The 72,089-nt window shown below is 40.5% G+C and overlaps 1 protein-coding gene and 1 non-coding gene across 2 annotated transcripts; one reads left to right on the top strand and one right to left on the bottom strand.

Moving 5' to 3' along the window:
- Window positions 1–26,311: 26,311 nt before the first annotated feature.
- On the bottom strand, window positions 26,312–66,270 carry LOC141588123 (uncharacterized). Its single transcript, XM_074409578.1, has 3 exons — window positions 65,890–66,270; window positions 27,061–27,985; window positions 26,312–26,931 (listed from the first exon to the last, which is right to left on the bottom strand). Exons 1-3 carry the CDS (start codon window positions 66,268–66,270, stop codon window positions 26,312–26,314), a joined length of 1,926 nt encoding a protein of 641 aa, XP_074265679.1.
- A 757-nt stretch (window positions 66,271–67,027) lies between these two features.
- On the top strand, window positions 67,028–67,135 carry LOC141589142 (small nucleolar RNA R71). Its single transcript, XR_012520092.1, has one exon. It is a non-coding gene; the product is annotated as a small nucleolar RNA R71 (small nucleolar RNA).
- Window positions 67,136–72,089: the final 4,954 nt, after the last annotated feature.

The raw sequence follows: 72,089 nt of genomic DNA, 5'->3' as shown, positions 1-72,089 counted from the left end.
GCAGGAATCGTTGGGAACAACTTTGAAGATGAGTACAAACATTTCATCCTGCGATAGACGGGCGATCGAGAGAACAATCAAGACTCTTGAGGATATGTTGCGAGCTTGTGTGATGGATTTTGGTGGTAGGCCGGGAGCGGAGGTTGGACTTGATAGAATTTTCTTACAATAACACTATCACACCAAAGATAGGTATGGCACCGTTTGAGGCTTTGTATGGGAGGAGATGTAGGAGTCCAATCTGTTGGGACGATAGTCTTTGAGGCAATGGTTTTAGGACCGAGATGGTGCATGAGATGGTGGAACAGTTAAGATGATCGGGGAACGGATGAGAGCGGCTCGGGATCGACAAAAGAGTTATGCAGATCTACATCGCCGGGACATAGAGTTTCAAGTTGGGGACAAGGTTCTTTTGAAAGTGTCTCCTATGCGTGGGGTTATGAGATTTGGGAAGAAAGGCAAGCTAAGTCAGAAGTTTATAGGGCCTTATGAGATCTTAGAGCGAGTTAGGGAAGTTGCTTATCGTCTGGCTTTACCAAATGCATTAGAGAGAGTGCATAGTGTGTTTCATGTATCGCAGTTACGGAAGTATGTGAGTGACCCGTCACATGTGTTAGAGGCAGAGAGCTTAGAGCTAGATGATTCCTTATCATATCTTGAGGTGCCTAAGCAGATTCTAGACCGAAAGGTTAGAAAGACTAGGAGTGGTGAGACAGTTTTGCTTAAGATCCTTTGGTCTAACCACGAGACCGAGGAAGCTACATGGGAGCCAGAGGAAGCTATGAAAGAGCGTTACCCTTTCCTTTTTGATCAGGTATGTATGGTTACGGGGACGTAACCTTGTTTCTTTTAGGGGGGTAGGAGATGATCGCGAACAGTTTTTAAGAGTTTTATACTCCTTTTATATGTTGTGTCGGTATGTTTGTCGGGATGAGTTGGGTTAGTATCATGTTTTATGTTGAATTTTGTTTGGCTTTTGAGTCGGGAATGTTGTGGGAGTACCTTTGTTTAGTAGTGGTTTGAACTTCGGGGACGAAGTTCCTTTTAAGGAGGGAAGACTGTAATACTCCGTATTTATAAGTCTTGGGGTACTCTATCGAGTAGGCCTTACTCTGTCGAGTAAGGGTAAGTTGCGAAATAAAATAGTTTCTGACCTGTTGGGTACTCGATCGAGTAGCTGGGGCACTCGATCGAGTAAGGGGGTACTCGATCGAGTACCTTGGGTACTCGATCGAGTAGCCGGTTTTACGGGGAGTTTTCTCGGGTTTTGTTAATTATGCGATTAAGGTATTTAAGCTTCGTCGTCATTATTCTAAATCACTTTTACAAAACCTAAATTCCTGTTTAAGAGAGAAAGCAAACAAGTTCATCTTCTTAATCGCATTCTTAGCAATTCCGGAGTTCGAGACGGTCGGTTCTTGTCGTTGTTCGTACCGTTGAGTTCCTTGCGTCGAGGGTAAGATCTATGTACCCTTTTTATTGTATTTCCTTTGATTTGGTTAAACCCTAATTTAGAGATTGGGGGTTTTATGTGTAGTATGTGATGTGGTAGCCTCTATGTGTTGTATGATAGGAGGAGGGTTCATAGAAGAGGCTTTTTGACTCGGCGATAGAGAGACCGTCGATTGTGTGCATACCGGGTAGGATTTCCTTCTCGATATTAGTCCCATAATGGGATATTGGTTAATGTGTTGTATTTGGTTGTTTGATATAATAATTGTCTTGTGTTTGTGGTTGTGATCGTTGTTGATGGTTCGCAAGGCGTGGCCTCGGGCGAGTGGGGTCACTTGCGGGAGTGGCTTCACGCCCTAGTTTCGCCTTCGTGGAACCCGCCACAGAAGGGATGTGCACATTAATGGACAGGTTTATCGCTCACTATGTGGAGCGGGGATTTGGTGGGTGCGGCTGCGGTCCCCCACTGGCGGGGCTGGTCCAAAGTGGACGATCGATGCGAGATGATTGGAATTGGTTGTGCGTGTGTGTGACGATTAAGGCATCTGTTTATCTTATTATTGCTATACATATTGATTGTGTGATTAGTACTGACCCCGGTGTTGTTTTGTAAACCTGCGGTGATCCATTCGGGGATGGTGAGCAGATATTGAGCAGGTATTGAGATGAGTACGGGGATAGCTAGGATGCCACGACATGATGATAGGAGTCTTCCGCTGTAGCTTTTAGTTTATTTACATTTCAGTTAGAACAGTCAGTTTGAGAACATGTATCGTACTTTTGGTTTGGTTTTGAGGATTGTAACTATTCGTTAATCATTTATAATAAACGTTGTTTCTTCATTGTTGTTTGATTATCATTGCCTCGGGTAACCGAGATGGTAATGTCTTCATACCTGAGTGGTCCTGGTAAGGCACTTGGAGCATGGGGGTGTTACACTGCGCCTCTTCCAAGAGACGCAGTGGCTGCTGCGCCTCTTCCCAGGCCCTTTTCTGCGTATTTCTCGTATATTTTTCATATCTTTCCGAGATTCACTTCCAAAGAGTCTCCGAAACCCTAATTCCTCCACGTGATTAGTATAAATAGGAGCCTTCGCTCCTCATATTTCTCACGCGAGTGTCCGCCCTTCTCTTCTCCCTTTGCATTCTAGACCTTTGTTCTTACTTTTTGGCGTCTACGTGCTTGAACTTTCGACCACGTAAGCTCGGATCCTTCTGAGTACCAGTCTCGTTTGCATGACCGACCAATTTGACCAACTCCACATCAATCAACTTAATTAATCTAATCGTTTTCCTCTTACGAGGGCACTTTCTTTGCATTCGCGTCGAGCATCACTAATCGATATCTTAGTCCTTCTCGTTTCGTCAACATGTAAGTCTGAGGGTGTAAATCTCTCTTTTATTTATTGTATTTTAATTATTGTATCACAATTGTAAGGTTTATGTCGAAAATATCATTAAAACCGATTTCTAAAACCATGCTTTAAAACCTCTTTTTACGGATTTCCAGTAGATAACCGTCGAGAAAGGACGCAGCAACTGCTGCGCCTCTTCGAAGGAGCGCAGTTCCTGCTGCGCCTCTTCGTGAGGCTGCCGCAGTTCCTGCTTCCTTTCTTCTTCGTTCGTCCGCTGTAATTCGTCAAGTATTTGTTTTACTTCGTTTGTTCTTTAATTCTTTGATATCATAGCACAATAATTTCACATGTATATTGTTTATCATTCATTAGCACATAATTCATCGTAAATTCGACTTAAATCCCAAGTAATCAATATTTGCGGGTTTTCGTCATTAAACTCAATTCGGGTTTTAGAGATTCAATTCATCAATATTGAGTTTCTGGAATTCATCATTGACATATTTACACCTGTTATTTGTCATATCTATCATATATTCGTCATTAATCCGTTGTATTTAACCTAATTATTTGGTTTAGTTTGTTAATTTGTTATTAATTAATCATTCGTTCATGTAAATTAATTCGTTTAATTTCGTCTCATCCATGTTTTATTGCTTTATGACCATTAATCACATGTAAATAACCTGCTAATTACTTTCATCCGAGTAAATAATTTAATCAATCATTAAATTTACCAATTGATATTAACAACACGCAATTCCGGCTTCACAGCCATAATTCAGGTCAGGAACAGACGCAGCGTCTGCTGCGCCTATTCCAAAGGACGCAGCTCTGCTGCGCCTGTTCCGGGTTGAATTCTGTCCCTGAACTCCGTTGTTGCCTTAACTTAGTTTATTTAGTTTACTTATTAATTGACTATTATCCGTACTATCACCTTCTGACTTGTTCGTTAATTCTTTTGATTCTTTCTTTTATTCCTTTTTCTCAAATTATCCGTTTTAAAGGTATTTTCGACATAAATCAATAAATCCATTGTAATTATTGTAATTTTCATTCTTGTAATTTTCATTATTGTATTTATCATAATTATTGTATCATTTGTATGTTTTCACATGAAATTGAACATTAAATTCCTACTTCGACATTAATTATTTGCTAAATTAATTGTTCACCGACTTAGTTAATTTTCACATGCTATGATTAAAACTTGGATGTTGCATTGCATGCATATAGCCGACAATATATCAAGTACGAATAACTTCCCTAATCATTAGTAGAGGCCGCTATCGAGGCGGGCGGGATTAGGTGTTCGATCAAAAGAGCTTCCTAATACGTACCCTCACCCCTTACTCCAGATCTCCGTGAACACCCGTGTTCATTGTCATCCACGAGAGTCATTCTAGACATAGAATGCTAAGGGTAACGATTGCTTAGTGTTCATGTCTATACTTTGTGTCTTGACATGACGCGAGGTATTCAAACGGTTCCAATTTCCCATAAAAATTGGTGGCGACTCCATACAAAAATGCAAACGCTTGTTTCTCTTTTCCTCCCAAGCGCCCCCGTGGGCCCTCGCTGTCCACAGTTTGGCGACTCTGCTGGGGATAATACACTTACGTGTAGCGAGGGTGAAACTTGAACAAGGTTAGGGAATAGTTTGTATAAGACAATTGTCGGTTTTTATAACTCGGTCTTCCTAGACCGTTTTATTCGGCCTTCCTAGGCCCAACCCAACCCATTCGACAAATCGTCCCGTCTAAACGGTCCTAATTCTTATTTGGGCCTAAGGATGGATAGCGATTGACATCATCCATACCATGATGCTTACTCTTGTTTGTATCAAAGGCCTTCACTACTTGAGGAAATGGACTAGGAATCGGCCTTACTCTTGTTTGGTACGAGCCTCTCCACAGACTTCGGGTTTGATGGTTCGGTATGGCAACCCACCCTTTAAACCAAAACCCTTTTAAATGCACTCAGCATCCCGTTATAATGCTTGTATAAATGTTTGTACCTTACGTGATCACCACTTCTAAACAAAACCATGACGATTTTTTCAAAACCCATTTTCAAACAAAATTTCGAAATAGGCTTTCAATTAGCGCAAAATCCGGTCAAAACTCTGTCCGTTTGTCGTGTCAAAATTCGGGCCACAGGCCCATTTCAAAACCTCACTTCGAGTCCGCTCCTACAACTACACTATAGTTGACTAGGACACACATTTTCAAAAACCTTGTCTTTCTTCAAAGCTCACTCAACACAAGTGGCACACACCCACTTCACGAGTCAAAACATTTTCTTTCTTTTAGCGAGTGTGTTAGAATGGTCGATCGTGTTGTGATTCGTCGCCGATCTCTTATCCAGTTTTCAAGATGCCTGGATCCAGCGAAACAAACCTCCACCAACTTCAAGATGGTAATGATCGAATCCTAGCCGCGCTAGCCTAAATGAAAGTCACCCAAGACCAAGTCTATGACCGCCTTGAACTCATTGAGGGCCGTATCTATGCCGTAGAGGGAAGGTTGCCTCCTCATGAAAGTGAAGTACTAGGTAACTCTGATAATGAATCCAAGGATGAAAATCCTCTCATGGGGATGACTGTAGCTGAGAAAAGACTCCAATACTTAGAGGAGCAATTAATGTACCTTAAGGGGGATGACATTTATAGGGAGAACAATCGCAAGTATGAGGCCGTCAATTCCAAATTGCCAACTAACTTTAATATGACGGATATCCCCAAGTTCAAGGGACACGAGAACCCTTTGAACCACATCCGTGCCTTCAAGGATTACATGTCTATCAAAGGCATCAAACCCGAGATGTTCTTAAGGATCTTTCCTTCATCTCTTGACACCATCCCGAAGCAATGGTTCTACTCCTTATATCACAAAAAGGTCGCTACTTGGGAAGATGCCGCAATCGAGTTCTCTAAACAATATGCGGATAATGCCGAGATCCAAGTAAACATGCGTACTCTAGAGGTTCTTACCCAAAATGACAAAGAAGGATTCACCGACTTCCTAAGTAGGTGGAGAAAGACTAGTACCCAACTAGTTGAACGCCCGGATGAGGCTACCCTTGTGGAGAAGTTCGTAGACAATCTCAAACCCATCTATGCCAATCATTTGAGATACCAAAACATCAAAACTTTCAAGGACTTAACCGTACTAGGGACAAGAATTGAAGATGACATCCGTAAAGGACTCTTGTCCAAAACGGTAGGTCGAGGATATCAAGGTTCCACAAGTCGTTCATACGGCTCTACTAGCAAGACCGATGAAGTTAACCTTCTCGAGCCATCCAAGAAAAGCACCCCACCAAGGAAATTCACAAATCTTGGGGACACTTACTCCAATGCTCTAAAAAGGTTAATGAAGCAAGGTAAACTCCAACCCATTGGACCTACTCCCGAACCCGAAAGGAAGTCCAAATTCTGGGACGAGAATTCGTACTGCGAATACCATAGGGGCAAGGGGCACGACACGTAAAAAATGCTACAAGTTGAAAAACGTGCTTCAAGACATGATTGAAGATGGTCGACTACCAATACCACCGGGAGGTAAACCCAACAACACTCAGAATCCTCTTGGAGTTCTAGTGATCACAAGTGATGAATCTACCTTAGATTGCTCACACCTCATTTCTCCAATCGAAAATGAAATTTATGCAATCGAGAATGAAGGACTCTACTCTACTATCTCCCCTACCATTTCCGACTTCATCACATGGGCAAGGAGTGTGGATAGACAAGTTTGGGAATTAGAAAATATGGTGACAACTCTACATGATCCCAACGCAACACCCGAAGAGCATGTGCCACTAATCTTCTCTCAAAACGCTACTATGCAAGAAGTAGTCATCGTAGTTGATAAACTAGTCGACCAAATCATACGACTAGAAGGTGACATCATGAGAATGAGGGAACTAACTGCAATCAATGGAGTTTGGGCCGACGATGATGAGGACGAGTATCTCATTGAAAACTCCCTAGTCAAAGAAATAGTCCAAAATGGTGAAGACCAAGATGTGGACCACCTAACTCGTTCGGGTCGTCCATATCAAAGCACGTCTCAAAATGGTCCAACCAACGTCATCACACCAAGTGACAACGAATATGACTCCACTGATCATTTGCTCAAGCAATTACAGAAGACAAAGGCTGATCTTTCAGTCTGGCAATTAGTAGCAAGCTCATTCCCACATCGCCAAGCTTTACTGCAAGCTTTGGCCAAACTAAATGTAGCACATAACTCCACTCCTGAAGATGTAGTCAACTTGGTCTTCCAAGAATCACCGAAGCTAAGTAATCCTATTACTTTCTCGGACGAAGATTTGCCACCTTTTGGCGCTAGTCACAACCTTGCTCTATACATCACTGTCATTTGTCTAAAGAAGAATGTGCCAATGACCTTGGTGGATGATGGCTCTGCAGTCAACGTCATACCCCTCAAAACGGCATACAAGCTAGGCATGAAAGAGTCGGATTGGACCCCTACCAATCAAGGTGTGCGTGCGTATGACGGTACACGACGAAAGGTGGTAGGACTTGTTAACCTAACCATAGCCACAGGGCCAATCGAACGAAAGGTTAACTTCCAAATAGTGGACATTGAAGCTTCATTCAACATACTTCTGGGAAGGCCCTGGATTCACGCTTCCAAAGCGGTAACATCCACCCTTCATCAAAAGATCAAGATCCCACTAAATGGCAAAGTAGTGACGGTCACTTCGTCACCCATCAAGGCAATAATCGAAAAACAGTCGAACAATCAAGTCCTTACGGATCCCGTATACGAACTTGGGGGCTTCCAAAGCGTGAGCGTCATAGAAAGCGAATTGGCACCCTTATACTATGATCCCTACTCCAACTTAGTGGTCAACCACATACTCAAAACCCAGGGATACTTCCCTGGAATGCCTTTAAACCCTACTCGAAGAAACACCTTCACACCATACAAGGAAGGCAACTCAAAGAGGATACCACTTGGGCTAGGGTACAAACCCACAAAAGAGGAGGTTCTCGAAATGCTTGCCCAAGTCCAAAACCGTAAGCACGTAGGAGTCCAAATGCGACCCTATCTCCGTACTTTAAATGGGTACTTTGTTCAAGAAGGAAGTCTAGAACTCTTTCACGGATTTCCCGAGCCTTGGCATTATCTCGAGAGGAAGCTAGCCGGAATCGAGATCTTTCACGATTGCTACTTTATCCCTCCAGAAACGGTTCCTACCGTCAAAACCCGTCAAGCACCTTGCTTAGACGAACAAGCTGTTAACCTATTGTTTGGAGAAGATCGATTCGTTAGGGCCGCGCAGGATGAGATCATTACCATGATACTTCAAGACGATCGCTTCAACCCCACCGCGTTAATCACAGAAACCAACGCAAGACAGCAGAAAGGATGGAGAAAATCAATCAAATGGACCAACAATCAAGGAAGACTCTTCAAGCTCACCACTGGAGAAGGAGAGATGTTCAAAGGAGAACCAGAAGACGATGAGTTCGAGTCGGAGTCGGAGTCAGAGTCGGAGTCTAGAGAAGTCATTAGAGAGTCTACTCCTGTCGTCATCCCCACTCCCATTGTTTCTCCTAGCTTAGCCTCGAGTAGTCACAGTAGTTCGGGAAATGCCCCAACCATTTGTCCCTTTGCCGCCACCGACCATGGATCAGTTGGCTTCTTTGTTTCAACTTTACTCAAATTTTAATATGAATAAATCGGGTTACGCTTACTCTTTGTGTTATCTTGAGTGCAATTCTGTTTATGATGATACTGAGGATGACCAAGACCCGGACTCGATCGAAATACCTCCCTACGTAGCCAAAGAAATACTACAGGAAGGGGAAGGGGGACCATTAATAGAGGACACCGAACCCATCAATGTAGGAACCGAACTAGAACCCCAAGAACTTAGGATAGGGACTACCTTGAGCTCTACCGAAAGGGCCGATTTCATAGACCTCCTAAATGAATTCAAAGATGTTTTCGCTTGGTCCTACAAAGACATGCTAGGGATCGACAGGGATATCGCCGAACATAGGATTCCAATTAAGCCAGGTTTCAAACCTGTAAAACAGAAGCTTCGACGAATGAGAACAGAATGGGCTCTAAAGATTAAGGAAGAAGTTGACAAACAATTCAAAGCCGGGTTCATCAAAGTTTCCGAGTATTCTGACTGGGTAGCTAACATAGTACCCGTACCCAAAAAGGATGGGAGAATCCGTGTTTGTGTTGACTTTAGGGACTTAAACAAAGCAAGTCCAAAAGATAACTTCCCTCTACCTCACATCGATATATTGATGGACAATACTGCAGACCACGCGTTACTATCCTTCATGGATGGGTATGCGGGTTATAACCAAATCAAGATGGCCATGGAAGATATGCATAAGACCGCCTTTGTCACCCAATGGGGAACCTATTGCTATACGGTAATGCCGTTTGGATTGATCAACGCCGGAGCTACATATCAACGCACCGCAACTACACTCCTACATGACATGATGCACAAAGAAGTTGAGGTATACGTAGATGACATGATTGTCAAATCCAAGAAAAGAGAGGGACATATTGCAAACCTTCGCAAGTTCTTCGCAAGGCTACGAAAATACAACATGAGACTCAATCCTCAGAAATGCACATTCGGGGTAACATCTGGCAAACTCCTGGGATACGTTGTTAGCTAACGAGGTATAGAAATAGATCCTTCCAAAATCAAAGCCCTGATCGAAATGCCACAACCTCAAACAGAAAAAGAAGTCAGAGGATTCCTGGGAAAAGCGCAGTATATAAGTCGATTCATATCAAAACTTACGATGATTTGTGAGCCTATCTTCAAGAAGCTCAAGAAAACGGACCACACCCTGTGGGATGATGATTGTCAAAAGGCATTCGACCGAATCAAAGAGATATTGGCTAAACCACCAGTGCTCATGCCACCACAACGAGATCAACCTCTTGGTTTATATCTCACAGTAACCGAAACAGCCATGGGTGCCATGCTGGCTCAAACTGTAGGAAGTGAAGAAAGATCTATCTACTATCTTAGTAAGAAGTTCTTGGAGTACGAGTGCAAATACTCACAACTCGAAAAGACATGCCTCGCTCTTGTGTGGGCAACGAAGAAGCTGCGTCATTACATGCTTAGCTACTCCGTCAAAATATACTCCAAAATGGATCCAGTCAAATACCTCTTCGAGAAACCCGTCCTCAACGGACGCCTAGCAAGATGGACACTGATGCTCTCAGAATTCGACCTCAAATACGTGCCACTAAAAGTTATAAAAGGTCGCGCCGTCGCCGAATTTTTCGCAGAAAATCCTATCAATGACGCACAAACAATAGATACTTGGTCATTTCCAGACGAGGATATACTCCAAACTGATGTAGACTCCTGGGACCTGTACTTTGATGGAGCATCGAACTTAAGAGGATTCGGAATAGGAGTGTTGCTCATTTCTCCTGAAGGCGAGCATACACCAATTCTTTCAAACTCGACTTTGAGGTGACAAACAATGCTTTGCGAGAATCTGAAGCTTGTCTCATTGGACTACAAGCGGCAGTGAGCTTAGGCATTAAAAACCTCCGAGTACATGGGGATTCATCACTGATCATCAACCAAGTTACAGGATCTTGGAAAATCCGAAGTGAAAGCCTCGCACCTTATCAGGCTAGAATAGACCAAGTCGCTCAATTCTTTGATCACGTAACCTACCTACACCTACCTCGGGAAGAAAATCAATTTGCAGACGCTCTTACGAAACTTGCATCTCTGATTAATATGCCAGATCACATGATGGAAATGCCTTTGTGCATCGAACGACGGTCAGAGCCGGCTTATGTCCACCAAATCACCGATGAAGAAGAGATCGCGCAGGAACCCTGGTTTCAAGCAATCCTGAATTTTAAGATTAATGGTACCTATCCACCGGATATGTACAAGAGGGGACAACGTGCTATACGCCTACTAGCTTCCCAATACGTTCTCATGCAAGGGGAATTATACAAAAGAACACCTCTTGGCGTAGTCCTACGTTGCCTTGATCATTCACAGGCACGAAAGGTAATGGAAGAAGTCCATGACGGAGAATGCGGTCCTCACATGAGTGGGCCTATGATGGCAAAGAAAATCACACGTTTGGGGTATTATTGGACCACAATGGAATCCGATTGCATCAAATATGTAAGACATTGCCACAATTGCCAAATCTTCGGGAATGTGCAACATGTCCCTCCTTCATTACTCTATACAATGACATCCCCTTGGCCATTTTCTGCATGGGGAATTGACATAATCGGGAAGATAACACCGGCCGGAACAGGAGGTCACTGCTTCATCCTAGTAGCAATTGACTATTTCACCAAACGGGTAGAAGCGGCTTCCTACACTAGTCTTACAGCTAAAAATGTGGCAAAGTTCATACAAAACAACATCATCTGTCGATATGGTTGTCCACATGAGATCATTAGTGATAATGGATCACACTTCCAAGCTGAGACCGAGCAATTGCTAGCCAAATACAAGATTAAGCATCACCACTCTTCGCCATATAGGCCACAGACTAACGGCGCGGTAGAGGCGGCAAACAAGAATGTTGTCACGATTCTCAAGAAAATGATTGACAACTATAGAGATTGGCCAAGCAAGATACCCTTTGCTTTGTGGGGGTATCGTACATCTGTTAGGACGCCCACTGGGGCTACTCCTTTCTATTTGACCTACGGCATGGAAGTTGTACAACCAGTCGAGCTAGAAATACTATACTTGCGTATTTTACTCGAAAGTCAAATCCCGGAAGCCGATTGGAAGAGGGATAGATATGAAGAACTCATCCTCCTGGATGAACGTAGGCTACGCGCCTTGCATAATGTCCAAACATACCAAGCACGTATCAAACGAGCTTTCAACAAAAGGGTTAGGCCAAGAAACATCAAAGAAGGAGACTTAGTACTTAAATCGGTTAGAGCACTTGTACCTGTTGACTCGCGAGGAAAATTCAAACCTAATTGGGCCGGACCATTTCTAGTCAAATCCATACTCCCAGGGGGTGCGGTTAAAATCACAGACCTAGATGGGAATGAGTTTTCAAACCCAACAAACCTCGACCAACTAAAACGATACTATGCCTAGAATAGGAACAAAAACACGCCTCGCGTAACCCCACGTGTCGCTCTTGTGGCACTAAATAAACGGCCCCTGGCCAAGCTGAAATAAGCTAATGTCACTGTGCTCTTGCATTTTGACAAATTTGTCATCCTCGTATCATCAAATAAACTAAATTCGCACCTTCAGAGTAAGCAAAAGCTCATGCTTATTTTCTCAGTTCATTACAAGCTCTTGCTTAGAACAATTATTCTTTTACATTTACTCGAACTACGCGCAAGGGTTTGATTTCATTTTTTTAAGTGAATACGTAGGCAATCCTTCACAGGATTCAACCCATTATATCTAAAATATAAATAGAAGGACATTTGCATTGCATTTGAAATTCGACAAGAATAATAAATAGAAAATCACAACGGTTTCATAACCATTTAACCTTTTTTTATTTCATTCATTTTCTAATAATAATAGTAAGCTACATAATAAAAATAGAATAGGCTAGGATTCTAAAAACCCCACCTTTTTATTACAACGATAAATAATAATAATAATAATCAAATAATAAATAAAGATTCGGGCTATTCCTCCATCTTCCTCTTGCCCTTGTCATTCTTGTCATATTTCTTGTCACGACCTCGAGCCGGACGCTCTTGCGCCACTTCAGACCTAATCACCAACGGTCTTTCTCGAGGCCGAGACTTTCCATTCTTGCCAATCACCATTTCCGCGACAGGAGTAGTCTTTGGTTTCTTCGAAGGATGAACAACTTGAAACTCGGCTTCTTCTTCTCCCTCTGTCAGGTGCTTCTCTTTCTCTTTCTCTACCTCGCGCACCTTGTAGTCAACAGGCTCGCGCTTCCTCAGTCTCTCGCGCTCTTCCGGAGTAGTAGCCTTTCTCCATCTCAGATAAGAATCCGACACCCACAAGGCATTGGCAGAGAAATTCAAGAACCACATGTTTCTTTGGGCCCATTTAATGGCCCACTCTCTTTGGCTCTCTCGTAGTAAGCGCCATAGCGATCATGCGGGACGGTGTCAAGCCTCGGGATCGTCTGTTTTAGCCCAACTTGTCTCATCAGCCTTTCCGGGAAGATGCACACCATAAACTCCAATCCGGGAATGCGCACGGACCTAGCGGGATCCAAAGAAGACACTCCGGTGGCGGTTTGAGGTGCCACCACGGTTTACCCACCTAATCAACGGGCCATCGTCGCTCTTCACTTGTTCTTCCAGTAATCACAGACCCGAGTAAAGTCCACCATGTACAACCTCGTCCTCATCGCAATCGAGCGGGCATGATAGGAAAGCACATGAACTGGGGGCTCGATCAATCGGAGCCGTTCCATAAGCCAAACCTACCAAAAGCGGGTATTAGACATCAAAAAAAAAAAAAAAAAAAAAAAAAAAAAAAAACGAAAAAAAAACGAAAAAAAAAAAAAAAAAAAAAAAGAAAAATGTCTTTTACCTGCAGAATGACAGGACTTCCCAAATACGGTAGATCGCAGTTGGATTTCCTACTATCCAAGCCCAAAATAATCTCTCCTAAGCATAAGCAAGCTGGACTCCTGCGCAGCTCCATCTGCTCAACAAGGCCCAGAAGACGGGGATCACCTCTCAAGTCTTCGTCAACATGCCCTTGGAAGACATACACATGCAACAAGCAAAAGCTAAACGCCCTCCGCCTAGCAACATAAGAAACGGTGGGGTCGGCCCTGTTGATGAATCGATCTATGAAGTCCAACATTCTCACGCCTTTCGAGGTAACTAGACGGTCCACCTCAAGCCTAGTCAATCCAAGCAAGTCTCTAAATTTGCTCTTGTACCCTTGCGAAGTAGAAGGAATGGCGGGCAAGTGTTCAGGATCCCATCCACCAATAGCAGCAATTTCTTCAGGAAATGGGCAGATATCACCTCCAGGGAACGCAAAAACATGGTAATTCGGGTCCCAATAGTCAAGGCAAGCATCCAAGAACGGTTTAACAACCTTGATGAGTTTTAAACTCAACAGTGACCCAAAATTATAAGCACCCATATCATGTTTCTCCATATTCGAAAATTCGTTGGTCCATTCCTTCAAGCGGATCTCCAAAGTATTCATGATGAAAATTTATTTTGAGAATTTTATGCAAGTAGACGAAGAAGAGACGGAAGATTTGTATAAATAAAAGCTCCATCGACGTCTCTATTTATACTAATTTCTGTTTCCAAAAATCCGTCGAAAAAGACACACCTTGGAACAGGCGCGCACTGCTGCGCCTCTTCAAAGGGACGCAGCTCATGCTGCGCCTCTTCCTCAGCTTCACTTCTGTGATTTTCCGCGTTGGATCTTTCCTTATTCCATGACGAATAATTTCCTATTCCTACGGGTTATTATTTTGGTAAATACGGGAAGATTACCATGTTTCAGGTTTCCTAATTTCGCGGGCACGCATTTCGAGGCGACATCGACATTTTTGCCATTTTATCACACTCGTATATTTTCATTTTAGGAAGAAATTTTCATTTTAATTCATCATTTTAGAAAATAATTTTAGTTTTAATTTATTTTAGTTTTATATTTTTCATTTAATTCATTTATTTTACCGAATCTCAACATTTATATATTAATTTCAATTTCTTAATTTCATTTCTACATTTCTAACTTATAGATTTCTATTTTTTTCTTTTTTAGGGGGTAACCCTCCCTACCGTCCGGTCATTTCCGGCAAAATTTTTGCATTTTTTTTTTTTTGCATTCTTTTGAGTCACTCGCTTTGCGCTAATTAAGGCCATATGTATATATAAATGTATGCTTTGCGTGATTTCTATGTAAATTTCGGCAGCATGACGGCGTAAACCGTCATCTACCAAACCTGTTCAAAACTAACCTGCAGATACAAGCAACACAACCCAGCAGCAAAGGCACTCAGGCCGTCGTATATACACCAAACAAAGGAAATGTACAACAAACTGGGGGCTCTCGCCCCAAACAAAGTCCAAAAATGTTCAAAATGATGGTCCAAATGTACAACTGTGCAAAATACAGCCAACAAAACAAAAAAGCTACACAAAACTACTACTGGGCGCCCTCCAACTCTGCAACTCTCGCCGCAAGAACGGCGATCGGCATCCCGAACCTCTAGCTCCCTCAACAAGCGAGATGTCTCCTCCCGAGACTGGGTCAACTCTCGCTCCAGCTCGCGGTCACCCTGTAAACAATAAATTGGCTCATGTAAAATCGTTTCAAGCAAAATCGGAAAATCAAAAAATCAAAAATGAAATAGGCATAAGGTTCATACTTGACGACCTCGACCGCCGACAAGTGCCTCGACGGCAGTAGCTCGCAGCCGGTTGGCCACCCTCCACAACGCCACAAACCGAGACGGCGCAACCTGCATTTTCAAAAAGAAATTCTCAACAATTGAACAAACTCAATCAAATGTGTTCTTACACAAAAGTTATACAAGTTAGAGGGTTTACCCTCCGAATCAGATGCTGCCAATCGTCCAGGCCAGCATCCGTCACAGCTACGTCAAAGTCACGCAGCTCGGAAATCGTCGTCCTCCCGGTCGCGTCAGTGTACTCGAGCGTCTCGGGGTACTCTGAGGGCTCGATGCCCGCCGCCTCGACCTCCTACAAAGACAAATGGTTCTCACTAATCGATGATCTTTCATCATAATTCTCAAAATCAAATCAAGAGGAAAAATAAAAGATGCTCACCACTACCGGCCAGTACGCCAACCTCCCGTAAAGGAACGCCGAGTAGTCCTCGCTAAGAAGAAGAAGGGCGTCACCACCGGCACCAGGCCAAGTCCGCCTCCCTCTCGGCCTCGAAGGCTCCTAAACATCGTCCCGGGAGGATCGACGGAACCGTCAACACGTCCCAAACACAACGACGAGCCAAGCGCTCGCCCAAGTACCACACGGGACCCATCGACGTCCTCAACGGCGGTCGGCTCGGGCTCCTAGGTCGAAGGACCTCGGCCACGAAAGGAGGCGCTCTAGCGTACTCCGCCCAAGTCCGGGGCACCCACCGTGACAAGATAAAAAAAGGATCATTCCTATGATCAATTAAAAGCAAATATAAGAAGCACGAGTGAATATAAGTGAGATACTCACGCTGTCCACCAAGAGCGTTCACGTCCCGCCGGTAGACGTTGTGAGAAGAACGCTTGCTCTTCGTCCCGCACATCACCCAATCCCTCACCACGGGATAGGCCTTCTCCGCGCTCCGTCCTCTTGGGCGCGAGGCTCGGGAAGTAGGAGTACACCCACGCCTGTAAAGCAAAATAATCAATGACGATCTTTTCGTGATTTGATAAAGAAAGGAATTTACTTTGGTCTAAAGTAAGGTTCATACCTCCAAGATGGGCCGTCCGACAAAGACACCGGAGAAGTCCCCTTCTCCATCAACTCCGGACGAACCATGGCCCTCATGAAGCGGATGAGGACCGCAAAACCGCTGATGACCCGGTCCCAAGCCCTAGGGAACTCGGGTCGAAAGGAAAGGAAGAAGCTTCGTCGCCCTCTCGCCCTTGTCTCCGAGGTAAATCGAAGACGAAACCACGAGCCACAAACGAGCCCTCTGCTCGGTGTACGGGGAGGAGGAGCCGTCTCCCTCCGTCAATCGTCACCGGCGCCGGGGTCTTTCCCGCAAAGTAGTCTCGAACGTAGGAATCGGGTATCAAACCCGAAGATCGTAACAGCCTTCGGCGACAAGTTCCAACCGATCAATCTCCTCGCCTCGGCCGAGTCCACCCTCATGGCGGTCTCGCCACTCCACCTCCTCGGTCCCCGCACGGCGGACCGAGAAATCATGTCGTAGTCTTCCAGAGTGACTCCCACCTCACCGAAAGGCATGTGAAACGTGGAAGTCGTATCCCAGAATCGGTCCAAGAAAGCGCGGACCAGGCTAAGGTTAGCCCGCAGCTTCCTCTTCGCGATGTCCCTCCAGACCTGCACCAAAGGACCGAATGCTCCACGCTCGATCATGGCCCGCTCCTCCGCCGACAGCCGCTCGTAGTGCTTCATCGCTGTCGTGTAACCCGAGAACGACCTGATGTTCCCGGCCTCCTATTGTTGATTTGAAACAAAAGCTATCTTTAGTTTTGAATAAAATTTGGAAGGAATTTGAACAAATGAATGAAAGAGGATGAGTAATGAGTAGTCAATTCCTATTTACCAAACTCTTCACCGTCCTATAGGACAGGTGACCCTCTGCAGACCACAGCAGGTGCCTGCTCTCCCAAGTCTCAGCCCACGCAGGAGCTCCTCTTAACTGACGACCTCCTCGCCCGACGTTGGCCCGTCTCGGGGCCTCCTCCTCCTCAACAGCCTCCTCCTCATGGACCTCGTCCCCAGCAGCCATCACCGCAGCAGTGAAGGCCTGCTCTAAAGCCTCCTCGACAGTAGCAACGTCTATCTCCATGGGAGCTCTCCCATAAGTAGAAGCCTCATCACCTGCAACATTAAAGCAAATTTAGGCCGCGTCACGTGACGACAAGCCTTGGTTAAGGGATTTTCGAGCCTTCGGAAGCCCTGAAATCGCTCTTTTCTCGCCATCCTTGGCCATATTCCCACCTACCCGATCACTCATGTGGTAATTTGGGTCAAGTCAAGCCTAACTTGAAGCCTAGTTCCGGGTTCGAGTCGAAATTCCGGCAGCATTTCGTTATAATGGCGATTATGCCCTAGAAAAGTGTCCTGAAAAAGCCGTCACAAACCAAAGTTCCGAGATGGTATAAAGTTTACCCATCATTCAAGGATCCCAAATATCAAGTTTCGTCGCAAATGGGCAATCCTAAGGCTATTTTCGAAGCAATTTACGGTTTAGTTGTGAAACCGTCTCAAATTTCACTCAAAGGCTCAAAACTCAACGAAAATCCGAGACAAATACATGGTCATGTTCCTAATATTACCTATTATCCATTTCTAATGTCAATTTGACAAGGTAAATGATTTGGGGGAAAAGCCCCAAAATTTCGATCAAATGGGTCATAAACCCTAATTTTTTCGGCTCAAAATTGGACAAATATAGACGATTAACGCAAGAATGAGACACATACCTCGATTAGTCATGATTAATGCAAGCTTTTGGATCAAACCTTTGCGGAAATGGTGAAGATTTGAGAGAGAAATTGTGTGATTTGTGTTTCGAAATAATGAACATAAACCTCTGATTATCGCGTTTTTACGCAGAAATAACACTTTGGGGAATAGACGCAGCAGGCGCTGCGCCTCTTCCTTGTGTTCCCTCCATACGGATTTTCAAAAATTCGTTATGAATTCGTTATTTGTGGGGCCATCTTTGGTGCGCCTCTTCCCCGATGCTATTTTATTCTTTTGGTCCGTTTGACGATTTTCTTTCGTTCCGGCCCGCATTTCCAAGCCAGCAGCAGACTGTCGCACATTATTTATTCCTTCCAAGACCTTTTGCTTGTCGCAACGAGCATTTATTCCTTCACAGAATTCGACACACCTTCATTATGTCTCCAGCGAGAGTAAGCGGATATACTTTCCCTCTCATGACAAGAAGAATAATTCCCAATCACGTCTCCAGCGAGAGTAAGCGGACGTACTATCCCTCTAAAGACGTGAGGATTGACATCTACCTAAGCAGATTTTCCCTCAGCAGTTCCCGCCTGTGTCCTGCTACTCGCAATTGTTTCTCGAAGACTACCCAAGCAGTTTTCTCTCAGCAGCTCCCGCCTGTGTCCTGCTATGCACAATATTTCGTGTTTCCCCGCGGAGTTCGACAAAGGAGTCGTTCTCCAGAAGTTCCCAAACCAATAGAGTTCCTATACCCAAGCATTAGTTATCCCTTAAGTTGAACTTACTTTTGGCCTCCTTCCCGTCAATGCTTTCCTTTAGGGCCCCATACCCTAGCACAATCCTTATATATCTTTTAGGTCTTAACCTTAGCTCCTATGCACCCCGGAAGCATCTCGAGAAGAAGTCTCAGGTATGGTCTCTTCTTATGGCTGGCGAGCCTCCTTACGTAGTCTAATGGACTTTAAACGACCCTCCCCGATAGTCGACAGACTCTAAAATGTACCCGACGATAGGTCCTTGGTTCAGACCCCTTGAGCCGCCTCGTGTCGCCATAGTCGTCAGGTTGTAATCCTCGATTGACCTGATGGCTATACTTTGACTTTCGCCTTGTCCAAGCCTCAGTCAAAGTGGGGGCTCTGTAGATACCTTATTTCTGCACCTCCCGCAAACCACCCGGTGATGATTGGGCCGCATGTTTGGTACGTGGAACGATTTGTGACAATTCGTAAGATTATCGTCAAGTGATCGCTCAAATATTAATGTCTACCTCTTAGTTGTCATCTACGTCCCGATACGGTCATTTTGACAGTAATTAGAGTACATTCGGAGTCCGGGCCTAAAACCGTCTCCATTTTCTGATAACCATTAAAATCCCGAGTCAGAATGTTCTGGAATGTTCCGGATATTTCTATTCCATATTTCATATTTTTTATCTTTTGGTAAACAATTTCCCGTAATATTCACATAAGATATTAAGGAAAACCGAATTATTTCCGTCCTACCATAACTCAAACATGGAAATGTTTCTTCCGTAGGAGAAAACCCCTTGGGAACAGACGCAGCAGGTGCTGCGCCTCTTCCAAGAGACGCAGTGGCTGCTGCGCCTCTTCCCAGGCCCTTTTCTGCGTATTTCTCGTATATTTTTCATATCTTTCCGAGATTCACTTCCAAAGAGTCTCCGAAACCCTAATTCCTCCACGTGATTAGTATAAATAGGAGCCTTCGCTCCTCATATTTCTCACGCGAGTGTCCGCCCTTCTCTTCTCCCTTTGCATTCTAGACCTTTGTTCTTACTTTTTGGCGTCTACGTGCTTGAACTTTCGACCACGTAAGCTCGGATCCTTCTGAGTACCAGCCTCGTTTGCATGACCGACCAATTTGACCAACTCCACATCAATCAACTTAATTAATCTAATCGTTTTCGTCTTACGAGGGCACTTTCTTTGCATTCGCGTCGAGCATCACTAATCGATATCTTAGTCCTTCTTGTTTCGTCAACATGTAAGTCTGAGGGTGTAAATCTCTCATTTATTTATTGTATTTTAATTATTGTATCACAATTGTAAGGTTTATGTCGAAAATATCATTAAAACCGATTTCTAAAACCATGCTTTAAAACCTCTTTTTACGGATTTCCAGTAGATAACCGTCGAGAAAGGACGCAAAGAATCGCTGCGCTGCGCCTCTTGAAGGAGCGCGATTCTGCTGCGCCTCTTCGTGAGGTCACGCCGCAGCTTCTGCTTCCTTTATTCTTCGTTCGTCCTCTGTAATTCGTCAAGTATTTGTTTTACTTCGTTTGTTCTTTAATTCTCTGATATCATAGCACAATAATTTCACATGTATATTGTTTATCATTCATTAGCACATAATTCATCGTAAATTCGACTTAAATCCCAAGTAATCAATATTTGCGGGTTTTCGTCATTAAACTCAATTCGGGTTTTAGAGATTCAATTCATCAATATTGAGTTTAAAATTCATCATTGACATATTTACACCTGTTATTTGTCATATCTATCATATATTCGTCATTAATCCGTTGTATTTAACCTAATTATTTGGTTTAGTTTGTTAATTTGTTATTAATTAATCATTCGTTCATGTAAATTAATTCGTTTAATTTCGTCTCATCCATGTTTTATTGCTTTATGACCATTAATCACATGTAAATAACCTGCTAATTACTTTCATCCGAGTAAATAATTTAATCAATCATTAAATTTACCAATTGATATTAACAACACGCAATTAAAACTTCACAGCGAAATTTAGGTCGAAACAGACATGCGTCTGCTGCGCTATTCCAAAGGACGCAGCTCTGCTTTGCTTTATTCGGGTTGAATTCGTCCCGAACTCCGTTGTTGCCTTGACTTAGTTTATTTAGTTTACCTATTAATTGACTATTATCCGCACTATCACCTTCTGACTTGTTCGTTAATTCTTTTGATTCTTTCTTTTATTCCTTTTTCTCAAATTATCCGTTTTAAAGGTATTTTCGACATAAATCAATAAATCCATTGTAATTATTGTAATTTTCATTCTTGTAATTTTCATTATTGTATTTATCATAATTATTGTATCATTTGTATGTTTTCACATGAAATTGAACATTAAATTCCTACTTCGACATTAATTATTTGCTAAATTAATTGTTCACCGACTTAGTTAATTTTCACATGCTAGGATTAAAACTTGGATGTTGCATTGCATGCATATAGCCGACAATATATCAAGTACGAATAACTTCCCTAATCATTAGTAGAGGCCGCTATCGAGGCGGGCGGGATTAGGTGTTCGATCAAAAGAGCTTCCTAATACGTACCCTCACCCCTTACTCCAGATCTCCGTGAACACCCGTGTTCATTGGCATCCACGAGAGTCATTCTAGACATAGAATGCTAAGGGTAACGATTGCTTAGTGTTCATGTCTATACTTTGTGTCTTGACATGACGCGAGGTATTCAAACGGTTCCAATTTCCCATAAAAATTGGTGGCGACTCCATACAAAAATGCAAACGCTTGTTTCTCTTTTCCTCCCAAGCGCCCCCGTGGGCCCCCGCTGTCCACAAATAGAGACGTCGGGGAAGCTCTTATTCACATAATTCCTCCATCTTTCTTCCGCCTATTTCACAAAAGCTCTAAAAAAATTCGAAATCATGGATGCCTTTGAAAACCGTCTTAAGGAGTGGACAAATGAGTTCACGAATATTGAGAAACACGACATGGGTGCTTTTAATTTGGGATCCATCTTGAGTCTTAAATTGGTGAAGATTGTGAAACCTTTCTTGGATGCTTGTCTTGAATATTGGGATCCAAATTTCCATGTATTCGCCTTTCCTGGAGGCGATATTTGTCCTTTCCCTGAGGAAATAGCTGCAATTGGAGGATGGGACCCGGAAAATGCACCTGCTATACCTTCTAGCTCTCAAGGGTATAAAAGTAAATTTAGAGACTTGTTGGGACTGACCAAGGCCGAGGTCGACCGTCTTGTGACCTCAAAAGGGGTCCGCATGTTTGATTTTATTGATCGATTCATAAACAGGGAAGACCCTTCTATTTCTTATGTTGCTAGACGCAGGGCGTTCGGGTTCTGTCTACTGCATTGTTATGTCCTTCAAGGGCATGTTGACAAGGAGATGAGAGGGGATCCTCGTTACTTGGGCTTAGTGGAACAAATGAAGCTGCGCAAGAGCCCAGCGTGCCTGTGCTTAGGAGAGATCATTATGGGGTTGGACAACAGAAAAGCCAACCGTGAGCTTCCTTATTTGGGAAGTCCCATTATTTTGCAGGTAAGAACCTATTTTCATTATATGTGCCAACCGTTTTTTTTTCCGGCCATGTGGGTATTAATTCCCCTCTTCTTTGTAGGTTTGGCTCATGGAGCGTCTGCAGTTGTTCGAGCCCCCAGTTAATGTGCCAGGATACCACGCTCGATCAATTGCGATGAGAACTAGGCTCTACATGGTGGACTTCACTCGGGTTTGCAACTATTGGGAGAATAAGCTGAAGAATGAAGGAGGTCCTTTGATCCGATGGATTGTGCCATGGTGGCATCTTAAGTCAGTCACTAGAGTTTCATCTTTAGATCCTACTCGGTCAGTTCGCATTCCTGGCTTGGAGTTCATGGTATACATCTTCCTGGTGAGATTGATGAGGTAAGTGGGCCTTAAGCAGAAGATTCCGAAGCTTGACACTGTTCCTCAGACTGCATTGGCACACACTACAGAGACTCGTCATGAGTGGGCCCTCAAATGGGCTCAGAGGAACATGTGGTTCATATCGTCTTCTGTTGGCTCTTTATGGGTGTCTGATTCATACTTGCAATGGAGGAAGGCTGCTATATCCGAGGAGCGTGAGAAATTGAGGAAGCACGAGCCTGTTGATTACAAGATTCGTGAGGTAGCAAAGGAGACCCATAAATACTTGACTGAGGAGGAGGAAGAGGCCGGATTCCGAGTCGTTCATCCATCGAAGAAACCGAAGACCGCTCCTGCCGTAGAGATGGTGGTGGATCGAAATGATAAGGCTAGACCGCAAGAGAGACCTTTGGTGATTAGGTCAGAGATAGCACAAGAGCGCCCGGCTCGTGGTCGAGACAAGAAGTATGATAGAAATGACAAAGGCAAAGGAAAGATGGAAGAGTAGCCTTAGTCGTAGTATTATTTATTATTATTATTATTTGTAATAAACGGCGGGGTTTTTAGAATCCTAGCCTAGCATTTATTATGTATTATTTGGCGTACTAGTAATATTTATGGAATAAATGAATAAAAGATTAAGGGATTTTCTCATCTGTACCCCTGTATTATTCACTTTTCTCACTTGTACCCCTTCGTTTTCGAAAAGCCCACATATAACCCTAAACTTTGTTAATGAGTTTCAAAAATGACCAAAACTAAACCCATCAATTTTATTCTATTAAAAAAATGATTAGTTACTAGTATTTAACATAATTAATCATAAAAATTAAAAACTTAAGATGATTTTCTTAAACTCCCAGGTAAATAGAAAAAGGCCAACCTCCCTCTACAACCACGTTGTGACCACCGACCACCACCTACTAAGTCGTTGCCTTTTCACGACCACCACATCCACACATCTACACACTGCACCCGCTTTCGACCACAACTAATCAAGTTTATTGCCCTCACCTTTGCTCCGGCCACTTACATTACCTTCGACTTTCGACGGGAAACATCGTCAAATCCATTATGGAACACCATTCCTCACCAGCCTCGTCTTCAAAAGCTTATAGTTAGCGGTGGGATTGTCTGGTGCTATTCGTGATGGTAGCTTGCAGGTAGTGATTTTGGAGGTGGTGGGCTTGTGGTTGTAGTAGGGAAGTAAGTCGTCAGGGGGTGAGAATGAGGGTGAAGTCGATGTTGTTGGAGCTTAAATGGTGGAAGTCTTAGTTTTCATTTTATTTATTAGTTAATTATTGTCCTTTGTATTAACCTTAATTTAACTTTATCTATAATTAATTGATTATTAAATCAAATTAACAAATTAAAAATGGCAGAACTTGACATTTGGTCACATATGGAAGTCGCTAACAAAGTTTAGGGGTATATGTGGGTTTTTGAGAAACGGAGGGGTACAAGTGGGAAAAGCGAATAATTCAGGGGTACAGATGAGAAAATCCCAAAGATTAATTAGTTAAGAAACTACTTGTGATTTTCTTTTATTATTCTTGTCGAATTTCAAGTGCAAATGCAAATGTCCTCCTATTTACATTTAAAATAATAGGTTGTATTCTGTGAAGGATTGCCTACGTATTTATTTAAAAAAATGAAATCAAACCCTTGCGCGTAGTTCGAATAAACGTAAAAGAATAATTGTTCTAAGCAAGAGCTTGTAGTGAACTAGAAAATAAGCATGAGCTTTACTTACTCCTAAAATACAACTCAATTTATTTGATGATATGAGGATGTCGAGGTGTCAAAATGCAAGAGCAAAGTGACATAGGCTTTATTTCAGCGGGCCAAGGGCCATTTTTATTTCGTGTCGCATGAGCGGCACGTGGGTGTTACGCGAGGCGCGTGTCTTGTCCTACACTAGGCATAATATCGTTTTAATTGGTCGAGGTTAGTTCGGTTAGCAAATTCATTCTGATCTAGGTCTGTAATCCTAAACGCACCCTCCGAGAGTATGGACTTGACTAAGAAAGGTCCGGCCCAGTTGGGTTTAATTTTTCCTCGTGGATCGACAGGTAGTAGAGCTATGACTGATTTGAGGACTAAATCTCCTTCTTTGATGTTTCTGGGCTTAACCCGTTTATTGAAGGCTCGTTTGATACCTCCCTGATATGTTTACACATTATGCAATGCGCGCAACCTTCGTTCATCCAGGAGGATGAGTTCTTCATATCTATCTCTCTTCCAATCAGCTTCTGGAATTTGACTTTCAAGCAGAATGCGCAGCGACGGGATTTCTAGTTCAACTGGTTGTACAGCTTCCATGCCATAAGTCAAGTAGAAGGGAGTAGCCCCAGTGGGAGTCCTAACCGATATGCGATATCCCCATAATGCGAACGATATCTTACTAGGCCAATCGCGATAATTATCGATCATTTTCTTGAGGATAGTGACGACATTCTTATTAACTGCCTCTACCGCGCCGTTAGTTTGAGGTCTATAAGGCGAGGAATGGTGATGCTTGATCTTTTATTTAGCCAACAATTGTTCAGTCTCAGCCTGGAAATGCGATCCATTATCACTGATGATCTCATGTGGGCAACCATATCGACAAATGATATTGGTTTGTATGAACTTTGCCACATTTTTGGCGGTGAGACTAGTGTAAGATGCTGCTTTGACCCATTTGGTGAAATAGTCGATAGCTACCAAAATGAAACAATGACCTCCTGTTCCGGCTGGGGTGATCTTCCCAATGATGTCAATTCCCCAAGCAGAGAATAGTCAAGGAGATGTCATGGTGTATAGCAATGAAGGAGGGATGTGTTGCACATTCCCGGAGATTTGGCAGTTATGGCAATGCCTGACATACTTGATGCAATCTGATTCCATCGTGGTCCAGTAATATCCTAGACGCGTGATTTTATTTTCCATCATTGGTCCACTCATGTGAGGACCACATTCTCCGTCGTGAACTTCTTCCATCACTTTTTGTGCCTGTGAATGATCAAGGCAACGCAAGACTACACCAAGAGGTGTTCTTTTGTACAGTTCCCCTTGTATGAGGAGATATTGAGAGGCTAGCACGCGTATAGCACGTTGTCCCCTCTTATCCATATCAGGTGGGTATGTACCATTGAGCTTGAAGTTTAGGATGGCTTGAAACCAAGGTTCCCCTGGATTCTCTTCTTCGTCTGTAATTTGGTGTACATAAGCCAGTTCTGACCGTCGTTCGATGCATAAAGGCATTTCTACCATATTGTCGGGCATATTAATCAAAGATGCAGTTTTGCAAGAGCATCTGCAAATTGATTCTCTTCTCGGGGTAGGTGTAGATAAGTGACCTGATCGAAGAATTGGGTGACTTGATCTATCCTAGCCTGATAGGGTGCTAGACTTTCACTTCGAATATTCCAAGATCCCGTAATTTGGTTGATGATCAAGGATGAGTCTGTTAGGTTCATATACCTATTATTAGACTCCTCTAATAGTGAACTAATTAACTTGTTAATTATTTGTTCTTTAGATCTAGTGCATGCATAACAAAATGGAAGATTTATAAGAAAAACAATGTTCCTTACATTGTTGGTTGGTTCGAAATTATGGGCACAAGTAAGGTCACCTTCCTTCAGTTGTTTTTTTTTTTTTTGGTGAAAGGTAAGATTTCATTAAGCACATAACAAACTATTACAAACTAATACATTTTCAACAAATGTCAGAAATCGCCCATAAGGAGATTTCAATTCAAAAAGCTAACTCTACTCAACCAATCAACATCTCTACGATCATACACATGAGTAAGCCTTGCTTTAATCCTATATTTAAGCAGCTGCCTAATCTGATGTATCAATACTTCAGGCCTAAGCAGACTGCCTTCAACACGAACCCTATTCCTCTGCATCCAGATGGAGTAGACAGCTGCCATAACCGCACACATAACTACCTTCTGCTGGACACCAGATTTCACTTGACTCCAAATTCCTGCAAATAATGCCCCAGCAGGGAGAACTACTTGGACATCATCAGCTATCATCTTGAGAACACGCTGACTGTAGGAGCACTGCTGAAAGAGATGGTCATGTGTCTCACCAGCACTCCCACAAATCAGACAATGATCATCCTGAGAAATCCCTAAGGCAAATAATTTGGCCTTTACCTGTAGAGCTTCTCGTGCAATCAACCAACCAACAAAGCTATGTTTAGGAACATTCCAATCACTCCACACAAATTTATCCCAAGAAACAGCCTGGAATTTATTCCTTACCAACTCATAACCACTACTCACTGTGTAACCCTTAGTATCAAGCATCCACTGACCATCCTGGTAACCTGCACTCAACTTGTCTCTCACCCTGCAGACTGATTTCCATCCCCAACTAATGTCACCAGAGGATGTATAATCAGACCAGGGTGTCCCTTTTAAGTAGACTTGGTGAACCCACTTAACCCACACTTATCGGGTTACGAGAAATCCACCACACCACTTACCCATGGCTGCAACATTCCATGAGCAACTATCCCTAATACCCAGTCCACCCTCAGTTCTAGGAGCACAAACCTTTTCCCAGCTCACAAGAGGAACTCTCAGCAACTCACTGCTACCATCCCAAAGATAACTTCTACATATGGCATTCAGTCTATTAAGTACACCTTTTGGAATGATAAAAATGTTAACCCAGTAATTATATAAGGCCGTGAGTACTGAGTTAACAAGCACCAGCCTGCCAGCATATGAGAGTTTCTTTGAGCCAAAGCTTCTGATTCTACTAATAAGCTTCTCCACAAGAATCTGACCTTCTGCTTTTTTCATTCTCCCTGCAGTAATGGGAACTCCCAAATATGAAAATGGAAGACTACCCTCAGAGAACCCTGCCACTTGCAAAATATCCTGTTTCACCCCAGCATCCACTCCATTGAAGTAGGCACTATTCTTAGAAGGACTCATGAGCAAGCCTGAGGCTTTAGAGAACGTAGCAAAGGCCCTTAACAGCACCATTATAAAACCAACATCCCCTTTACTAAATAGTAGCAAATCATCAGCAAACATGAGATGAGAAAGCTTAAGAGAAGCACATAAGGGATGATACTTGAACTTCATAGTGTCTGTAACATATGTCAAAACCCTACTCAGATATTCCATTGCTATAGTAAAGAGGAGAGGTGACAAAGGATCACCTTGCCTCAACTGCTTTTTCCCTTGGAAGAAACCAAACATATCTCCATTAAGCACCAAAGAGTAGGTTGCAGTTCGTACACTCTCCATTACCAGGCCAATAAATTGTCCAGGAAAATTCAAAGCATTCATCATCTCCTCCAAGAAGCTCCAACTCACAGAATCATAAGCTTTCTTTAAATCAACCTTGAGAAGAAATCTAGGAGAGACTGATTTTCTATTGTACATTCTGATTATATCCTGACAAATTAAAATATTTTCAACTATACTCCTTCACTTGTTCTTGAGCTTATAATGATGGATGATCCTCCTAAGACTCCAAGTATAGAAGCCACTCCAATAAATTGCACCCAAGATGAATCCCAAAAATTCCTACTAATATTAACTAGATATTTAGTAGAAATATTACCTTAATAATACTAATGATCTTGTATTACTATCTTAAGTAATATATGATGTGTATTAGTATTTATGGAGAGCTTTGTTGCATTTGCATGTGAGGAATTATTAGAGAGAAATAAGCAAAACTAGCAAAAACAAGTAGTAGTCAAATGAGCAACCAAATGCTCCTCTTTATAAGCCAAAACCGGTGGCTTTTAGACAAAGGAGGAATCTTTTGTCATTTGTTTTTACTTGTTTTGTTAATTGTAGGTAGATTGTGTAAGATATAGTATGTAAAGGCTAGTATGTAAGGTCTCTTTCACACAATAACCAACATCAACATAAGACAAAAGAGCATCTTTTGCTCATCTTATTTGGCCGAAAAAATGGTCCTTATATGGTCCATTTTTGCCTTTTGTCATTTGTCCCACAAATGCTTATAAGTCTTATGTTTAACTATCTTACATATTTAATTATTAATGTAATCATTTATCACTTAAATATTACACTTAATAATATAATATACACTCCACTTTTTGAGTAGTATACTACCATTATATCATCATATAATGGGTCCCATAATTACTAGTTAGTTAAAATTACAACTTCTTGTAACTTTAAATAACTAATTACCTCTACCTCAAAACTTATATAATACCTCAACAAATTTAGTAATAAAACACTTAATTACTAAATTTAATCTTATTTAATCACATTAAAATAAGACGCAAAATTGCACTCCCATAATTAAGGAATTAATTAATTCATATCGCATACAATTAATTAAATATCTATTTGGGCCTCATCCTATAGGTGTGACCTAAAGGGATCAACTGACCACCACCGTCACACGACAGTAATGTCAAACTCTAGTTAGCCAATCATTACCGATTAATGACTGTCAGTCGACTGTATAAAGAATCATCCCTCACGTATTCTTAATATAAGATTTAATAATGATATTTAAATCATGTGATCGCACTATTGTTGAGGACACATTTCCCAACAATCTCCCACTTGTCCTCGACAAGTGTGCGTCACCAATTCTCTTGTCCTATTACAATCTCCCACTCAATGGAAGGTGTCTTGCAGGTCGTACTTACATTTGATCATATCTTGAGTGGTTTTCTCCATCTGGAGATTAACTGTCTAACCGGAATTATCTATCATAGATACCTTCCGAGCGTGGCCACGCATTTCCAGTTAACTACTCCTCGAGTGGCCTTGAGATTTCAAACAACCCTGACAAGGGGTGGACAATTTCTATTGCCCTATTGCCTTCGTTCAGCCACAGTCCATCATAACCCAAAATATACCCAGTTTGACCTCATTTACGAAATCGTAGAGTATAAATCAAAGCTAATCAGAAGTTGTGCCAACTTGGGCGAATAGTCTCTAGTCAAAAGAATTGACTCATAAGAATACTATAGTAGCTCTTGCCACGACCAGGCTTTATGAATTACCAGAACTCTATAAGCGGTCACTGCCCGACAGAATATCCCATACAGTCTGCCTATGTGATCGACTAGTCATCCCATATGACTGTATGGCACTTGAACTTGCCATCAATCGCATCACACTCTAGTCACTTCGAGACGTCACCTCATATAAGTAACTAGGGGCGATTACCATGTCAATCCGGTTCACTTTAATGGGGTTCAATTTGTCTCTACAACCCATTCGGATACGACAAGGTAGCGGGTGAGTTTAATAAAACTCAAACGATAAATGTGATTATCACATATGAACAGTCAATACACTATTACTACTTCATATTTTATAATCTTTAGTGTATTATAACACTAGTTAAAATGCAATACAAGCTTGGTAAGTGGATATACCCGATATCCATATATTCCAACTTTATTAATTGCTATTTCCTTCCATTCTATGTCATCTCTAATGACATGAATTTTTAAAGTATGTGTCTAGACTTCTTACTAGACTTGAGCTCTTTAAATTGAAAGAAGCTCCCACTGTTATCGCATAACTTGTGATAAAGTCATTTGTGGAGAGATTCACTCTTAATCCCTTCGTCGACTATTTTATCACAATTTTACTTAGATTCCTTTTGTAGAATTTTGCAATGCGCGAAACTAAAACACTTTTCTTAGTTTCTTACTCCTTTGTCAATAACATTAGGTTAGGATTTCATCAAATCCTTTTAAGCTTGGAAACTAAAGTTTGTGCAACCCTTCAACACCTAACTTAGTTTATCATCCAAACATGTGTACAAGTCATCAATTGTACTTTAAGGCTTTCACAAGCCCATGTTATGAATTAACTTATTATTGACTCATAATGTACCTAGCATATGGTACATCACAGCACGTGCGTCTGTTGGCACACATAATCGTTCTAATGGCGGAAACATTAGCAATCGATTTCATGTAATCAACAACTTAATGGGTTCAGTGAACGACTATGATTCCATCATAGTAATTCCACTTTCATCATCATGAATAAGCCATTCAACTTTGTTGTTGTACAACAGATGTGAAATATCTTATCCTCATAAGATTCTCAACTCTATGCCAATATTCTCTCACATAGATTCAAAATCTAGAATACTTTGCATCCCATTACAAGTGTCCCAATTACTCTTGCAAGAAGAGAACATTGGTACATTATGCTCAATAAGTAATATGTTATGAACATATAAGACATAGAGAAACAATTCTAGCTCCCACTTAACTTCATGTATATCATGATTCTTCAATCATGTGAATGAAACAATTCACTATAATCACATGAACGTAAAGTATAATCCTTTAATGCTTGCTTAAGACCATCCTAGGTTTACTTAAGAAAGCTTCGCATAAGATGTTAGGATTCTTAGATCTTCATCTAAGGTTTCGTGTTTCAAATACTTTCTTCTCTAAATTCCCATTTTAGAAAAGTGAATTTTTAATTTCATCTGCCATTCATCATTAAAATGAAATGCGGCAATTCCTAACATAATTTATCTTGATCAACATCTTCATGTAAATCTCATGCATTTGTGTACTCTAAAGCTCTATTTACCTTTAAAGAGACCCTCACTTTAAAGTAAATCTTCTCATGAGCAACAATTTTCGGATTGTAATGCTTCGGCTCGTATGTAACAAGGTCATGATACTATCACTTTCACAAAGTAATATTTTTAAACAATAAGACATGTGCGATAAACTCCCACTGAACTATGCTCCCATACTATCTTCATAGATAATAGTTCAATATAAACTCCCACTCTATAATTCTATTACTTTCACAAAGTAACATTTCAACTATAAGAGATGTTTGTGACACAATCTTCTCCCACTCTATCTCTCAGAAATACGTCTAATTTCTTGAGAGATAGCTTTGTGAGGCACAAACATATATATTTATTGGAGTATTAGGAGTTTTTCTAGACTATGTACTAGCATTCAAAAGGCCATCCTAACATGGCAGCTAGATAATATGCGAGTCTTATCCATGTCATCTGTTTAATAGACTCTCTATTCTAGGTATATCCTGGTTGACCATCCGTTTAAAATAATATATCCGAATGGTATCGAAAATTCCTTACTTGATGAGTTCAAAAAACTCATTACAACTTTATAATTAATCTTACATAAGTAAGTTGTTACTTTTAGTAATGATGACATAAGGAGAATCAGATTCATAGCTTATGGACATATAATGATCCCATCATCATAATCGTCTATTTGATTAATTTAAGTTGTTCATCTAATGTTTCTCTACGCAAGTAATCAATGATGATGATTTTAGAACAAACAACATAATAAAACAAGTGATTTGAGTTGAAAACCAAATCACCTATATCCAAAATACAACCCGTGTTTAAAGGATACAAACCAATTTCCAAGTCACACAAGGAAATCAAAATAGTTCTAAAAACATGAAATTCATCATAAAATTAAAGACAAAGCAAATAAAAGCCAAGCTTCCATTGATCCATCACCATGGTTGGCTACTCTAGCTTCCCTTATGATCCTCTAGGCTTGCTTCTCCTTGCCTTTGTCCTTGCTAGGAGGGGGCCCTATTTACAATAAAAAGGGTAATCATCACAACTTGTATCACATACTAATTGAGATTGAAACATAAAAGATAGGAATAGTTATATACCTACTGGAATAACCTTTCCAGCTTTGATGTCGCCAAGGTATTTGGAACAATTTCTTTTCCAATGTCCAACACCACAACAATAGTGGCATTTGTCCCCGGAGGGGGCACTGTACTTGGGCTTGGAGGAGCTTGCTTCATAAGTCTTAGCTATGTTCCTGTTGGGAGTTCGCTTCTTTCCCTTTTTCCCGCTCTTCTTGAAAGTTCCTTTGCTCTTATGATTAACATTGAGCACATCTTTGGTGGTGCTAACACTTAGCCCCATGTCCCTTTCGGCTTGCACAAGCATTTTGTGCAACTCATCAAGAGAAACTTTCTTATCTTGCATATTAAAATTCACCCGGAATTGAACATATGCTCTGATTTTGCTGAGGGAATGAAGAATTCGATCAATTACGAGTTCATTGGGAATTTCCACCTTATGCATTTTCAAGGTCTCAACATGCTCCATCAACTTGAGCACATGTGGGCTCACCTTTTGGCCCTCTTTGATGTTAAGATCAAAGAATGCGGAAGCCGCCTCATATTGAATGACCCTAGGAGCTCGTGAAAACATGTTCACAAGCTTCATGTAGATCTCATGAGCGGTGCTAATCTTTATAGCACTTCGTTGGAGCTCGGCCTCCATAGCAAAGATCAACACATTTTTTATCGCGGCCGACTCCTTTTGGTAAACCTCATAGGTTTGCCTAGCGGCGGGGGTGGACCTAGTATTAGGTTCGGTGGGAGATGCCTCGGTAAGGTAACGAAGCTTGTCGTCACCTTGCGCGGCCAAGCGAAGTTGCGCGTCCCAATCGGCGAAATTGGACCCATTCTTTTCTAACTTACATCGATCCATGAAGGATCGGAGCCATGACACATTGGTAAGCGTGGCGGAACTAGTGGATGCGGACGTGATTGGAGTTGCCATTGCAATTGATAAAACAAATTTGACTACAAAATAGGAAATGAAGGAATTAATTATCATCTATCGTTTTAATAATACTCGTAAATTTAACTACAAGTATTGCATTTATATAGTGACCTCCACCCAACTATATAAATGATTCCGAGATCCAAATTCATATCAACTCGGGCACGGTGAGCCGATTCATCCCTTATTAATATAACTCGGTGGATTAACCTTTTAATCGTTTCTACTTTTAGAACTCTCGGTCGATAAAAATTACTCTAATTCTCATCTTTAGCCCGGAACACATGCGACTACGGTCAACAATACTTCCGTTGAGCTCAATCCAAATTTCGATGTAATAACTTTTTACTACCCCACTTCGCCAACGTAACAAGGTTTGTATTACGGTGAAGCCGGATTAACTCCCTCATGAAATTGGTACTTCATGGGTTTATACTATTTGGTAAGGTTTTATCTCAATTATTATATGTGAGAGGTCTTGTCAATTTATTATCTATCACGTTTTAAGTGAACTAAAGCGGTGAACTACGATAATTATAATTGACACGGTCGATGACTCGATATGATATGCATGTGTTGTTATGGCGATTTGGCAATGCATGCAACATATTAAAAGAAATGCAAAGCAATAAATAAAATTCCTAGTATGGCCTTCCTAAAAATAGAAAATCAAATAATCTATTACATATTCGGAAATCAACTCCTTTGGTCCCTTGAATCTTCAATCGGCACGCCTCCCAAGACACCATCTTTGTCGGATCACCTTTCCGAATGGCACCGTCTTTGAAGATGCTCCATAATTACAAATAATAATAAAAATACAAAGCTATTCCTATTATACATTTGTAAAATGAAAAAACTAATGTAAATAAAAATAAAAGTGATTCGAGATCACATTAAATTACAACCGAATCAATATTCCCTTTCATTACGGGTAATATTGATTAAACTAAGGCCATACTAAGATAAAATTACATAATTCAAAATTATATAAATAAAAGACATTCAACAATTGAAATATGCAGCATTATAATATGTACCTATCATGCAAAATCATGTGCCAAATCACCCTATTTAACTTATGTCGTACATATAACCCGGTTTCATGGAAATGCGTGATAATAACCTTTTAAAATCACTAATTAACACTTAAATCACATCTAAGCTCAAGTTAATTATCCTAACACATTTTAGGACTCAAAATCAGTCATCACTTAATTTTTGACAATAATTCAACTTGATTTAATTTTATGCTCATTTTTTACCTTAAAAAAAACAATATTTATGAAATAAATTCAAATTAAATCATAAAAGTTTCAAAATTTGAATTTTAAATTTTTGAATATTCTGGAATAATTCCATGACACTCATAATGTCAAAAATCATGGTTAAAATTTTCGAATTAATTTTGAGAAAATATAGTTGCATTTTATAGGTTTTATCTCATAAAATACATAAAGTATCCGAAAATTAATCCAATAATTTTTACAACTTTATATCTGAATAGTGGGATATTAATTCAACTTAAAATAATTTTCTCAAGCCATGCAATACGTTTTAGCTAATTTTTGCTAAAATAGTCACTATTTATGCCATTTTTACTCAAAAATCCATAAATCATGCTAAAGAAGATCTTTTAATCTAGTAATTTACATACACTCTTTAAATCTTACACGTGACATCATATTAAAGGATCATGGCTTAATTCGAAATTTAACTAATTTTAACCATTTTACCTCTTTTAATCCATTTTTATCTCATAAAAATCATAAATCATGCAAAATTAATCAAATTAACTCGTCCTTTTACACACAACTTGTAAAATATGCATGTGAGGTCATATAAAATTTTCAAGGTCAGAAACGAAATTTAACTATTTTTAGCATTTTAATTCCCATTTTAGTCATAAAAATGTAATAAAAAGACCAAAATTCCTTAAAATGAGCAATAAATTTCCATAAATTATAAAAATAACCTAAAAACATTTTAGGACCAGAATATATAACATGCATGGTGATTTCGTGGCTTATACTTATAAATCACAAATTTTTAGTTTTATATGTTAACCTTTTAACTCGGAAAAACAATAACCGATTATGCATGCAACATCCTTATGCTCTGATACCACTTGTTAGGTTTATATACCTATTATTAGACTCCTCTAATAGTGAACTAATTAACTTTTTAATTATTTGTTCTTTAGATCTAGTGCATGCATAACAAAATGGAAGATTTATAAGAAAAACAATGTTCCTTACATTGTTGGTTGGTTCGAAATTATGGGCACAAGTAAGGTCACCTTCCTTCACTTGTTCTTGAGCTTATAATGATGGATGATCCTCCTAAGACTCCAAGTATAGAAGCCACTCCAATAAATTGCACCCAAGTTGAATCCCAAAAATTCCTACTAATATTAACTAGATATTTAGTAGAAATATTACCTTAATAATACTAATGATCTTGTATTACTATCTTAAGTAATATATGATGTGTATTAGTATTTATGGAGAGCTTTGTTGCATTTGCATGTGAGGAATTATTAGAGAGAAATAAGCAAAACTAGCAAAAACAAGTAGTAGTCAAATGAGCAACCAAATGCTCCTCTTTATAAGCCAAAACCGGTGGCTTTTAGACAAAGGAGGAATCTTTTGTCATTTGTTTTTACTTGTTTTGTTAATTATAGGTAGATTGTGTAAGATATAGTATGTAAAGGCTAGTATGTAAGGTCTCTTTCACACAATAACCAACATCAACATAAGACAAAAGAGCATCTTTTGCTCATCTTATTTGGCCGAAAAAATGGTCCTTATATGGTCCATTTTTTCTTTTGTCTTTTGTCCCACAAATGCTTATGAGTCTTATGTTTAACTATCTTACATATTTAATTATTAATGTAATCATTTATCACTTAAATATTACACTTAATAATATAATATACACTCCACTTTTTGAGTAGTATACTACCATTATATCATCATATAATGGGTCTCATAATTACTAGTTAGTTAAAATTACAACTTCTTGTAACTTTAAATAACTAATTACCTCTACCTCAAAACTTATATAATACCTCAACAAATTTAGTAATAAAACACTTAATTACTAAATTTAATCTTATTTAATCACATTAAAATAAGACGCAAAATTGCACTCCCATAATTAAGGAATTAATTAATTCGTATCGCATACAATTAATTAAATATCTATTTGGGCCTCATCCTATAGGTGTGACCTAAAGGGATCAACTGACCACCACCGTCACACGACAGTAATGTCAAACTCTAGTTAGCCAATCATTACCGATTAATGACGGTCAGTCGACTGTATAAAGAATCATCCCTCACGTATTCTTAATATGAGATTTAATAATGATATTTAAATCATGTGATCGCACTATTGTTGAGGACACATTTCCCAACAGAGTCTCCGTGAACTCGAAGATTCTTAATTCCTAAACTTACTGCTGCTTGTAGCCCAATGAGACAAGCTTCATATTCTGCTGCGTTATTTATCACCTCGAAGTCGAGTTTGATAGAAAGTGGTGTATCCTCACCTTCAGGAGAAATGAGCAACACTTCTATTCCAAATCCTCGTAAATTCGATGCTCCATCAAAATAAAGGTCCCAGGAGTCTACACTAGTTTGTAGTATATCCTCTTCTAAAAATGACCATGTGTCTACTTCTTGGGTGGCGTTGATAGGGTTATCTGCGAAGAATTCAGCAACGGCGCGCCTCTTTATAACCTTCAGAGGTACATATTTGAGATCGAACTTTGAGAGCATTAAGGTCCATCTTGCCAAGTGTCCGTTTAGAACGGGTTTTTCGAAGAGGTATTTGACAGGATCCATTTCTATGGCCATCTTGATCTGATTATACCCTGCATACCCGTCCATGAAGGATAACAATGCGTGGTCTGCTGTATTATCTACCAATATATCGATGTGTGGTAGAGGGAAGTCGTCTTAGGACTTGCTTTGTTTAAGTCTCTGAAATCAACACAAACTCGGATTCGCCCATCCTTTTTGGGTACGGGTACTATGTTGGCCACCCAGTCTGAATACTCGAAAACTTTGATGAACCCGGCTTTGAATTGTTTATCGACTTCTTCTTTTATTTTAAGAGCCCATTCGGTCCTCATTCGACGAAGCTTCTGTTTTACAGGTTTGAAACCTGGTTTGATTGGAATTCTGTGTTCTGCAATATCCATGTCGATTCCTGGCATATATTTGTAGGACCAAGTGAAAACGTCCTTGAACTCATGTAGGAGGTCTATGAATTTGGCCCTTTCAATTGGGTTTAAGGTCATCCATATCCTAAGTTCTTGGGGTTCTAGTTCGGTTCCCACGTTGATGGGTTTAGTGTTCTCTATAACTGGTGCCCCTTCCCCTTCTTGTAATATTTCTTTAACTATATAGGGAGGTAATTCAATTGAGTCTGGGTCAGGATCATCCTAATTATCATCGTAAATAGAATTGCATTCAGAATAACACAAAGAGAAAGCAGAATCTGATTTATTCATATTAAATTTTGAAAAGAGTTGAAACAAAGAAGCCATCCTCTTCGAGTCGGTGGCGGTAAAGGGACAAATTCTTTGGGCATTTCCCGAGCTACTGTTACTACTCGATGCTATGCTAGGAGAAGCAAGGGGATGGGGAGTGATGACAGAAGAAGACTCTCTAGGGACTTCTCTAGACTCAGACTCTGATTCCGACTCCGACTCCGACTCTGACTCGAATTCGTTGTCTTCGGGTTCTCCTTTGAACATCTCTCCTTCTCCAGTGATGACTTTGAAGAGCTTTCCTTGGTTGTTCGTCCACTTGATCGACTTTGTCCATCCTTTTTGCTGATTCGAACTGGTTTCGGTGATCAATGCTACGGGGTTGAAGTGGTCATCCTGAAGTACCATGGTAATGATCTCATCCTGTGCCGCTCTGACGAATCGGTCTTCTACAAACAGAAGGCTAACAGCCTGATCGTCTAAGCAAGGTGCTTGACGGTAGGAACCGTTTCTGAAGGAATGAAGTAGGAATCGTGAAAGATCTCGATTCCAGCTAGTTGCCTTCCTTTATAGTGCCAAGGTTCGGGAAACCTGTGAAAGTATCCATTTAGAGTAGGGAGGTAGGGTCGCATTTGGATTCCCTTGTTCTTGCGGTTTTGAAACTGAGTGAGCATCTCCAATGCTTCTTCTTTCGTGGGTTTGTATCCCAATCCTAATGGTATCCTTTGAGAGTTTCCTTCTTTGTAAGGTGCGAAGGTATTTTTCTTTGTAGGATTTAATGGCATTCCCAGGAAGTATCCCTGAGACTTGAGTATGTGGTTGACCACCAAAATTGGAATACGGATCGAAGTATAGAGGTGCGAGTTCACTTTCTACAAGATTTATGCTATGAAAGCCTCCAAGCTCGTATACTGGATCTGTGACTACTTGGTTGCTTGACATCTTCTCTATCACTGCCTTGATAGGTGACGAAGTGATCGTCACTACTTTGCCATCTAGTGGGATCTTGATTTTCTGGTACAAGGTGGATGTTACCGCTTTGGAAGCATGAATCCAAGGCCTTCCCAGAAGTATGTTGAATGATGCTTCGATATCCACTATTTGAAAGTTAACCTTTCGCTCAATTGGCCATGTGGCTATACTGAGGTTAACTAGTCCTACCACTTTACGTCGTGTTCTGTCGTATGCTCGAACACCTTGGTTAGTAAGAGTCCAATCTGATTCCTTCATGCCCAATTTGTATGCCATTTTTAATGGTATGACATTAACTGCAGAGCCATCATCCACCAAAGTCATTGGGACATTCTTCTTTAAGCATATGACGGAAATGTATAAAGCTAGGTTGTGACTGGCGCCGAAATGAGGCAAATCCTCATCTGAGAAAGTGACTGGGTTACTTAGCTTAGTTGAATCTTGGAAGACCAAGTTGACTACGTCGTCAGGCGTAGAGTTGGGTGCCACGTTTAATTTAGCCAAGGCTTGCAGTAAAGCTTGGCGATGAGAAAATGAACTTGCAACTAGTTGCCAGACTGAAAGATCAGCCTTTGTCTTCTGAAGTTGTTTTAGCAAGTGGTCGGTAGATGTATCTTCGCCATCATTTGGTGTGATGACATTGGTGTTAGTAATTGGACCATTAGCTATAGGGCCATTTTGAGAAACATTTTGATATGGACGCCCTGAACGAGTAAGGTGGTCTATATCTTGGTCTTCACTACCTTTGACTATGTCCTCACTAACCTTGACTAGATAATGCTCGGTGAGGTATTCATCTTCATCGTCATCGGCCCATATTCCGTTGACTGTAGCAAGCTCTCTCAATCTGATGATCTCAGCTTCTAAATTGATTATTTGGTCGACTAGGCTATCAACCACGGCTACTACCTCTTACATTGTAGAATTTTGAGACATATTTAGTGGCACGCTCTCCTTGGGTATGGCGCTTGGATTGTGGAGGGATGCTACTACATCTTCCAGTTCTGAGACTTGCCTACTCACACTCTTTGCCCATGCAATAAAATCGGCGATGGTAGGAGAAATGGTGGATTAACTCCCCTCATCTTCTAATGCATGAATCTTATCTTTGATTGGAGAAATGAGGTGTGAACAATCCAACGTGGATTCCTCATCTGTAATCATCAGAACTCCAAGAGGATTCTGAGTATTGTTAGGCTTACCTCCAGGAGGTATAGGCAGGCGACCATCTTCGATCATATCCTGAAGGACATGTTTTAGCTTGAAGCATTTCTCTGTATCGTGTCCCTTACCTCTATGATATTCGCAGTATGAATTTTCGTCCCAGAACTTGGACTTCTTTTCTGGGTCAGGTGTAGGCCCTATGGGTTGGAGCTTACCCTGTTTCATCAACCTTTTCAAAGCATTAGAGTATGTATCGCCAATGTTTGTGAACTTCCTTTGTAGGTTATTCTTCTTTGATGATTCGATGAGGTTAACCTCATCAGTCTTGCTAGTAGATCTATAAGAACGACTCGTTGAACCTTGATATCCACGTCCCACCGTTTTGGACAAGAGCCCTTTACGGATGTCATCTTCAATTCTCGTCCCTAGCACAGTGAGATCTTTGAAGGTCTTAATGTTTTGATACCTCAAGTGGTTTACATAAATGGGTCTCAAGTTATCCACGAACTTTTCCACAGGGGTAGCTTCATCTGGACGCTCAACAAGTTGTGTGCTAGTCCTCCTCCACCAACTTAGGAAGTCGGTGAAGCCTTCTTTCTCATTTTGGGTAAGAACCTCTAAAGTACGCATGTTGACTTGGATCTCAGCATTATCCGCATACTGTTTAGCAAACTCAATTGCAGCATCATCCCAAGTGGCAATCTTCTTGTGCTCCAGGGAATAGAACCATTGCTTAGGAATGGTGTCGAGAGATGAAGGAAAGATCCTTAGGAACATCTCAGGTTTGATGCCTTTGATAGACATGTAGTCTTTGAAAGCACGAATGTGGTTCAAAGGGTTTTCATGTCCCTTGAACTTCGGGATGTCAGTCATATTGAAGTTGTTTGTCAACTTGGCATTCACGGCCTCATACTTGCGATTATTTTCCCTGTAGATGTCATCTCCCTTGAGGTACATTAGTTGCTCCTCCAAGTATTGGAGTCGCTTCTCAGCTTCAGTAAGACCAATTGGAGGGTTGATTTCTGGTTGTCCAACATAGGGTGGAAGGTTATCATGTACGACCTCACTAGGAACATCACTTTCTGCAGGAGGGAGCCTAGTTTCTACAGCAACAATTTGGCCTTCAATAACATTGAGGCGCTCATAAGCTTGTTCTTGACTTGTTTGGAGATGAGCAAGCGCAGCTAGGATTTGATCATTACCATTTTGGGGTTGACCACTCTGACTTGTGGTACTAGTTCCAGGTATCTTGGAACTGGGTAAAAGATCGACAACGAATCAAAACACGACCGACCATTCTAGCACACTTACTCAAAGAAAAGACTCAACTTGTGAAGTGGGAGTGTGCCACCGTGTTAAGTGAGGTTTGAAAATGACAAAGTTTTGAAATGTTTGTCCTAGACAACTGTAGTGTAGTTGTAGGAGTGTTTACTCAAAGTGAGGTTTTGAAATGGGTTTTAAGGCCCGAATTTTGACTAGACATTTGGACAGAGTTTTGACTCATTTTGCGCTATTTAGGCCTTATTTGAAAATGTTTACATTTTGAAAAAAAAAAATTATTATTTTACAAAATTTGTCATGGTTTTGTTTACAAAATGGTGATCACATATGATGCAAGCATTCATACAGGCATTATAACGGTATGCTGAGTGGATTTATAAGGGTTTTGGTTTAAAAGGTGGTTTGCCATACCAAGCGATCAAACCTGGTCTGTGGAGAGGTCCGTGCCAAACAAGAGTAAGGTCGGTTCCTAGTCCATTTCCTCGAGTAGTGAAAGCTCTTGATACAAACATGAGTAAGCATCACGGTATGGTTGACGTCAATCGCTATCTATCCTTAGGCCCAGATAAGAATTTGGACCGTCTAGACGGGACGATTGGTCGAATGGGTTGGGTTGGGCCTAGGAAGGCCGAATAAAACGACCTAGTCGAGTAATGAAAACCGACAGCTGTCTCATATAAACTATTCCCTAACCTTGTTCAAGTTTCAGCCTTGGCAACACGTAAGTGTATTACTCCCCAGCGGAGTCGCCAAACTATGGACACGGGGGGCCCACGGGGGCGCTTGGGAAACAAGTGTTTGCATTTGTAGAGTCGCCACCAATTTTTATGGGAAATTGGAACCGTTCGAATACCTCGTGCCATGTCAAGACACAAAGTAGTGACATGAACACTAAGAACTCGTTACCCTTAGCATTCTATGTCTAGAATGACTCTCGTGGATGCCAATGAACACGGATGTTCACAGAGATCTGGAGTAAGGGGTGAGGGTACGTATTAGGAAGTCCTTTTACTGAACACCTAATCCCGTCCGCCTCGATAGCGGCCTCTACTAATGATTAGGGAAATTATTCATACTTGATATTTTGTCGATTATATGCATGCAATGCAACATCCACAGATTAATCCTAGCATGTGAATTAAACTAAGTCGATGAACACGTAATTTAGCATTCATTAATGTCGAATTAGGGTTTAGATTGATTACATGTGAGAACAAGTAAATAAATCATCCATAATACAATAAAATAAATTGCGATAATTAAATTACAACGATTAAATGATTTACGTCAAAAGTATATTTAAGACGGATAATTTGAGGAAAAAAAGGAAAATAAATTAGGACAATATGGACATATCATAGGCGATATTAGGGTTAATAGTAGATTAATACGTAATTAACGAATTAGGTCAAAGTAAGAACGGAAGTTCAGAGACAGAGCTCAACCCGGAACAGGCGCAGCAATGTTGCGTCTCTTGGAAGAGGCGCAGTGGTCACTGCATCTGTTCCTGAGGTGAGTTCTGGCTGTGAAGTCAGAACTGCGTGTTGTTAGTGTTCATTAGTGGATTTAACGAATAATTATTAATATTTGACCCGGATGAAAGTGATTTAGCGTATTATTAACATGTGAAATCGTCATAAAAGCGATAAAAATGATTTAGAACGAATTAAAACGGATTAAAACTAATTACGAATTAATTACAAATTAATTAGGGTTGCTTATAGAAACGGAAACGAATTTGACAAACGTGATAAACTGATGGAAGCATGTACCAAAGTCGAATTCCTGAGACTTGACATGATCAAATCGAATCTCCAAAATCCGGAATTGATTTAATGACAAAAACTCGCAAATATTGGTTATAAGGGATTTAAGTCGGATTTAAAGCGTGATATTTATCGAGAGTATGTATTAAAATTATCATATACACGAATGAAGAAAGAAAATAAGAAAACAAAGAAAGAAAGACGAATTAACAGAGAGGCGAGGAAGAAGAAGAAGAAAAGCAAGAACTGCGACAACCTCTGGAAGAGGCGCAGCAGATGCTGCGACTCTTTGAAGAGGCGCAGCAGTTGCTGCGTTTCTTCTCGACGTCTGCCTATAGTTAATCCGTAAAAATAGTTTGATAAAAGGGTTTTTAGAAATCGTTCTTAAGCCTACTTTTGACGTAAACCTTACATTAATTGGTACAATCCCCCCTACTACTAAGAGAATAAAAATTCTCTTAATTTTTCCCTCCAAAATGCATCAACCTTAATAAGGAAACAATTAAAACCCTTCTTTTAATAAAACTATTACCTTTTCCTTAAAATATAATCTTATTATAATTAGAAAAATTCTTAGGTCCTCCGGGAGGACAATTAATGTGTCCTCCCTAACCAATAAGAGGCCTTCATGCCTATTTGAAAGCAATAAATATAAAAGTAAATATAAGATAAATATAGCCATAAAGACTTCTTATTGGCTAGGGGGGACACATTAATTGTCCTCCTGGAGGACCTAAGAATTTTTCTTATAATAATTATACTCTAATCTTTTAATTAAATTCAAAAGAATGATTGTTTTTATTATAATAATAAAATATATTTGGTATTAAACTATATAAAAGAGTTAACTAAATTTTACTCCCTTTTAAAATCGACTTTTTTAAAATTACTCAATTTTGAATTTTTTTTTCCTGAAATTACTCCCTTAGGTTGCATTTTGACCTAAAATTGCTTCAGAACTCCAACTGAAAAAGATAACCGTGTAGACAAATGGAGGAAGAGTTAAACAACAGACAAAATAAGTCACTTAATTGGAGTTTTGAAGCAATTTTAGGTCAAAATGCAACCTAAGGGGGTAATTTCATGAAAAAAATTCAAAAAAGAGTAATTTTAAAAAAGTCGATTTTAAAAAGGAATAAAATCTAATTAACTCAACTATAAACTATAAGTTGCTAAATTTTTTACAATCAATTTAATTGTTAAATTCTCTATAAAAACAATCAAGAATAGACTATCTAATTAATTACTATCAATTATACACATTATTAAAATTTGTTTTACAATCAATTTAATTGTTAAATTCTCTATAAAAATACGGTCTAAAAAACCGCGCTTTCGCGCGGGATCTACACTAGTAATAAAATACAACAATAAAAGATGGGATTTACACCCTCAGACTTACATGTTTGACGAAACGAGATTAACTAAGTTAATGTTTTAGTGATTGCTCGACTCGAATGTATGATGAAAGTGCCCTCGTAAGAGGATTTAGATTAAATTGATTGATTAATTGAGTGTAGTTGGTCAAATTGGTCGGTCATGCAACGAGACCGGTACTCAGAATGATATGAGCTTACGTGGTCGATTGATCAAGCACGTAGACGTCAATAAGCTTAGGGCACGGTCTTAGAATGCAAAGGAAGAAGAGAAGGGCGGACACTCGCGTGAGAAATATGAGGAACGAAGGTCCCTATTTATACTAATCACATGGAGGAATTATAGAATGACTAAAACTTTGGAAACAAATCTCGAAAAGATCTGAAAATACGCAGAAAAGGGCTGGGGAAGAGGCGCAGCAGCCACCGCGACTCTTGGAAGAGGCGCAGCAGGTGTTGCGTCCTTTCCCCAAAGGTTTCCTCCTGCGGAAGAAAGATTTCCGCGTTTCTTTTATGGAATTGCGGTAGATCTCGACTTCCTTATTCTTTAAAATATGATTTTCGGGAAATATTATACCAAAAAGTGTAGATACCACATTTCTACACCTCCCGCAAGCCACCCAATGATGATTGGGCCGCATGTTTGGTACACGGAACGATTGATGACAATTCGTAAGTTTATCGTCAAGTGATAGCTCAAATACTTGTGTCTACCCCTTGGTTGTCGTCTAGGTGTCATTACGATCGTTTTGGCAGTAATTAGAGTACATTTGGAGTCCGGGTCAAAAACCGTCTTCATTTCCTAAAACCGTCAAATCCCGAGTCAAAAGCAATGTGCTTGTCTACTTAAAGTTAGGATGTCATAAAATGTTATGGATATATCTCATTTGGAGTCACATGTCACTTCTTTGGGCTAAACTTAAAGTTTAAATTACAAAATGTGCATTTCATTTAGCTAAAATGACAACCCGGCCTTTAGGCCCGTTTTACGAGGTGATAACGACTTTTTTGGGTCAGGCCTATTTCACATAAAGTTCTAGATCTTTCTCTTAGCTTTCCAACGCCACCAAAATAACCTTATTCCGAGTCTTGTAAAGAAAGTTATGCCTAAAATACGACAGGCTGTCAAACACGCTTTCTTGCGCAGGAGGAAACCGCTGGGGAAAGGACGCAGTAAGTGCTGCGCCTCTTCCAAGGGACGCAGCACCTGCTGCGCCTTTTCTCCAGGCTTTCTTTTTGTCTAAGTTTCCGTGTTTAACCTAAGTCGGTTATTTCCGGATCTTTCCTTCCGTAACCCTAATTCCTCCTTGTGATTAGTATAAATAGGGACCTTCGTCCCTCATATTTCTCACGCGAGTGTCCGCCCTTCTCTTCTCCCTTTGCATTCTAAGACCACGCTCTTGCTTTTTGGCGTCTACGTGCTTGAACTTTCGACCACGTAAGCTCGGATCCTTCTGAGTACCAGCCTCGATTTGCATGACCGGCCAATTTGACCAACTCCACATCAATCAACTTAATCAACTTTGTTTAATTTCCTCTTAGAGGGCACTTTCGTCGTACATTCGAGTCGAGCATCACTAAACGTTAACTTAGTTAATCTCGTTTCGTCAAACATGTAAGTGTGAGGGTGTAAATCCCATCTTTTACTATTGTCTTTATTTTTGTAATCATTATTGTAAGGTTTATGTCGAAAACATATTCAAAACCGATTTATAAAACCTTTATTCCAACCCTTTTTACGGATTAACGGGAGACAGATGTCGAGAAGGAACGCAGCAACTGCTGCGCCTCTTTGAAGGGACGCAGCACCTGCTGCGCCTCTTCCTCAGACTGCCGCAGTTCCTGCTTTCCTTCTTCTTCCTTCGTCTTTTGTTTAATTTGCTTGTGCTTCTTTGTTTCGTCTTTGTTTGTTTTTATTTCTTTGACATGATAATTTCAGCATATAATTCATTAGTAATTCATCATCTTTTAGTTCCCGACTTAAATCCCAAGTAATTCATATTTGCGGGTCTTCGTCATTAAAATCAATCCGGGTTTTAGAGATTCGATTCATCAATATCAAGTCTCTGAAATTCATCTTTTGTATATTTTCATCTGTTATTTATCGTCATCATCATCATTAGTTCGTCATTAGTAACCTAATTAACCTATTTAATTTAATTCATTGTTAACCTCATAATTAATCCTGTAATTAATTTGTTCCAATTAGTTTTATCTCATGTTTTATAGCTTTTATGACCAATTTGCATGTAAATAATACGCTAAATCACTTCTATCCGAGTCAAATATCAATTATCGATCCTTTAAATCACCAATGAACGTTAAGGACATGCAATTCCGGCTTCACAGCCAGAATTCACCTCAGGAACAGACGCAGTGAGCACTGCGCCTCTTCCAAAGGACGCAGCTCTGATGCGCCTGTTCCGGGTTGAATTTTGCCTCTGAACTTTCGTTGTTGCTTTGACATAGTTTATTAGTTTACGTATTAATTAACTATTACTCGTATTATCACCTAATAATCTGTTCATTTATTTATTTTCCCTTTTCTTTTCTAAACTCATCCGTTTTAAGTGTATTTTCGACGTAAATCAATTAACCCATTGTAATTATTGTAATTTTCTTTATTGTATTTTTTATTGTATTTCTTTATCATATTGTTTGTATGCTCTCACATGCAATTAACCTAAATTTCTACCTCGACATTAATGCATGTTAAATTACGTGTTAACCGACTTAGTCTAAATTCACATGCTAGGATTAATCAATTGGATGTTGCATTGCATGCATATAACCTTCAACATATCGAGTATAGACAACTTCCCTAATCATTAGTAGAGGCCGCTATCGAGGCGGGCGGGATTACATGTTCGATCAAAAGAGCTTCCTAATACGTACCCTCACCCCCATACTCCAGATCTCTGTGAACATCCGTGTTCATTGGCATCCACGAGAGTCATTCTAGACATAGAATGCTAAGGGTAACGAGTTCTTGGTGTTCATGTCACTACTTTGTGTCTTGACATGGCACGAGGTATTCGAACGGTTTCCAATTTTCCACAATAAATTGGCGGCGACTCCACAAATGCAAAGCTTGCTCGTTTTCTCCCTAGCGACCCCCGTGGGCCCGCGTCCACAGTTTGGCGACTCTGCTGGGGATAATACACTTACGTGTAGCCAAGGGTGAAACTTAAACAAGGTTAGGGAATAGTTTATACGAGACAGTTGTCGGTTTTCATAACTCGATCTTCCTAGATCGTTTATTCGGCCTTCCTAGGCCCAACCCAACCCATTCGACCAATCGTCCCATCTGGACGGTCCAAATTCTTATCTGGGCCTAAGGATGGATAGCGATTGACGTCAACCATACCATGGTGCTTACTCCTGTTTGTATCAAGGGCTTTCACTACTCGAGGAAATGGACTAGGAATTGGCCTTACTCCTGTTTGGTACGAGCCTCTCCACAGACCCCGGGTTTGATTGCTTGGTATGGCAACCCACCCGTTAAACCAAAACCCTTTTAAATGCACTCAGCATACCGTTATAATGCCTGTATAAATGCTTGTATGTATACGTGATCGCCATTTTTGTAAATAAAACCATGACAAAATTTTGTAAAATAAAATCCTTTTCAAAATGTAAACATAAGCCGAAACTCTGTCCAAATATCGAGTCAAACTTCGGGCCTAATACCCATTTCAAAATCCGTACAAAAAAAAATAACAAAAAAAAAGCCAAAAAAAAAGTCCAAAAAAAAACGAAAAAAAAAAGCATTTTAAACCAAAATATTTTCAAACCATGTAAATGTAAATATGTAAATTCAATTGGGCTAAGTTAGAGTCAAAGTTCAAACCGACTATGTCCTAGTCGGAACCCTGTCGAGTCATAAACCCGTCTTTCTTTACATTTTAGGTCTTTTCAAATTCAAGTCAAGTCCTAAGGCGTCACGCCGTCATTTTGGACCCCCTACCCCAATTCAGTTAGGTTCTAAACATTTCCACACCTCGACTCACACACTCGAGGCTAACACGTCGAGTCATTCCAAAATCCGTCTCTTGAATTCTCCTAATGGCACGTTCGGGACACACATACCCAAACCTTGAGTCAAGTCCATCTTAAAACACGCGTCTTAGAATCACGTGTCATCAATTCCGTCAATCAAGTCAACCACATAAATGTCACTCTGTCAAAGTCAACACTCGAGTCTAAGGTCAGGGTCAAACACCGTGAGTCCAAACACGAGAAGTCACTCACGACATTTCCTGGATTCACAAGTAAAGAGTCTAGTCATCTCGTCTCGTCGTATATCCTTTGTTTGTTGCTCTAGTATGCGTGATCCCACGTCAAATCAAGTTGTAATGCGCATCATTTTCTTCTCGGTAGGAATTCTGCAATTTCCAATGAAAGTGTTGAAGAACGTTTATCTGTCGACGTCAAATAACTAAGTACTACAGTCATTAAGCTTCAAGCCACCGTCGAAGATTTGATCACTCGTGTCACCAATATGGAAAACAAGATAGACATGATGAAACCTTTACCATCCTCTCGCACCCCAAGGCCAGGTCATAGCTTCAACACGACTCACCTATCTAAGAAGGCCAATGAAGACAAGGGAGTCAACCTCTTGGAAACTTCACCCAGAAGGCCGGGACGAGCTCATAGGGAATTCGTTGACCTTGGAACACCACATATGAAGTAGCTCTAAAAAGACTGGTTTCCCAAGGAAAACTTCATCCAATTGGTCCAACCCCGGACCCTGAAAAGATACTGCCTAGATGGAAGGGCAATTCATATAGTCAGTACCATCGGGGTAGGGGACACGATACGGAGGAATGCTTTTGTCTAAAACATATTATTCAAGATATGATCGAGGATGGCAAGCTTCCAATGCCACCATTTGTTGAGCAATTTGATGGGACCGACCCTCTTGGGTCTAATATCACTAAACACAACGAAGAATCATTCCTAGAATTTTTTCATCTCCTCGATCCTCGTGATGACGAAGAGATCAAAGCGCTGAAGAAGGACGATGTCCAAAGTGGAATGCTCATGCTTTCCAAGATAGAGGGATCCATTGATAATCTAAACTCTCGGTTTCCAACATGGGGAATCAACTTGCTGAAATGGGCAAGAAGCTTGAGACCCAACCTTTCAAGATGAAGAGTGTCCGGACAAACCCTCAACCTCATGGTCTCAAGGAGAAAGCAAAAAGTGAGCGATCTATTCCTAGTTCTTCTCATCCAGGAGTCAAAATCAATAAAGGCAACCTCATGGAGCCTTCGTCAAAGAAACCTGACAACTCTCCCAGGTCATTCACAAGTCTAGGCATACCTTATGCCCTAGCCTTGAACAAATTATCCTCTCTAGGTCTCCTTCAACCAATAGGGCCTAGTCCAGACCCAAAAATGAAATCTAAATTTTGGAATGGCAACTCATATTGTCAATACCATAGGGGTAGCGGGCATGATACCGAAGATTGCTATAAGCTCAAGTATGTCATACAAGATGGGATTGAGGATGGTAGGATTTCTGTCTCGCTCCTAACTTGTTCGGGTACAGAAGCTAAGCGACCTTATAGGGAGTTCAACATCGGAGATGATCAAGAAGATGAACGATCCACCAATCATTTGGTGAAAAGAAGGAAAACAGACTCACAAATACCCAACAATCAAACAATCTACATTACCGACGTAAAGGTTATAGAACCTTCACTAGAAAGAGGAACTCGGCATTCAAGGTCATTCTCCAATTTAGGCATGCCTTATACGGTCGCCTTTAAAAGACTCTTTGCCAAAGGACTGATCCAACCAATCGGTCCAACCCCAGACCCTAAGTACGAGAGGAGAGGTCGCTTCTGGGACGGTTCTCAATATTGCTTATTCTATAGGGGTAATGGACACGACACTGAAGAATGTTCCAAACTCAAATATACCATCCACTATATGTTCGATCGCGGCAAGATATCTTTATCGACCCTCGATCTGTTAAGAGAAAAGAACGACCCTCATGGGTGTCTTACTCTTCAAAGACAGGAAGGTCTCTTGGGCCGTTATCCTTCTAGTATTCCCAATGATGAGGACGAGGTGTTCAAATGGGTGAATGCTCAAAGCCAGATGCCAAAGCCAGATGCTGGAAGAGAAAATGTTCAAGCATGGGCCGATGATTACGAGTCTGGATCTAAGATCGCGTCAAAGTCCGAGTCCGAGTCCGAGTCTTAGGCTTTCTATCTCATATTTGTTCTAGTGTCTTTCTTCTTGTCCATTTCCATTCCTAGTGACAACCTGAGGGCTGCCCCACAAGTCACATGTCTTCTCGAGTCTATGTTAAATACATTTATTATCCATTTCAATAAAAGTACACTTTTCAATCCACATATTCTTCATATCTTTTATCCTTTTCCTGTGACAACAAGAATTGGTTTGAGACATTTTAAAATGAACAAACAACAACACATGTCAGTCGATATGAGTGCACGTAGATGATGTTCCATTATATGTTATAGAGGACCTGAGACTCCGTGTTCATTTTCCTTACCTATTCCATGTCTGGCAATAGAAACCTCACTATACCCCAGTTTAGGACGAGCATATCTCAAGAGATTCTAGGACGAATCCAGACCATCTCCCTTGTTAACAATCTATGACGGAAGGCAAGCCCATTCCCCACAATAAACAACCCATGTTTGCTAAAAAACCAACCCGTTTCACACCAAAGGTGCTAGTCTGACCCAAATCCATGGTAGCAAGCAAATCCAAGACGATACGAGCCATGATCAAAGACAAAGGCTCAATCAAGAGAACCCAAGATCAATATCCAAAACAGAAGAGTCAAAAGAAGAAGGCTCAATCAAGCAAGTCAATATCAAAAGTCAATGTTATCTTCAAAAACCGAATCAAGAATTTGAGCAATAAGCCGAGATATATTCTAGACTAAGAATCTGAGTGTGAATCAAGGACGAGTATGAAATCAAATGCTGAACGGAATACTGCTAAAGTCTATATAGAATCAAGATATCGATGAAGATGGTCAGCTAGCGCCCTCACTTAGCCTTTCACACATCACACACCCTAAGTCCTTCTCGAGACCGTTATAGGAAGATAGTTAGGAATTTTGAGAATCCTCTCAAGCTCGTCAAGTATACCCATCCCTTAGGGCCAAGACATGGAAACTTGATCCCACGTCAATTAACCTACCTTTATGTGCTCAGGCTACATCAAGCCTGGAGACTCTATTTCCAAGCCATATTACAAGCCATAATCCCATAAAGCCTTAACACCACAAAATCAAGCTCCAGAGATTTGTTCATCAAAGCCTCTTATTACCGAGCTCCACATTCCAAATATCCAATCCAGTTTCACCTTGACCCAGACACGGAGTCTTCAAATACTTTGCTACCTAGGACGGGACATACCCAATTCATCCTTAGGGTCCACTAAGTGTGCTCACATGACATGAAATTTTTACAAAATTAATTATACCTCTTTGGTCTATGATCAGAGAGAGTTATCTCAAATCTATTTTTCGAGTCACCAAAGGAATATACTCTCCTGACCCATGCACTTTAAGGTCCTGACAACATAAGCTTAGGCACACACCTGAACTACGATTTGGTTTGATTTCACTTCACGTGAATACGTAGGCAGTCCTCAAGGACACAACCATCCCAACTTTCCACCTCAATTACCAACTTTCAACCTCAATTATCAACCATCCCAATTACCAACTTTCTTCCACCTCAACCATCAACCACCTCAATTAACATCCCTTCCACAACCTGTTGGGGTTGGTGTCCTTAACAGTTAGTGCAAGGACTTATAAACCTCTAAAAGGATCAAAGGGCATACTTTTGGTATTATTATCAGTTGATCCACGTTTATCAATAACGGTTGGCTTGCTAGATAAGTTTGACGTTATTGTCATACAGATGGCGGTGATCAACTGGTCCCTAAAAGTCACACCTATAGGATACGTTCGAGAGACGTGACGGTATGAAAATACAGTCATGTAGATGCCAAAATTGACTAACCAGTTAGTCCGAGTTATTTGACTAGTAATTAGTCAAATATGTGATGTTGAGATATTATATTTAATACGGATTAAATATCATGGGCTAAGGCGAATTAACCAGTTAATTCGTAAAATTAAATATACGTGATTTATATTTAATTAAATGTATATTAAAAATAATTATACAATATTGTTTTGTCGGACACGTATTAATAATTCAGCTAACCCGTATTATTAGCCGATGCCTTAATTTCCGATAACCGATAACGATTTATAATACAAACCCGTCATATACATTTTAGTATTTAACGAACCGGACCTCGAGTTAAAACCAAGAGGAAGTGGAAGCCCACTTCCCCTTGTGGGTCACGGTTTTGGCCGAAATAGGAGAACAAAAGGAGACCTCCTCCTCATTAAACCTAATCATCATTTGAAACAAAAAATTAGGGTTTTGAAGAGTATTCTTCTCGAAAAACCCGAGATCTCTCATCTCGACAAAACTCACATCGCTTCTCCCTATATTGCAAGGCAATCGGAGAACACTGTACTAGCACAAGGGCATATCTCGGACAAAGTCTTGGGTGTAACGATTAGGAGGAAATCGCTTTGATTTACATTCTTTACGCCACAATTTAAAGGACCCGAGGTTATTTCTTGTTCCTTATCGTTTCTATTGTTTTTATGTTTTATGACAATATTCGCATGTCTAAATTTACGTTATAGTCCTGCAATTTAAGGGGTAGTATACGGATATTAACCCACAAGTGGTATCAGAGCGAGGCCACGTGAATTTTTCATGTGTTTTTCATAAAACGTTTTTGAAACGATGATTTTCTGCTTTGAAAACCGTGCCTAGTATACACGGCAGATTTTTTTTTCAAACCGTGTCATGTATTACACGGTAATTTCATGTTTTTTTTTCGATTTGGTTTTTGCATATTGTTGTTTTATACAGAGATTATAACAATATGTCATGTTTTGTCAATTGTCAAATTTGTTTTAATGCGTTTTTGATCGAATTTGCAATTGATTTTGTCTCGAAATATGTTTTCACGAGGGTTTTGAATTTTCCAGAGATTTTAGCACTCGATCGACCATGTTTTTAATCGATCGAGTGGCTTTTCTGTATATTTTTTGCTCGATCGAGTCCCTGCTGTACTCGATCGACCCTGTTCCAAAATTTTTGCTCGATTGAGTCCTTGCTTTGTACTCGATGACGACACGCTCAAAACCCTCTCCGCTCGATCGAGTTGTCCTCGTACTCGATCGAGCGATTTGTGATATAGGTACTCGATCGACCTCCAGGTTAGTCGATCGAGTACTCCCTGATTAGCATACCCCTCGATCGACTTGCAGTTCAGTCGATCGAGCCCTTTTGTTCCTCGATCGAGCACTTGTGTCCCTGGATCGAGGGATTTCGTCTTTAACAGCTTTGAAAATTTGTTTCTTTTGATTTAAATTTTCTTTTGGCTTCTATATGTACTTTATACGGATATAGTACACTCGCTTAATAGTGAATCGGTTCACTCACGTACCATATAGTTGTTTTAAAGCGTCTTTAAAATGACGGATTGTAATGGATTAAAATTAAATGATAGAAGCGGTTTTATCACATGAATTTTAATCATTAAAAGGTGGTTTGGATAATTTTAACATAATTACGGAATTATGTCACGAATGAATTTGTTTTTAGTTGATGCATTTTATTTATCATTAATTATGAATGCCGTGAATGCCTTTTTATTACGTATTTAATTTTTACAATTGATTGTAACTTAGTGTGGCCTTAGTAGAACGTGTTACCGTAATGATGGAACACGGTCTTGGTTGTATTTTGAGATCTCGCATCTCCGTTTTGGATTTTTCACTTGTAATTACAGTTTTAATTAGAATGTAAATAGGTTTATATTTGTAATTTTAAATTGTAATTTTTGAGAAGACCAAAGATGGAGACCGGATGCTCACTCCCGTTACTTGGATCAAGATGGAACATCAAGACAAGCTTTTCGGGTCCAACGGTGGATTCCAAAGTTGTATTTTGTTCTTATACTAGGATAGGCCACACTAGGAAATTTTTATTTACGTATTGCATTCCTTTATTTATTTTTCGCAACGATTATTTGCATCATATTCCGCCTAAAAACCAAACCACCTATAATTTATTGCATGAAAACTGACACATATAGAGGTCACGAGTTAGTTTTCATTGACATTCTCATGTCACACGTTTTAAGCCATCATCCAAATAAATTCATTCACGACAGACGCTAGTTATTCGTTCACTTAAAATGAATTATGATTTTGTTGATGGGATCTTCCTCGTATAAACCAAAAATTGAGAACGGTCTTTATAGGTCAAACTCCAATGAGTCCCTTCTTCGTCGGTAGGCATACTATGACCCCTTCTACGTCGGGTAAGTTGGAACCAATTGACCTATTTTATCTCAACACTATGGTCACTCGTACGATCCTGTGATCATGGTGGACTATAGATAGGATTTACAGAAATCTATCGACCAAGAGTTCTTCCTAAGAATTAGCTAAACAGTTGGCTTATCGGTTTACGAAATTGAGTCTTGGGATCACTTGTATCATTCTTGAGGGAGATCAATTATGCAAGTGGGAGAGTCTACATGTTTAAAATGAATTTTAAAATAGACTTAAATCACCTCGATGAGTTGCTTATTTCGTTTTGTTTTCCTTCTTTTTCAAAGTAGATCACGTATTAAACTGCTAAACAACAAATGGTTGGTTCAAGTGATAACCCAATGCCAAGTGCCACATTGGACCGTGAGTCCTGGCTTAGGATCTTCATGAGTCGATGAATCGGTCTACTCGATCAAGAATGACGGATCCAACTTCGCGGGATCGGGAGGCGGATTACGGAATGCTGCCGCTGGCCGACGGAAAGCTCAGATATCTGCTTGAGCCCATGCCGTTAAACCCAGGCCCCACGGCCGAATAAACGAGATCGACAAGTATAACGATTTCGCTTTAGAAGCGGGTGCGGTAAAGAACGTACTTATTTTTGCAATGGAACCCAATTTGCCGAAACGCTTCATAGCCCAAGGTGCAAACAAGATTTTCACCACGCTCACTAAGGAATTCTCGAAAGCACCGAGAATCGTGACCTATGAGCATACCACTCGCTTCTTTGATGCGAGACTCCGGAAGGGCCAACCGGTTAGCCCACACATTCTCAGCATGATTGAGAATGTCGAGAAACCGGAGACCTTTAATCGTAACATCGGCGAGAATATTGTTATCGACCGTATTCTTCACTCACTCCACGATGGTTATTCGCAATTCAGAGCGAATTACTATATGAATGATTTGAAGAAAACTCCCCATGAATTGCACTCCCTCCTCGTACATGACCGAGAAGGACATGAAGTTCATGGGAGTTCGAAACAGATGTTCTCGTTGTGTCAAACAAAGGAAAGGTAAGGGCAAAGCTCCGGCAAACCTAACAAAGAGGTAAGGCGAAGTTCAAGAAGTCGGGTTCAGGTAAGAGTGGTCCTGGTGAGGCGAGTAACTCATCAGGCATGACAAAGAGCAAGAGTGAAAACATGGAATGCCACCATTGCCACATGATGGGCATTGAGACGCACATGTCCTGTTTATCATGAGGACTTAAAGGCAGGTCGTGTTAAACCTGTTGGTATGTCTTCTCTCTCTTCTACTTTTATTCATATGATTGAGATTAACCACGCAAGTTACGGAACTTGGGTACTTGATACTGGTTGTGGTTCTCATCTGTGTAATCATGTACAGGGGCTCCGAAACATCGAACCCCTCGTAAAGGGTGAGGTGGACCTGCGTGTTGGGAATGGAGCAAGAGTAGCTGCCATCTCCAAGGGGACATATGTGATCCAGCTTCCAAGCGGATTTGAGTTGTCATTATATGACTGATATTATGTACCTAGTCTTTCCAAAAACATTATTTCGGTTTTCGCGCTTGATAAACTTGGTTTTTCATTTGTAATAGAAAACAATGCTTGCATTTTCTCATTACACGATATGATTTACTGGCAAGGCAGTTTCCATGAACGGAATTTATGTTTTAGATCAGACCTCGGAAATATTACACGTAATGAATAAAAAGTTAAAGGTTGGTGACAAAGATCAAACGTATCTATGGCACTGCCGTATGGGACACATTAATGAGAAACGCGTAAAACAGCTCATCAAACATGGAGCTATCTCGGCCTTTGATTTTCAATCATTTGGCACGTGTGAATCATGTCTCATCGGTAAGATGACTCGTATTTCCTTCAAAGGTGTTGGAATGCGCGCTGCTGACCTATTAGGGCTCATACACACGGATGTATGTGGTCCTATGTCAATCACCGCACGAGAAGGCTATAGGTATTTCATCACTTTCACGGACGATTTGAGTAGATATGGCTATGTCTACTTAATGAAGCACAAAAGTGAATCCTTTGAGAAATTCAAGGAATACCAAAATAGGGTACAGAACCTATTAGGTAGAAAGATTAAAACACTGCGTTCAGATCGTGGTGGCGAGTATCTTTCTCACGAGTTTGATCAACACCTAAAGGACTGTGGGATTGCCCTACAGTTAACTCCACCTGGAACACCTCAGTTGAATGGTGTGTCCGAACGGAGAAATCGAACACTACTTGATATGGTTCGATCCATGATGAGTCACACGGTTTTACCTGATTCATTATGGGGTTATGCTCTATTGTCAGCCGCTCTAATACTTAACCGAAGTCCGTCTAAAGCTGTTGACAAGACTCCATATGAACTATGGAAGGGAACGGTCCCCAACTTGTCCTTTATACGGGTTTGGGGCTGCGAGGCTTATGTCAAGTGGAGACCTGAAGATAAGCTCGGCCCGCGATCGGTCAAGACATACTTTATAGGTTATCCTAAAGGATCACGTGGTCATTACTTCTATTCGCCAACCGAACAACGTGTTTTTGTTGCGGCTAGTGCGACATTCTTAGAGAAGGAATTTCTCGAGAATGCAAAGAGTGATAGAACCTTCGACCTGTCGGAGATTCCAGAACCAAATACCGAGCAACTATTGGAGGAACCTATTCCTTCAATCCCGGCTGCGGTGAACATTCCTGAGGAACCTAGGAGGTCGGGAAGAGTCTCTATTCCTCCTGGACGATATACATCGGTATGGTCGAGGAACATGACATAGATGACGTTCTACTCTTAACGAGTAGTGAACCCGCAACCTATAAAGGTGCCATGACCGTTCGACTCAAAGCTATGGCTTGAGGCCATGCAATCCGAGATGGACTCCATGTATGAGAACAACGTGTGGGATCTTGTTGACTTACCTGCTAAGGTTCGTCCCCTTCAATGCAAATGGCTTTACAAGATAAAGCATTCTGCAGTGGAAGGTCGCAAGATATCTACAAAGCACGACTAGTTGCAAAAGGTTTCACCCAAGTGCCAGGTTTGCACTACGATGAGATTTTTGCACCCGTAGTTATCTTTGCGTTCCATTCGGATTATCTTAGCGATCGCCGCTTTTCATGACTATGAAATTTGGCAAATGGACGTGAAGACCGCCTTCTTAAACGGCTTTTTGGAGGAAGAGTTGTACATGGTACAACCCGAAGGTTTCATCGATCCTGAACATCCTAAGAAAGTATGCAAGCTTAAGCGTTCCATTTATGGACTTAAGCAAGCATCACGGAGTTGGAATCATCGCTTCGACCAAGTGATAAAAGAAAATGGATTTACTCGATCGGTCGAGGAACCATGTCTATATATCAAGTCGAGTGGGAGCAAGATTGTCTTCCTAATATTGTATGTTGACGACATACTCCTGATTGGGAATGACATACCTCTCTTAACTTCGGTGAAAGTATGGTTGAAGAACCATTTCCGGATGAAAGACCCGGGAGAGGCACAAAGAATTCTAGGCATCCGTATCTATCGAGATAGATCACGACGGATGTTATCTCTCGATCGGAGTCTTACATAGACAAAGTCCTAGAGAGATTCAAAGCATGACTAACTCCAAGAAGGGTTCCTTCCCATGGCTCCGGGGTGCATTTGAGCAAGTCTCGTGGCACCGAGACACCGGAAGAGAAAGAGCGCATGACACGGATTCCTTATGCTTCGGCTATAGGATCAATCATGTATGCCATGATATGCACACGTCCGGACGTGGCATATGCATTGAGTATGACAAGTCGATTCCAACAAAGAACCAGGTGAACCACATTGGTGGGCTCGTCAAGAACATTCTTAAGTACCTCCGGAGGACTAAAGATTGGGCATTGACTTATGGAGGCTCTCAAACGCTATGCGCGCAACCGATTCTGTGAGATGCTAGCTTCCAAACGGATCGTGATGACTCGAAATCTCGGTCGGGATTCGTTTTACTCTTAATGGCGCTATGATCACCGGAAGAGTTCGAAACAAATCTGTTACAAAGAGATTCTACGACCGAGTCCGAGTACTATGCCACGTCTGAAGCTACAAAGGAAGCGATATGGATGCGTCAATTCTTACATGGGCTATCTGTAGTGCCTAGTTCGAATGACCCGATCACCATCTATTGCGACAATAGTGGTGCCATCTTCCAAGCTAAGGAGCCTAAGTCTAGCAACAAGTCTAGACATGTACAACGGAAAGCTCATCTAATCCGGGATTACGTGGAGCAAAAGACAGGAGTGATAGAAAAGATTGCTACAGATGACAACATAGCAGATCCTCTCACTAAAGCATTACGACAAGATAAGCATGAAGGGCACGTTAATTCCATGGGAATTAAACGTGTTCCTAAGTTGTAGTACTCTTTTATGGATCAGATTCATTCTCCTTTGTACTCTATACGACATCATCGTTTTGATATTTTATATATATATTTTGTTTTTCATGTGGAATTGTACGACGATTTTGAACACCACAAAGTGAATCGAACAAACATCATATCTTGTTAGTCCTTAATTGCCCACATGAGCTGATAACTCGGCAATTATTTTGTGACGTTGGTTGATGGTGGGTTCAACGAGCCATAAGTCAACCGGTTGATGACCAATCACGAGGCGATTTATACGGATATTTCGTAGGACACCATTGTGACATCGACGTGGAGTCCTAAATGTTTTATAACATTCGTTGCCTGGTCGTGGATAGGACTTCCATGGTGATCCTTAGAGTCGAATCTCTTGACTATCGACTGTCTCTTGAGACTACGGCAGATTTTGGGTGACTTTGGTTTCTTTCTCACGGTCATCCGTAACAGGGGGCCAAGTAGATTTTTTCTGGGTCATTTCATGCTGTGCTTAGATCGGAAGGAGTCGAGTTGAAGGAAATATTCAGCCTTTATCGTACTCGATATTTCTCGGGGCCACTCGAGGAGTCAGAATCGAAATGCATGGCCATGCTCGGATACGGATTCGTTTTATCGGTTAAGTTACTCTCTAGTCGGGGAAACCACTCTAGATACAGATCGATTGTAAATACGACCTTTGCGGATCCGGATCTGCAAATTGTTTTACATTGAGTGGGAGAAATTTTTAAATGAATATGAGAATCGGTTATCGCACATACACTTGTACGGACAAGTGGGAGTTTGTTGGAGCTTGTGTCCTCCAATTAGTGCGGATAACGTCATTGCACATGCACTTGTACGGACAAGTGGGAGCTTGTTGGGGTTGGTGTCCTTAACAGTTAGTGCAAGGACTTATAAACCTCTAAAAGGATCAAAGGGCATACTTTTGGTATTATTATCGGTTGATCCACGTTTATCAATAACGGTTGGCTTGCTAGATAAGTTTGACGTTATTGTCATACGATGGCGGTGATCAATCGTCCCTAAAAGTCACACCTATAGGATACGTTCGAGAGACGTGACGGTATGAAAATACAGTCATGTAGATGCCAAAATTGACTAACCAATTAGTCCGAGTTATTTGACTAGTAATTAGTCAAATATGTGATGTTGAGATATTATATTTAATACGGATTAAATATCATGGGCTAAGGCGAATTAACCGGTTAATTCGTAAAATTAAATATACGTGATTTATATTTAATTAAATGTATATTAAAAATAATTATACAATCTTTTTTTTGTCGGACACGTATTAATAATTCAGACTAACCCGTATTATTAGGCGATGCCTTAATTTCCGATAACCGATAACGATTTATAATACAAACCCGTCATATACATTTTAGTATTTAACGAACCGGACCTCGAGTTAAAACCAAGAGGAAGTGGAAGCCCACTTCCCCTTGTGGGTCACGGTTTTGGCCGAAATAGGAGAACAAAAGGAGACCTCCTCCTTCTCATTAAACCTAATCATCATTTGAAACAAAAATTAGGGTTTTGAAGAGTATTCTTCTCTGAAAAACCTGAGATCTCTCATCTCGACAAAACTCACATCAGTTCTCCCTATATTGCAAGGCAATCGGAGAACACTGTACTAGCACAAGGGCATATCTCGGACAAAGTCTTGGGTGTAACGATTAGGAGGAAATCTGCTTTGATTTCTGTTCTTTACGCCACAATTTAAAGGACCCGAGGTTATTTCTTGTTCCTTATCGTTTCTATTGTTTTTATGTTTTATGACAATATTCGCATGTCTAAATTTACGTTATAGTCCTGCAATTTAAGGGGTAGTATACGGATATTAACCCACACAACCAACACTTCTATACTGGGGGCTCCTTATTGTCGCCCAGTCTCTTTTTTACCAAATTCCAAAGTCATCTTCTCATCCTGGGGGCTTCTCTTCCGAGATGCCACCCTTTCTTTATTCCTCTCTCATTCGAGTCTAGCTAGTGCTCGGTCCAGGCGATGATGAGGCCTTAGATCGATTCTTGAAGTTATTGGGCCTCAAGAGGAGTCTCTTTTATAGCAAACAATGTCAAAAGATGTCCAAGTAGACAGCTGATCCATGGCTCATGCCTTGCCTTTATATGCCATCATTATTCTACCTTTGGAACTGATACGCATTGTCACCCACACTCGGCTAGGGGTTGCGCATACTTAGGCAAAGTTATCCCTGCGTCGTATCGAATTCATCCCTATGTCGCGTCAGTCAAACCTAATTCTACATTTCGTGTCCGTATAGGGTCTACGTCGCGTCAGTCACGTGTTTAAAGCCCATTTGAATATGCATATGCATTGCAAACGTCAAATTTATTTGAGCAAGTTTTAAATAACTTCTATAAAAGAAACAACTTTTGCAAAACCTATGTGTTTCCTCATGCGTATGTGTTATTTTTCTATTAGATTGCGTTCTTGTGTGGCCACTAACCATGCAAGTAAGTATCAGAAGCAGTGCTCGCTCCAACTGGGGGCTTCGCTCAAGTTCTCGTTCTGTGAACTGTCGCAGTACTTTATCAAGACTTCCCTTGCAACAACGAGCGGATATTCTCTGACAGGTGTTTTGACACACCTCAATTATGTTCCCCCATCGAGAGTTCAAGATAGCCAATTGTCCCTCTCAACACGTGGAGTTCAACATCAATCTCAAGTTTTACCGAATTTTGTTTGAAGACCGACCCAAGCAGATTTTTTCCCAGCGAGAGTTCAAGACAGCCATTTGTCCCTCTAAACACGTGGAGTTCAACCTCAATCTCAAGTTTTACCGAAGTTTGTTTGAAGATCGACCCAAGCAGATTTCTCCCAGTAGTTTCTACCGACGTCTTGCTACCCTCAACATTATTGTTTCCTTGCGGAGTTCAACAAAGGTGTCGTTCTCCAGAAGTTCCCAAACCAGCGCCTCCTTCCTTAGGTTCGTAAACCCAAAGTTAGGATTCTTACCCCTAGATTCTTAGATCCCAAAATGGCTTCCTTTAGGTTCATAAACCTTTAAGCTCCCACACCAACATCCTTAGGTTCATAAACCCATAAATCCTTTTGGAGTTCTCATACCTCAGAAAGCTTAAGTGCACGCGTTTAAAATAAGAATTAGTAACCCATTAAGTTCCTAAACTTAACCCTAGGATCCCCATTCCTCTTAGGTTCATAAGCCTTTAAGTTCCCATACCAGCCGTCCTCTTTAGGTTCCCAAACTCCCTAGAGTTCATACACTTCTACCCTTAGGATCATATTCCTTTGGGATCACCTTTTCTCTTTAGGATCATATTCTTTTAGGATCACCTTTTCTCTTTAGGATCATAATCCTTTAGGATCACTTTTTCTTAGAGTTCCTATACCCAAACCTTGGTTACCCCTTAGGTTGAACTTATATTTGACCTCCTTTCCGTCGATGCTTTCCTTTAGGGTCCCACACCCTAGCACAATCCTTATATATCTTTTAGGTCTTAACCTTAGCTCCTACGCTTAACCTTAGATCCTATGCACCTCCGGAAACGTCTCGGGAAAGAAGTCTCGGGTATGATTTTTTCTTATGGCTGGCGAGCTTCCTTACGTAGTCTAATGGACTTTAAACGACCCTCCCCGATAGTCGACAGACTCTAAAATGTTCCCGACGACAGGTCCTTGACTCAGACCCCTTGAGCCGCCTCGCGTCGCCATAGTCGTCAGGTTGTAATCTTTGATTGACCTGATGGCTATACTTTGACTTTCGCCTTGTCCAAGCCTCAGTCAAAGTGGGGGCTCTGTAGATACCTCATTTCTGCACCTCCCGCAAGCCACCAGTGATGATTGGGCCGCATGTTTGGTACACGGAACGATTTATGACAATTCGTAAGTTTATCGTCAAGTGATAGCTCAAATACTTGTGTCTACCCCTTGGTTGTCATCTAGGTGTTATTACGGTCGTTTTGGCAGTAATTAGAGTACATTTGGAGTCCGGGTCAAAAACCGTCTTCATTTCCTAAAACCGTCAAATCCCGAGTCAAAAGCAATGTGCTTGTCTACCTAAAGTTAGGATGTCATAAAATGTTATGGATATATCTCATTTGGAGTCACATGTCACTTCTTTGGGCTAAACTTAAAGTTTAAATTACAAAATGTGCATTTCATTTAGCTAAAATGACAACCCGGCCTTTAGGCCCGTTTTACGAGGTGATAACGACTTTTTTGGGTCAGGCCTATTTCACATAAAGTTCTAGATCTTTCTCTTAGCTTTCCAACGCCACCAAAATAACCTTATTCCGAGTCTTGTAAAGAAAGTTATGCCTAAAATACGACAGGCTGTCAAACGCGATTTCTTGCGCAGGAGGAAACCGCTGGGGAAAGGACGCAGTAAGTGTTGCGCCTCTTCCAAGGGACGCAACACCTACTGCGCCTTTTCTCCAGGCTTTCTTTTTGTCTAAGTTTCCGTATTTAACCTAAGTCGGTTATTTCCGGATCTTTCCTTCCGTAACCCTAATTCCTCCGTGTGATTAGTGTTAATAGGGACCTTCGTCCCTCATATTTCTCACGCGAGTGTCCGCCCTTCTCTTCTCCCTTTGCATTCTAAGACCACGCTCTTGCTTTTTGGCGTCTACGTGCTTGAACTTTCGACCACGTAAGCCCGGATCCTTCTGAGTACCAGCCTCGTTTTGCATGACCGACCAATTTGACCAACTCCACATCAATCAACTTAATCAACTTTGTTTAATTTCCTCTTAGAGGGCACTTTCGTCGTACATTCGAGTCGAGCATCACTAAACGTTAACTTAATTAATCTCGTTTCGTCAAACATGTAAGTCTGAGGGTGTAAATCCCATCTTTTAATATTGTCTTTATTTTTGTAATCGTTATTGTAAGGTTTACGTCGAAACATATTCAAAACCGATTTATAAAACCTTTATTCCAACCCTTTTTACGGATTAACGGGAGACAGATGTCGAAAAGGAACGCAGCAACTGCTGCGCCTCTTCGAAGGGACGCAGCACATGCTGCGCCTCTTCCTGAGGCTGCCGCAGTTCCTGCTTTCCTTCTTCTTCCTTCGTCTTTTGTTTAATTTGCTTGTGCTTCTTTGTTTCGTCTTTGTTTGTTTTTATTTCTTTGACATGATAATTTCATCATATAATTCATTAGTAATTCATCATCGTTTAGTTCCCGACTTAAATCCCAAGTAATTCATATTTGCGGGTCTTCGACATTAAAATCAATCCGGGTTTTAAAGATTCGATTCATCAATATCAAGTCTCTGAAATTCATCTTTTGTATATTTTCATCTGTTATTTATCGTCATCATCATCATTAGTTCGTCATTAGTAACCTAATTAACTTATTTAATTTAATTCATTGTTAACCTCATAATTAATCCTGTAATTAATTTGTTCCAATTAGTTTTATCTCATGTTTTATAGTTTTTATGACCAATTTGCATGTAAATAATACGCTAAATCACTTCTATCCGAGTCAAATATCAATTATCGATCCTTTAAATCACCAATGAACGTTAACGACATGCAATTCCGGCTTCATAGCCAGAATTCACCTCAGGAACAGACGCAGTGAGCACTGCGCCTCTTCCAAAGGACGCAGCTCTGCTGCGCCTGTTTCGGATTGAATTCTGCCTCTGAACTTTCGTTGTTGCTTTGACATAGTTTATTAGTTTACGTATTAATTAACTATTACTCGTATTATCACCTAATAATCTGTTCATTTATTTATTTTCCCTTTTCTTTTCTAAACTCATCCGTTTTAAGTGTATTTTCGACGTAAATCAATTAACCCATTGTAATTATTGTAATTTTCTTTATTGTATTTTTTATTGTATTTCTTTATCATATTGTTTGTATGCTCTCACATGCAATTAACCTAAATTTCTACCTCGACATTAATGCATGTTAAATTACGTGTTAACCGACTTAGTCTAAATTCACATGCTAGGATTAATCAATTGGATGTTGCATTGCATGCATATAACCTTCAACATATCGAGTATAGACAACTTCCCTAATCATTAGTAGAGGCCACTATCGAGGCGGGCGGGATTAGGTGTTCGATCAAAAGAGCTTCCTAATACGTACCCTCACCCCTTACTCCAGATCTCTGTGAACATCCGTGTTCATTGGCATCCACGAGAGTCATTCTAGACATAGAATGCTAAGGGTAACGAGTTCTTGGTGTTCATGTCACTACTTTGTGTCTTGACATGGCACGAGGTATTCGAACGGTTTCCAATTTTCCACAATAAATTGGTGGCGACTCCACAAATGCAAAGCTTGCTCGCTTTCTCCCGAGCGACCCCCGTGGGCCCGCGTCCACAAAAAGATAAAAAATTAAATTATGGAATAGAAATATCCGGAATATTCCAGAACATTCCGACTCGACATTTTAAACGGTTTATTAGAAAATGAAGCGGTTTTTGACCCGGACTCCAAATGAACTCTAATTACTGTCAAAACGACCGTAATGGTATGTAGATGACAACCAAGGGGTAGACACAAGTATTTGAGCTATCACTTGATGATAAACCTATGAACTGTCATAAATCATTTCATGTACCAAACATGCGGCTCAATCATCACCGGGTGGCTTGCGGGAGGTGCAGAAATGAGGTCTCTACAGCACTACACTCTTCGGTGAAAGCAATGGCCTCAACCTCATTGAAGGATCGCTTCTTTGAGAGGATTTCCTTCATAAACTTTGAGTAGGAAGGGACTTGGGTAAGCAATTCTATAAATGGGACGGTGACTTGTAAATTCTTAACAACTTCCAAGAACTTACCAAACTTACCTTCCTCCTTGTGTTTTGCTAGACGATGGGGAAACGACACTTGAACAACTTCCTTTGGAGGAGCATCCTCCACATCTTTCTCTTTCTCAACCTCAATAGGAGCATCCACCTTATAAGAAAAGGCATCACCCTCCTTAGCATTAGGAGAGACTTCTTTCTCAACAATCACCTCATTACTCTCTTTGGTACCAAGCTTATTATTTCTCTTATGCCACAAAAAGCGATGAGAAAATGGCACACGATCCCTAACAAGAGGCTCTTCATTAGCCTTCTTTTTATCATTTCCCCCAAACTTGGGCTTTTTAACAACCACTTCGTTATCCAAAGTCATGGATGGCCCATCATAGCTTGTACCACTTCTCAAATAAATAGCATTAACGGTCTCATGTGGTTGCGTACTTTGGGGCGGTAGTTGGCCGGTCTTCCTTGAAGAGCTAGATGCGGCTAGTCGAGCCATTTGTTGCTCTAACATTTTGATTGCGGCATAGTGAGCTTGATCTCTCTTTTGGATTTGAGCCAACAATTCCCTTTGCATTTGAACCATCAAAGCCTCAAGTTTACCTTCTCCTTGGTTATTTTGTTGGCCATTTTGTGGTGGACCTTGATTTTGTTGGTAATTTTGTTGAGGTGGCCTTTGTTGTTGGTTTTGAAAACCCAGCAGATGATTATACTTTTGTTGTTGAGGGACAAAGTTATTCTATGGTTGGGGCACAAAATTTTGTTGGGGTTAAGGGCTTAGCACATTGTTGCTTGTGTAAGACAAGTTCAGATGGAATTTTGAGTTCGGGTTGTATGTATTTGAAAATGTACCCGGTGGATAAGAACTTTGTCTAATAGCTTGGTAAGCACATACCTCCTCCATAGTAGCTTGGCAATGAGCGGCATAATGACCCGCACCTCCACAACCTTCACACACAATGATTTGACTAGTAGAGGAAATGTCAGTGAGTTGTTAAAAAGAATCTCTAGTATCTCGTTCCGCCAATTGTTGTTGGAGTAAGGCAATTTGAGCTAGTAAGACTGGATTGTCCGAGGATTCTTCTTTACCTTTTAGTGGCACACTTTGGGAATTGACATATTGCGCATCATGGATCGCCATAGATTCGATTGTGGCATGAGCAATATCGGTGTCAATTTGATCAAACCGCCCATTGTTGGCGGAATCTAGAATCCTTCAGGACTCGGCACAACATCCATTGTAGAATGTTATAGCTAGGAACCAAGAATCCAACCCATGATGTGGGCATTGCCTTTGCAACTCTTTGTGCCTCTCCCAAGCCTCATATAAGCTCTCAAGAGCTTGTTGACGGAATCCGGTGATTTGGCTCCTTAAGGTTTGAGTTTTCTCCGGTGGAAAAAACTTTTGATGAAAAGCAAGAGCCAATGTCTCCCAATTTGTGATCCCCATGGTGGTGCGATCAAGGCTATTGATCCATAGTTTTGCCTTGTCCTTCAAAGAGAAAGGGAAAAGTATTTCCCTAATTTGGGCTTGAGTGACGCCCGTTTGTCGAATCATGGAGTAATAATCGCAAAAGTTTTGCACATGCAAGTTGGGATCCTCCAAAGGACTTCCCCCAAAATGCTTCCTCTCCACAAGGCTAATGAAAGCCGGTTTGATCTCGAATTTCAGCGCGGTAATTTGAGTAGTTGTAATACCGACCGGAAGCATAGCCGCGGTGGGCTTGGAGTGATCGGAAAGTTTCACCATCTTCTTGGTTGGAGATGGTGGTGGTGGTGGAGATGATGAAAACCTCCTCCTCTTCAAGAGCTTTAAGATATAAGTAAGACTTTCTAGCATTTTCAACTTGTACGGGAGAAGCGGCTTCTTTCACTTCTTTTCAAAAACGTCGTCTTCTCCGAAAGGTTTTCTCGGGCTCAGAATCCAGTGAAAGCAAATCTCCACTACGAGAAGACCTGGGCATAAGATAATAATCTCTAGAAAATGATAAGTAACAGTATCAAGGAACAAGTGTTCCTTAAGACAAAAGAAAACAAGATATAAATCGACAAATCTAAACGCAATAAAACAGTGCTCCCCGGAAACGGCGCCAAAATTTGATAGGCTAAGTCGCACACCTAACAAAGATAATTTCCCTAAACACAAATTAATGTAGTAATGGGGGTCGAACACAAGGAGACGGGAATTGCGCTATGAAATGCTATGAAAATATTTCTATCAAGGTCGATTACGTTTGGTTTGATTTATTGGTTGGTTTGATGGTTAGCAAATAAAGTGATATAACAATATATGATTAAAGGAGTTTAGGGGAGTCGGGTCACACATGCAAATGTAAATATATATTCATGCTAAACTCGGAGATAATAACATTGTCAATTGTTTAGGCTTAAAGACACCCACCTCACGATATTAGTATCAACCATAGACCGGGTCCTAGAGAAACTCTCGTTTATGACTAGGTCGTCCTACTACACATGCTTAGTCTAATCCGATTCTATGCCTCTCGACTTATAGAACGAATTAAAAAACTTAATCAATAAATAAGGCCTTTAAACAAAGATTAAACGTGACGATACAAACATGTGATATAAACAATTAGGCAATATTATGTCAACCTAATTTATCATTTTACATATATTAGTTATTGCATGGCTTCCCTAGTTCTTAGACTAAGGAAAATTAACTACTCATGTTGAAATGTGAACTACAAACTATGTTGTAAGAAATGCTAGACATGCTTATAAAAATGATATAAACTTAATGGTGAAACATAAAATGTAATAATATACTATGTGATATAATAAAAGTACTAATCGTAAAACTATGTGATAACTAAAATAGAAATGTAAACTAATAAACTAAAAATAGAATTACCGAAATAGAAATGGAACTTGAACTAGAACTTGCAAGGAAGAACAATATGAGAACCAAAAGCTTGAATATAATGAGAACCAAATGTTTAACAACCAAATGTTTAACAATATTAAAACTAAAGATGAAAACTAAGAGAGAATTTTGCTTAAGGCTAAGAGAGAGTGAAGTAGTGTATGAAAGACGTATGAAAAGATATCTCCCTAATGACGGATTAAGGCCCCTATTTATAATAAAATAGAGGCATAACGTAAGAGTCCAAGAGGGGGTCAACCCCGATCGGGGTTGCCAGCCCCGATCGGGGGCGTAGCAATCCGGTCTTATTCCTTCATTTCTTGATTAAATGCTCCAAGGATCCTATGCTCATGCTTAATTGCCTTGTTAATTCTCCGTAAATGCCTTGACTAAATGCCTGTGTGGAATCCAATTTTGGCATCCAATGATCTTGATTTATATTTGGAGCTTCATTTAGCAAATCCATTAACCAAACTTGTTTTCTTGATGGCTCGGGATTAATTTCTTCCCAAAATGCCCTTGTATGATTATCACTTGCTTCCACTTAGCTTAGTGATCCTTGGTGCTTGCAAATGTGATAGGAAAAAGCCTCTAAATTCTTAGATTCCTACAAGATGTAACAAATACAAACAATATACCTAGAACACAAGATTAGCTCTCAAATATACTAATTAAAGTATGATATGCAATCAAAACCGAGCTAAAATGTGGGGTAAAAGTATATATAAAATGAACACATCAAAGGGCATTAGTTTTCTGTGGTGGAAAATACCTCTTGTAGAATGCAAGAGCTAATGAAGTCCAGTTAGTAACTGCGTCGGTCTCTATATCCAAATCACGAAGCCACTCAGCTGCATCATCTCGCAAAGAGAAAGGAAATAAAGTCTGTTTGACTTGATCTTGAGTCACCCCAGCTGTTAAAGGAATAGAACATCAATATGTAACAAATTTCTCCATGTGCTTTGCGGGGTCCTCTCCAGCTTTTCCTCCAAACATATTTCTCTCTACAAAGCTTATATAGGAAGGCTTGATCTCAAAAGTCCCCTTATTAGTGGTAGGGAGCTTGAAGCCTTTAGGAATAGAAGCAACCATGGGTTCGAAATGACTTGCCAAGGTCGGCATCTTTGATGTTGTAGAAACCACAGGTGCAGAAATAAGTGTGTCCTCTTCAAAGGACGAATCTTTTGCAAAAGTATACCGCTCGTAGTCAAGTGTACTCAAGTCTTCCACCTGACTTACTTCTCTTTGAAATTTTCATCTGTACCGAAAAGTCTTCTCTGGCTCGGGATCAAAAGGTATAATCTCTAACCTGTTAGACCTGGGCATACACGAAAACAACAAGAAAAGATAAAACTGTCTCAAGGAACTAATGCTTCCTGAGACAAAAGACAAAACTAAACAAAAACAAACAGAAAAATTGTTGCCTCCCCGGCAACGGTGCCAAATTTGATAAGGTTCTTTTCAGTCGTATCACCTTAATCAAAATAAATCCTAGCTCAGTACTAACAAAATAGCTAGCGGTAAGTCAGGGTCGAATCCACAGGGAGGCGAGGTAATTATTCTAGTTTGTTTATATTTAGATCGTCTTAAAGTAACCAATTTTTTGGGGGTTTTGATTGGTTTGATTTCTAACAACTAATAGCAAGTGTAATAAAAGATGAATAACAATAATATTAAGAAGTCTAGGGTTTAGGGTCACTAGGTAGTTATTCGGGGGTGAGACTTAACTTATTGATAGAGCTAATTATGTTGTTTAAGGTTATATGATCGGTCGATTCAATATTCCTTTAGATCTAATTTAACATGCAATCGCTATCATTAAATTATCTCTATTCAGATTTATTGCAACCTATATTGATTCTAACCCAGTCGGTGAAAGTCTCAATTTGCTATACTAGTCAATTAACCCTGGCCAGTAATTAACTAACTAGATGAAGAACAATAAACTGTACAACAACGAATAAGCAATTTTAACTATCAATTTATTAATTAATTCCCCCTTCTAACAACCTAGATCCCCATTCACCCTAGATAAGAGAATTAGCTACTCATATTAAAGGGACGAACAACAACAATAATTGATGAAGACATAATTAAAGACAATAAATAAGAACAAAGAAATAATAGCATGAACTAAATTAATAATTAATGAGGAAAGATTAAGTACCTTAACGAATAATGAAGAACGGAATTTAGATCCAAAAGTAAGAACAATAATTTAATCTAAAAGTATTTTGAGAGTTTTCTAGGGTAGCAATACGAAACTAAGTAAAATAAAGCGTAAAATAAACTAGGGTACGATTTAGGTATTTATAATAAAACATAACCGACTTCAGGAAAATTGCGGAAAATAAGGAAATAAGTGGATCCTCGATCGAGCCTGGTCTTACTCGATCGAGTCACCAACTTCCTCGATCGAGCCTGGCCATAGTTGATTGAGGCACCATCCCGTTTCAGCTCCTTTCTTCGTGTTGTCTTCTTAACTTTTCTTCCTTCATTCTTAGGGATTCCCGTGCCATGCTTCGTGTATTCCTTCATACCTAGTCCGCGATGCCCATTTCATTCCTTTGCTCCTCAAATGCATCATTCCTTCATTAAAGATCAAATAGCGGAAGTATCGACATTCTAACATAAAAGGCATGTAAATGATATAATCTAGCACGAAAACCGTATCAAAAGCAATTAAGGGGAAGCATAAATATGTATATAATTATGACTCATCAGTTGGTCTTCCATCATTTTGGAGAACCATATTTTGAATGTCAAAACCATGCTCATCTTCTTGTTGTGTGTGGGTGTAAAACTGGTCATGTTGTGACATTTGAAATTGGTTGTAGAGTAAGTCTTGGGTGGGTGGTTTTTGTGGATATTAGGTGTTGTGATTTTGGTGGGGAAAGTTGGGTAGTAGTTAGGACTTTCATTGTATGAGTTGTAAGGTAGGTTTGTGTTGACTTGATCCTCAAACTCCCCATACCCATTGTAGTCATACTCAAAAGACTCACTACATACTCCATGTGTCAAGTCTTGAGCCATCATCATAGCTAAGACAAGGAAACAACTACAACCAAGGAAACTACACAAAAACGGTAAGAACGACCTTGAGGAACTAAATTAAAATAGACAAACAAACAAGAACTTAATCACATAACACCGTCCCTGGCAATGGTGCCATTTTGATGAACGTTGTCGTCGTACGCTCAATCAAACACATTTATATTCTCAACAAACAACTAGATAGTGGTTAAGTCGAGGTCGATCTACGGGACGGTGTACTTTGGGTTCTAAGTCTATCTACCTCAATTTATGCTAGTGTCACAAATATTGGGGTTTGAAGATGTTGGTTCTAGACTAATGAAAGTAATAAAGATCAATTAAAGATAAAACAAGCAACAAAGGAAAAGATGCAAACAATTGATTAAAGATACTAGGGTATCATGGGATCATAG

The sequence above is a fragment of the Silene latifolia genome, chromosome 6, assembly GCF_048544455.1.
Source record: "Silene latifolia isolate original U9 population chromosome 6, ASM4854445v1, whole genome shotgun sequence".
In the NCBI taxonomy this organism is placed as follows: domain Eukaryota; kingdom Viridiplantae; phylum Streptophyta; class Magnoliopsida; order Caryophyllales; family Caryophyllaceae; genus Silene; species Silene latifolia.
The sequence above is the reverse complement of the archived record's forward strand: the minus strand, read 5'-3'. Positions and strand labels throughout refer to the sequence as shown.

Coding starts and splice junctions, on each gene's coding strand:
- LOC141588123 (XM_074409578.1), bottom strand. CDS start 66,270: ATGTTAGAGCAACAAATGGCTCGACTAGCCGCATCTAGCTCTTCAAGG. Junction 27,986..65,889: donor AGGTGGATGCTCCTATTGAG/GTTGAGAAAGAG, acceptor TTAATTTGTCAG/GATATAATCAGAATGTACAA. Junction 26,932..27,060: donor ATGGAATGTTGCAGCCATGG/GTAAGTGGTGTG, acceptor GATGGAAATCAG/TCTGCAGGGTGAGAGACAAG.